The sequence below is a fragment of the Eumetopias jubatus genome, unplaced genomic scaffold, assembly GCF_037043125.1.
Source record: "Eumetopias jubatus isolate StellerSeaLion01/CBP00866 unplaced genomic scaffold, mEumJub1_p1.0 scaffold_8, whole genome shotgun sequence".
Taxonomy (NCBI): Eukaryota; Metazoa; Chordata; class Mammalia; order Carnivora; family Otariidae; genus Eumetopias; species Eumetopias jubatus.
The window spans coordinates 119,663,804-119,735,892 of NW_028274814.1; the positions used below are offsets into that span (position 1 = coordinate 119,663,804).

General features: G+C 37.9%; 1 protein-coding gene and 1 non-coding gene across 2 annotated transcripts; both read left to right on the forward strand.

The window, feature by feature from the left end:
• The first annotated feature begins 24,109 nt into the window (after positions 1-24,109).
• TRNAW-CCA (transfer RNA tryptophan (anticodon CCA)) lies at positions 24,110-24,181 on the forward strand. Its single transcript has one exon. It is a non-coding gene; the product is annotated as a tRNA-Trp (tRNA).
• Positions 24,182-32,043: 7,862 nt separating this feature from the next.
• Positions 32,044-47,283, forward strand: TMPO (thymopoietin). Its single transcript, XM_028121609.2, has 4 exons — positions 32,044-32,741; positions 39,901-40,027; positions 43,279-43,437; positions 44,544-47,283. Exons 1-4 carry the CDS (start codon positions 32,463-32,465, stop codon positions 46,058-46,060), a joined length of 2,082 nt encoding a protein of 693 aa, XP_027977410.2. The 5' UTR covers positions 32,044-32,462; the 3' UTR covers positions 46,061-47,283.
• The last annotated feature ends 24,806 nt before the right edge of the window (positions 47,284-72,089 follow it).

Consider the following 72,089-nt stretch of genomic DNA (forward strand, 5'->3'; position numbering starts at 1 on the left):
AGGAGCCTGGAAAATACAGTCCAGGCATGGGCCCAGAAAGAAGAGGAAATAATTCAGGCAGACATAGCAATCTCTTCCACAGTGCTTTTCCTGCATTATCTCATGTACTCTTTCCACAACTACTTTATTATCTCTATTTTACCAATTAGAAAATCAAGTCATAGAGAAAAGTGAACAACGAGCCTCAAACACTCAATACTCTGAAGCATTTTCTCCTGGCCAGACTTACCAGTCAGGCAGCCAATCAGAGCTGCAAGATCTGATTGCCAAAATAAATCCACCTACATCAGCAACTTGTTGCTAAAATCCTTGAAGATGGCATGAACTTCATTTAGGAAATGGTGGACAGTCCAAGAGTCACAATTACCAATCTCTTTTTTTCCTCTCTTTTCAGAGTTGAGCATTTGAACACAGTGATATACAAATGGCTGGTACAGAATTTTCTTCTTATGTAACAGTGGATGGGTGCTGTGTTTTGATGGTCTTGGTTTAGAGCCATATTCCTTATTCATTATGTTCAGGTCCCTTTCCTTTCAAACCTATTGATGAAAGATAAAGGATTCACCTAGCCAGCTGAAAGCTGACATCTAAGCCTTGTTCCATGCACTGCACTCCAATAGGCAGTTTTAAATTTTTTGAAATAATGCACTTGACTTATAACCTCTTTTAAGTTTTGGTAATGCTAAACCTAATGAAGGTCTTTACCTCCCTCTTAAAGTCTGACCATATGTTGACATCAGTTACATTATTCATAATTCCTCATCCAAGACTTCCCAGCAATAATCCAGTGTGAGAATAGGCCAGAATGACCTTACAGAGAAAAAAGAAAAAACGTTACATTGGTTTATTCAATTCTCATGATGAGACACTGGAGTTAGTGGGCATCTAGAGAAGTTGGAAGTTGTCTGCCAAAAGAAAATAATTTCCATTTTCCAAACTTGACCCAAGCCATGTGTACCCTTGTCTCTCAGAGTCATGTTTTATAACCTCTTTTATCAAAGCTAAAAAAAAATGGGGTTAAGGCTATCCCACTGCTCCAACGCAGTGGAAAGGAGACAGTCCTTGCCCTGCTGGAAAACAGAGGGGCTCTTTTGCAGTTAACAAAGGTACAGGGAATCTCAATGAAATTTCCCCTTAGGGCCTACAGTGTAAACACTGACACTAGACAACTGTCTCATTCAACTTTGTTTCCATAATGCTGCACACTTAAGAAGTGCATGAATATTGGGGCACCTGGGTGGCTCAGTTAAGCATCTGACTCTTGATTTCAGCTCGGGTCCTGATGTCAGGGTCATGGGATCAAGTTCCATGCCAGGCTCAGCACGGAGTCTGCTTGTCCCTCTCCCTCTGCTCCTCCCCTTGAGCTCTCTCCCTCTCTCTCAAATAAATAAATAAATAATAGAGGTGAATGAGTATTAAAAATATTTGAATTATTTAATGTTAGGCCATTTCATCTTATAAAATCAAAACTTTAGAACTCTGTAAAAATTCAGTAGACTTACTCAGAATACTATTCCTTTATTACTGAGACAATAAAAATTGGGTTGTGTTTTCACATTTTGAGGAATTTGGTATGAGAAAAATATTAACAAACTGCAAGGAAATTATTTTAATATAATTTCTTGCAAATGATTTTTATGAGAATAAAAATTTTTTCTACCCTCCTCATTATTGAAACTGAAAAAACAATCAATGAACATAAACCTTTGGAAATCAAAATGCTATTTAGGTTTTGTTTTGGCAGGCAGGTCTTAAGTTTCTGGAAAAAAATATACTGAATCAACAGGTCTAGTTAAGTAAAATACATCACCTGTTTTCCCCCTGTAAAAGTTTTCGCTCCTAGATGATTTCTATGGCTTAACTCCTAGTATTGTACTGGTTTCAGCAGTCTGGAAGCTTCCTCTGACTCTCCCTTTATTTAAGCTTTCCAAGTGTTATAACTTAGTTTAAAACACAAAATCAAAGCCACAAATACACACACACACACACACACACACACACACACACACACACACACACACACATTCTCCTTTCCAGAGCTCTCTTAATCATCTCATGTACTTTTCAAGGAGATTGGCAGCTCCCAGGGAATCTTCATCTTCTCTCTCTGTTTGGTTGCCCAGGAAGGCCGAGTACACCCTCATAGATGATGTTGGACGGGCATGTCAGCCTGGCAGCAAGAACATGCTCTGGCCCAACAACTGCCATGACCCTGCCAAGAAAAGCAGCACCCTCATCTCCCTCCCTCAGATACCCAGGCGGCCCGAGCCAGATTTCTAATCTGGACTAGGATCCAAACTTCCAGCCCAGGGGAAACCCAACTGCTCCAGGCCAGGCACCTAGGATTCTTCTGACCTGGAATGACTCAGGAGTTGGCAAGTTAAAATCCACCAACCTAAGCTAAGCTAAACCAGGGGCTGCCTCTGAATTAAACCAGCATTTACTCTTCCTCCAATGACTTAACCAGCCTCTGTTAAAAATTAATCAGAGACTCAAGTGGTTTATAATTCTACTCTTTTAAATACAATCCCTGCAGTGAAAGCATTCTGTATGGTGCTATAATGGAGGATACATACCATCACATTTATCCAAACATATAGAATGTAACCCTAATGCTACCAAGAGTGAACCCTAATGTAAACCATGGGCTTGGGATGATAATGATGTGTCCATGTAGGCTGAGCAGTTGTAACAGATGTACCACTCTGGTTCCGGATGTTGATAGTGGGGGAGATTGTGCATGTAAGAGAGGAGGGGGGACAGGGGAAGGCAAAGATTTATGTATTCTCTGTACTTTACACTCAATTTTGCTATGAACCCAAAACTGCTTTAAAAAATAAAGTCTACTAAAAAATAGTAATAGATAGGGATGCCTAGGTGGCTCAGTTAAGTCACTGCCTTTGGCTCAGGTCATGATCGATAGAGTCCTGCATCAGGCTCCTTGCTCAGTCAATGCTCCTGCTTCTCCCTCTACCTGTCACTCCCCCTGCTTGTGAGCACTCTCTCTCTCTGTCTAATAAATAAATGAATAAAATCTTAAAATAATAATAAATAAATAAACTCCCTAAATATCCCATTGGCAATATATACTTATATACTAATATTTAATTGAGTGCTATGGTATTACGGTAATTAAAATTATAACCTGGGATTACTTTTTTAAAGATTTATTTATTTTTTAGAGAGAGAGAGAGAGAGCACGGGGGGCGGGGGTGGGGGACAGAGGAAGAGGCAGAGAGAGAATCTCAAGCAGACCCCACTGAGCACAGAGCCTGGCAATGTGGGGTTTGATCCCACAACTCTGAGATCAGGACCTGAGCCAACACCAAGAGTCAGTTGCCTAACAAACTGAGTCACCCAGGTGCCCCTATTTGATATTTTTTAAAGCTTGATTTTCCACATGTGGATTACATGGATCAAAAAATTTAATCTTATGAATTATACTTTATAGTATAATTTAGAAACACAGATAAAAAGAAAAGATAAAAGAAAATGAGGGGGCACCTGGGTGGCTTGGTTGGTTAAGTGGCTGCCTTCAGCTCAGGTCTGGGATAGAGCCCCAAGTCGAGTCAGGCTCCCTGCTCAGCGGGAGGTCGGCTTCCCCCCCTCCCCCATCCCTCCTCCCTGCTTGTGTTCTCTCTCTCTCAAATAAATAAATAAAATCTTTTTAAAAAGAAAAATGAGAAAAAAAATGATTTTCTCACCATCCAGATGTACCTCATTTCCTTTCCTATATATATGTAACAGGATGATTTCTAAAATATTAATTTTTTTGCTTTGTTGCTCCCCACCCTCAGCTAGATGGGTGGGCACCCAATGCTTTAGACATTTTTAGCAAAGGTACTAAAGAGAACACACCATGTATATATTTTTTTCTTTTAATACCAAAAGCCATATTGCAGTGTAAAATAGAAACCACTGGGAAGAATATGCAAATAGTTGAAAACAGTTTTTACTGGCCCCTCCCCTACTCTACCATCCATTCCCTGACTAGTTAAGACCCTCTGAGCTGGAAAATGTGAGGAGAATCAAAAGAGGAAGCAAGGTCAAATGCAGAGTGTAGTGGGGGCATTGGGCCCTGCAACAGACTCTGCTAACTGTGACCCAGTATCCAACCTCCGCTTTCCTTCTTACTTATACAACCTCAGATTTGTTCAGATGCCATTTTCCCAGACTTCTTCTTACAGTAAAGTATGGCCATGTGACACAATACTAGACAATTACATGTGAGCAAAAGTCTGCGAAGGTTCTAGAAAATATTTTGCTTTCTTTATATAGAAACCATTTCTTCCTTCTTCCTTCCTTAAATGCAGAACTGATACCCAGTATGCAATAGCCAATTGGCTACCATGAGGCAGCAAGTTAACAGGCTAACATAGAATAGCAAACAAAAAGGTAAAAACCTTAGATCTATACTGTCCAATAGAGTAGCTGCTAGCTACATGAGGCTATTAAGCAACTGAAATGCAGCTATTTCAAATGAAGATGTGCCATAAGTATAAAATACACATCAAATTTTGAAGAATTAGGACCCCCCAAAATGTAAAATATCTCTGAAATAATTTATTTCTAATTGCATATTGAAAGGACATTATTGGGAATATATTGGGTTCTGTGATATATATTACTAAAATTAATTTTACCTATTTATTTTTTTAATATTGCTACTAGAAATGTTTAAATTACATATGTGATTCACATTATATTTCTACTGGACAGCGCTGCCCTAGAACATGAATGACATCATAGAGTCATTGTACCACTGAAGCTTATGAGAAAAAATAAATCCTTATTAAATTGCTGTTAATCAGATTATCAGTTTCTTGCAACCAAAAGCATTCCTGGCATATACAAGTGTCCTTGAAGTGGAGTTTCAGAATGGGTAGAAATTTAAGAACCACTTTAAACTTTGGGGAGCCAAGAATAGAGATCTGTAAGTCAAGTGTAAGCTGAGGAGGTATAGAGGCTCCTGACAGCCTCATGGAGCAGCAATCACAGAGCAGAAGAGAGACACATTTCCATATTAAAAGAGCCTAGTGACCCCTGGATCTCCATGGTTCCCAGATTGCCATGCAAGAGCATCCAAAGGCTTCCCAGAGTCCAGATGGTGCTCAGAAGTAAGCTGAGCAAGGAAAGGAACTGCCTGGACAATAAGATCATCCTTCAGCCCAGACAAGAAATCCCTGCAATGAAAGGTAGAACACAGACTTGCTGTACTTGGGGAGTGTTGAGGATGAGGCCCCATCTCCAAAGAGTGGAAACTAGTTGGAGCCAAGCAAGGGCCTTAAGACTGACAGGTGGATAGGGAGACATCTGATGCAGAATGTCGTGCACAAGATGAGAAAGCAGGCACCCCCTTTGCCCTGCTGCCAGAGTGGCGTTTACACAAGCTTCTGTTAAGTTCATTAAACAGGAGGCCACTAGACTGGTGTGGCTTTAAAGCCATAATGAGCCTACATAAGCAAACCAACATCTAAGCCTGAAAATGTCCCAAGTTTACAAAATCAAAATGCTAAGGACAAGCAAACACAAACAGCCATCTAGGCTTTAAGCTGTAGCCAATCAGATATCTTCCTTTCTTTGCTTCTGCGCCTTCTCTAGATGTCTTTCCCCTGATTTCTGTCCACAGAGTGCTCCTAGCCACTTCTGGTTTGGCACAGCCCCCCTGGAATCAATTTTTGCTCAAATAAACTCCTAAAATGTTTAATATGCCTCAGTTTATCTCTTAACACTCCCCAGGGCTTAGCATCAACTCCAGGGGAAAAGAAGCACAGAGAGGAAACAAGCCTATGTCAGGACTTTAAGACTGAATGACTAAGAAACCAGTGAAGCCAAGCGTGTTTATTGGAAGCAGCTAAGTACCATTTTCTAGATCAAAAGAATGTGCAGGGCATGGATTCTAGGGGTGGGAATTGGGAATTGTAGTCATAAATTGAGTTTTAGAATATAAGTAAGTCACATTTCTAGCACACCCAATTTTTTGTGACCTTGATATATCATACCCTCTACACACACACACACACACACACACACACACACACACACACACGTGCATGCAGGCACACATACATGTAGAGATGCAGCCTTGCATATTTTTTGTAAATGGAATCATACTGTACATGCTGTTCTATGATCTGCTTTTCTCAGTTGATAACATACCTGAAACAGCTTTCCATGAACCAAACTTTCAGTGCCAGGCTGAAATGGGTTCAATCCATGGCACCCTTCCAGGCTCCAGGAAACTGCATTTTCCAAAGAGTCTTCAACAACATATCCTATCCCACATGCTCTTCTGCAATGGGACCTGGCCCTCTGCCATCAGGAAGTGGAGACTAATCTGCACCCCCTGAAATCTGGGCTAGCCTTGGTGACTCACTTATACCAAAAGAATGTAGCAAAAGTGACCACTTTGTGACTTCTGCCACAAAGTCAGAAAAGGCCATGCAGCCTCCCCTGATACCCTTGCATTGTTGGCTGGCTGAATGCTCTCTTTTGGAACCGACTCGCCATGCTGTAACAAGCCCAAGCCCCAGGGAGAGGCCAAATGTAGGTGCTCCCAGTAACAGCCCCAGTCAAGCCCAGCCTTCAAGATGTCCCAGCTGCCCAGGCACCAGCCATGGAAGTAAAAAGTCTCCAGATGATTCCAGCCCCTCACATTCTAAATCTTCCTTTACTATTCCAGTCTTCCCCATCTGAGGCACCAGATATTGTGGAGAAGAGGCAAGCAATCTCCACAGCCCCTCATTGGATTCCCGACCCACAAAATCTGGAAGCATAATAAAATTGTTATTTTAAACCACTGAATTGTACGGTGGTTAGCTCTGCAGCGATTGAAAACCAGACCCCAAATCCAACAGTATCTAGGGTGCTATAGACAGAATGTATCCCAGCCAAAATTCATATATTAAATCTTATCCCCCGATGTAATGGTAGTAAGAGGCGGGACATTTTGGAGGGGATTAGGTCATGAGGGTAGTGCCCTTATGAAAGAGGTCCAAGAGCTCCCTTATCCCTTCCACCAGGGAGAAGACAACCATCAATGAACCAGTAACAAAGCTCCCACCAGACCTGAATCTGTCATAATCTTGATCTTAGACTTCCCAGTTTCCATGACTCTGGGAAATCGATTTCTATTGTTTATAAGCCCCCAGTCTATGGCATTCTGTTGTAGCAGCCTAGACAGACTAAGACACAGGGAAAACTAATGTTGCCAGCCTAAAAACTAACTAAAAAAGCAAATTCTCTATAAACATCTAATGCAGTACAATGAGAGCCAAGCCCTGATTTAAATTTATTTTGAATTCTCTCTGCCAACTTTCCCCTTTGTGGGGGAAGTGTGTGGCTTTCCATGTGTGGCTTCATCATGTGTGGCCAATGCATGTGTCAGATACTTTATAAAACACCAAACATACTAAACACTTCATAATTCACAAGAAGTCTGTAAGAAAAGTATTTTATCCTCATGCTATAGGTAATAAATCTGAGGCTCAAAACACTTAATCAGCTAATATATGGCAGAGTAGAGATTTGAATGCCAACCCTCAACTCCAAAACACCATGCTCTGCCCACTACATACAAGAGTTAACTGTGTAGCATTTGCAGGAAAGCTTATTTTACCATAATAAACCAACTCTTCACCATTCCCCTAAAAACAGAGGGAGGATTTCAGTGAAATATGGTCATGGAGAGGATCCCACAGCCTCATTCCTAGTTCTTTTTGTGTGATGGAATACTCTTGTCGTTGCAGCCACTAATCTTCTATTTCATGGGGATGTTTATATAATTATACAGTTTACATAATTAATATCTTTTTCTCAAGCAAAATCTTTATCAAACCAGTTTGTCAGCATATACACATATAAAAGACCCCCTCCACCAAGAAACTCCAAAAATAGCATTATTAACATGCTCTGAGTTGTTCTTTTTCTATTTTTTATTTTTATAAGGGTGTATGTTGACTTATTACTACTATTCTGTGATGTAATGGCGGACAAGTAAAGTGAGGAGAATATATGGGAATACAGGGAGTATGACAGAAGCATTTATAACTTATCAGGATATTGGTACTAACCCCTCCTGTTTTTTATTTTTTGGGTTTTTTACCCAGAAAAGGGGGATCTGAATTTAACACTAAAATAACTCCTGGAACATAAACCATCAAATGGTTTTTTTATGGTTCAATTTTATATCCTCAGCTTTGATTGTCCTTATATCAACTATAATACCAACAACATCAAGGATAATAATTTGAACTTATAATTACAGAGTGTTCACCAGGTTAAATGCTTTACACTTTACCATGTTTAATATTAATAGCACCTCTACCGTATCTTGACTCTTATTATCTGTAACTTACCGATAAGGAAACAGGCTTGAATGGCTGACTCAAAGTGAGTCAAGGGAAGCTGTGGAGCTGGTCTTGAACGAGGGCCCATGTGACTCCAAAATCCATGCTCTTAGCCCCTTTGATTCTCTTTCCATTTGGCATGTGCCCTCTTCACGGTGGCCCAGGATCTATTGTACGTTCTTCCTGTTTGGAGAATTTCTCACACGATGAGTCCCACTCTCAAAGACAGAAACCAGAGACTTGCTTTCTCAGCCTCTCTTGCAGCTGGGAAAGGCTCTACTAATCAGATGCATCCATATGGAAATTCAGCTTGCAGAACAAGAGGAGGCAAAAGGCAGCGTGCTGAGCAAAACAGGCAGCATACTTCTGGGAAAGGTGCAGGTGGAGCAGCCAACCTCTGGAGGCAGCAGGGACAGATGTTCCAGTGGAGCCTTCACCGTGGACAGCAGTCGAGAGCACTCGAACACGGCCTTTGGTGTAACCGCCATGTCATTTGTCTCTGGCTGTGAGGCCACCAAGCCTGACTCTGACCCTCTCAAAGTTTCTCTGAGCTGTCAGTCAGTCCTCAATAAATTCTGTTTCTGCTAAACTAGCTACTAAGCTCTGTTACATGGGACTAAGACCCCAATTGGCACAATCCCTTCAGAACTCAACCAATATTTCAAAAGGAGCCACATACACCTGTTTGTTTTGCTTTTCACAAGCTACACTCAGTTTTATTATTAATAATTTATTTTAAATGCACACAGCTTTTGGGGCACCTGGCTGGCCCAGTCAGTGGAGGATACAACTCTTGATCTTGGGGTTGTGAGTTTGAGCCCCATGTTGGGTGTGGAGCCTAGTTTAAAAAAATTAAAAATTAAACGCACACAACTTTTTCGAGGTGGATGAGTTCCCTAATAATTCATCAAAAGCGGTGGGACTAACTAACCTCCTCAGCTATGTAGAACAGACCACTGACTTTTTCACCAACAGAAAACCATTTCTTTCATAAGTGGAAATCCCAAAACACTTCAAGTATACTTCTTTCCCTTTGGAAGTATTTTCTTTCTTGGCTTTTTTGCAATTAATATTAATGTGATATACCTAGTCCTACCTATGAATTTGATCAAATTTGTATTCCACTGTCTTAACTTTATTCCTAAAGCCAAACTCTAAAACTTTTGCTCATTCTGTTCAGTTATTTCATTCTTATGAAATCTCATCCTTATCCTCCACCTCTGTTATACTCATGGATTGGGCACTGCACCTTAAATGACGTTGCATAACTGCAAATCATTCAAAACACTTTAAAAAAAAGATTTATTTACTTTAGAGAGAGAGAGAGAATGAGCAGGGGGAGGGGCAGAGGGAGAGGGAGAGAATCTCAAGCACACTCCCCACTGAGCGCGAAGCCTGACATGGAGCTCAGTCTCACAACCCCGAGATCATGACCTGAGCTGAAATCAAGAGTTGGACACCCAACTAACTGAGCAAGCCTGGTACCCTCAAAACACTTCTAATCTGATCTTGCCTACTGGTTTGTTGCCATCTAATCAACAGTCTTCAGGGTTCAGTAACATCATGGATACTGTACTGAAATCAGGTGTATTATAAATAACTGTGTTCACAGAAGGCTGAATGCTGAGACCCTCAGTTCTCTTTCCTTATTTGTCTCCCAAACATTGGCAACCAGATCTGAATCCTCCATGTAGATAACTGAAATACTCTCTGAGTAATCTAAACAGCTCAAGAGGAAAGAACTAAAGAGAGTTATGGGAATAGAGAATGGTCACTCAGGACACCTACACAGTAAGGTTCCCAAAGTGAACAAGATTTACCTGCACTCTGAAAAGTGCAAATTGCCTCTTGGGTGCTCACTCTTAATCAGGAGTGAGACAACCCAAGGTTTCCAATCATCTGAGAAAAACCCATAGCATATATAAATTATATATATGCTTATTTAGTATATATAAGCATATATAAACCCATAGCATATATAAGCATATACAGAAAAACCCTCTGACTGGGAGTCAGAGAGATGATTCTACCAGCCTGCAGAGAGAAAAAAGGGATCACATATAAAATATGAAGAATCAAAATTGCTTCAGATTTCCACACAGCAAAACAACTGTACAAGTCAGGGTTTATCAAAGAAAACAAAAGTTACTCTAAGTAGATAAAATACGAAGGGCTTTAGAAGAAGGAATAGAGGCTTATACAACTAAGGGTTGAGGGTATGAAGGTCAGGGAGAAGCCAGTCAAAGCAGGTGATTCACAGGACTTTACCTGCAAGCCTCTGAACATCTCAGCACTCTAAGGCAAGCCACTGCTGTTGGTCCCAGCTGCTGAGCAAAGATCTGAGGGCCACCTCTCAAAGCTGAGAGAGGTCCCTGCTGAGAGCCAGCAAGACAATAGGGACTTTCGTCCTAGAGGTGCAAGGAAATGAATTCTGCTAATAACCTGAAGTAGCATAGACACATAGCCTTCCCCAGTCAAGCCTCCAGATGAGACACAACCAATCGACACCCTGATTTCAGCCTTGAAATATCCTGGACAGAGGAGCCAGCTAAAATGTACCAGACTCCTAGCCTGTGGAAACTATGGCATAATAAGTGGGTGTTCTTTTAAGCCTCTACATCTATTTCTCGGCAACAAAAAACATACCCACCACTGCCTGCTGCCTGGGTGAGCTGAGGAACTTTACTTCACCCCATAGAAGGGGTCACCTTTGATTTCCTCTTGAGAACAGGGGAGAGGCCACAGAGAGCTAGAAAGCAACAGCTAGAGAGCTGCCCACCCCAACTATATTTCTGCAGATGGACATTACCTGATACAAACTACACCTCTACCAGGTGTCCCAACTGTGATACAGCCTGTGTTTCCCAGAACTCACTCTTGATCCTGATCCCTGACCTCCCAGAAGGACCTTGTGGATTCTCTGAAGAACACGGGGACTAAACGTGTCTCGGAGCTCTGTTCAGCCAGTCTTTTGAGAGGCTGTGGCTACAGTTATGCTTGCCACTCAGTTGTCAAGAACCTGAATGACGTATTTTTTTGTTCAAATATTTTTTAAATTCTAGTTCATTAACATAGAGTATAATATTGGTTTCAGGGGCAAACAATGTATTATCTAAGGATACATATAGGTGGTAAAAGCATAAAACAAAGCAAGGAATAATTACCAAAAAATCAGGATAGCGGTTACCTCTTGAGGAGGAGAGCAGAGAATATGATTAAAGTAGAGCACAGGAAGGAATTTCAGGTTACTGGCCATGTTTCACTTGTGAACCTAGGTAACAGGCACACGAGTGTCATTTTACCATTATTCTTTATATTCTACATATGTTTCATACAGTCTTCTGTGTGTATTACGCTCACATAAGTGCTTAGCAAAAGGTAGTGTTAATTGTAAAATGGAGAAGTGTAAGACATGAAACTAAAGATTAAATTTTCATCCTGAATCCTCTGCCCTTGAATTCCTTTCCTTAGAATTTAAGTAGAGTATTAAAAGTACTAGTCATAAGAAACGGGATCCCTGGGGACACCTGGCGGGCTCAGTCAGTAGAGCATGCGACTCTTGATCTCAGGGTTGGGAGTTCAAGCCCTACATTGGATGTAGAGATTAAAAAAAATAATAAAATCTTAAAAAAGAAAATGGAGCTCCTGAAAATCGGAAACCTTTTAGAGTTTCCATTAGTAGGAAAAAGGTGGGATCTTTGATAAACAATAACAGATTGAATTCATACCTCAAAAGTTATGTGGAAATAAATTCCAGATTGATCAAGATTTATATGTGAAAGATTGAAACCCTGAAAGTACAGGCATAAAATATGGAAGAATTATTTTATAATCTGGTAGTAGGGAAAGACTTTGTGAGCATAATACAAAACATAGAAGCTATAACAGGAAAGAAGCTAAATATAAACACATTTTTTAAATCCTGCTTAGAAAAAAACACCATAAACAAACTCAAAAGACATAAAAAACTAGGAACATCAATTTACATTCCTACAAATCAATAAGAAAAAGACCAATAGCTTAATTGAAAATGGGCAAAGGAAATGAACAAAAAGTTCCCAGAAATTTCAAACGGCTTTTAAACATATGAAAATATACTCAATCTTCTCCATAATAAGGGAAATGCAAATTAAAACTGCCAGACTGTCAGATTAAAATTTTGATAACACCATGTAGATGAAGGTTAGAAAAACAGATGCTCTCGCATATTGCTGGTGGGAGTATAAACTGGCTCAACCCCTGCGGAGAACAATTTGACAATATCTATCAAAATCCGAAATGCATATTTTGGCAGCCACCATTAGTTGCAGGCCCCAAAATCATTCGTCCATATTCCTTGCTAACAGAATCCAGTTGCTCAGGTGGCAATGTGCCAGGCTCCAAGTAATGAGTTTATTTATTGATTCATTCATATTTAAGCACTTTCTGTGTACTATGCACTGTTCTAGGCTCTGGGGATACAACAGTGAAGGAAGCAGACCAAAACCTACTCTTCATGATAATCCTGCACCAACTAATTGAGATTCCAGAGTAAAAAGCCAACTGTAGTATTTTGATGTATATTTCAAATAAGAGGTGACTATACAATTTTCATCCAAACTAAGACACTTTTGAGAGTGAATGGAGTGCTATTAATAAAATACACTGGGGCAACAAGTGCTAACTGCGATTCTTCCAGGCAAACTGGGAAACGTGGTCATCTCTAGTAATCCTGAAATAAAGGTGATACCACCACTGTCTCAGTTACTCTTCTAAACAATGCCCTTCCATTCTAACATGACTCCACCTGGAGTCCTCCAGTCCACTCTGGAAGAAATTAGGACCCAAAACTAGCTTTAGAGAAAGTACAAATGACAGATAAATATGAAAAGATACTCAACCTCTTTAATAATGAGGAAAAATGGAATTAAATCAACAGTAAGAAGCCTTGGAATGATTTCAAAAAGAGAAAGGATATGATCAGAATACTTTCAAAACATGTGCCTTTGATTTAAATGTTAATGCAATTATATAATTTTCTGGGCATATCTCCAGACATAAAAGTGATTAAAACATTATTGTTAAATTAAGGAAAAACAGTGTTATGCTAACAAATTTCAGTTCTTAAAAATAGCACAGAAGACTAGAATACTGAAAACTGATATTGTAATCACTACTCATTTCCTTTTGCCAGATAGTCACTTTCCCAATCTTGCGATCCAACAGTGGCTAAAGAAACAGGAAAACAATCTCCAGAGGGCTTCTGGGATGGTTTTCTTCCTGTTAAAAGGGACAAATTCAAAAGGAGCATTTGCTCAAACTGCCCCCAACCTCATGCTCCAACCTCAAAAGTGGCCATGACATCTGGAGCTGCAGCAGCTACCTTGTAACCATGAAGTGACAGTCATGAAAAGAAAAGTCAATTTGTGTAGGATTGCAGAGGAAAAAACATCTGAGGAAAAAGAAGAACCCAGAGATCTTGATGACCTTGGTGAGCTACTGAACCAATCTTTACATCACTTGGGATGGAAGAGAGACTTTCTTTTGTATACACTTTGGTACTTATTGAATTTCATATTTTGTGCATGAATCACCTATGAAAGATAGCAGTGTATGCCACCCCAAAATATGCCACTTTGGCATAAGAATTATTTTGGAAAAATAATTTGGAAAACAGCAGGTTTTCCTTCCTAAAAGCAGGAGATAAAACTCCCATGTGAAAGATATCCTTCTTACACCAAAAGGAAAGAAATATGCTTATCACCAGAGATGGGGTATCAAGGCTGAGAGAATTCTGTACAAACAGATCTTATCAAAATAACTCTTGTCTTCCTCTAGCCTCCCCATATATTTTGGTTCCTTACCCAAAATTGGCTCTCTTTCCTCAAACCGGTATATAAGCATTTAGGTTTTGCCACTTCTTTGAGCCTTCGTTTTCCTATGGGGAGGCCCCCACGCACATGTAAAAGCTGTATGTTTTTTTCCTGTTAATCTGTTTTATGTTAGTTTAATTTTCAGACTCACTGGAGATCCTTGAGAGAACAGAGGTAAAGTTTTGCCTTCCCATTCAAATAAAACTTAACGGGATCTTGTCAATTCATAATTATTTAACCAAAAATATTATTTGTCTACATTGGTTTGCTTTGTGAGGTTTTTGTTATTATTTTGTTTTTTCAGTGGAAATATAATTTTTAAAAACACAGTTTGATGAAAAATGCAGTAAGAATCAATTACAGCCAAAAAGGACTTTCAGGGGTGCCTGGTACACTCAGTCAGAAGAGCATGTGACTCTTGATCTGAGCATTGTGAGTTTGAGCCCCATATGGGGTGCAGAGATTACTTACCTACATACATACATACATAAACAAACTTAAGAAAAGGACTTTAGTATAGTGATAAATCTCTAAGTGGAAGAAATCATTATCAGGAGTCAAGCTAAAGTCTAAGTATCCAGACCTCTTTCACCTAATGTGTTGGCAATTACTCCAAAGTACTGACCTGCTATAATTATAAAACAAAATGCGCCTTTCTTAGGTTCAAAGGCCAGAAACCTATGCTGACTGCTTTCAGAATTGACTTATTAGATCTCTTTTAAATAGGCAGATGTTGATTTTAAGTGTTTTTTTTTTTAAACCAACAACCACACCTATAGTTTCAAAGACTAAACCTGCCAAGCATTTTGGCATGTGATTACTTCCTCTAAAATGCATCCTTCCTCTTAAAAGGCATCATCAGGTGGGGAGAGCGTCGTGTGAAAATGGCCGTGATCTTTGTGGGTTATGTCTAGTTATACCTCATTGGGACACCAGAGGGCGCGCGGAGGAGTGGCACTTGTTTTCTTTTAAACCCTGAATCGAAATCCTTGTCGAGAACAACAAAAGACTGGAAACGCAGGGGCCGGAAGACAAAGGGACAAGGAAAAAAAGGCTGCACACTCAGTTTTACTGACGTTGAAGTTTGCTTCCTCATCCCTTCACCTCCCTACCTTAAGGAAGTAAGACAATTTAAACTGCAAAATGAAATCTTCAACTAACAAGGAAAATCAGAGTAGAATAGTCACTACAGTTCTAGGGAAGACTACCACAGGTGTGAATTTAAGCAATTTGCTTTGCTTGGTATTAGTAACTTTTTTTAAAAAAAGTTACTGTTTTTCTGAGTTCAAGAATAATATATGCATATGGTAGAAAATTTGAGAAATGGAAAAAAGCAAGAAGAACAGGGATCATCGACATGTTCTCAGCCAGCTATAACTACTTCTAGTATTCTCACATATTTCTTTCCAGACTTCTTTCAATATTTATAAATGCAGGGGCGCCTGGCTGTCTCAGTCCACTGAGCAGGAGGCTCTTGATCTTGGGGTTGGGGCGGTGGGGGGGGGGTTGTTGTCATGAGTCTGAGCCCCACCTTGGGTGTAACGATTACTTAAATAAATAAACTTTAAAAAAAGATTTAAAAATATTTATAAATGCATAGAAAAATAGTACTCCTCATACTATTTTGTATTAGTTTTGTTCTCATTTACTGTATTATCAACTTCATTTTTATCAAATTCTGATAACCTTTCTAGTCACATGAGTCACTCACCAACAGAAGAAATTTCAAAAGTATTACAGGCAGCTTTTTTCCTAAGATGGCAACTTCAATACCTGAGTATTTAAAGCAGGAATTTTGCTGTTGCTTTGCATTTAGAAGAGGAAACAGGTAAAGACAAAGTAAAGAGGGGCACCTGGGTGGCTCAGTCGTTAAGCGTCTGCCTTCGGCTCAGGTCATAATCCCAGGTTCCTGGGTTCAAGCCCCACATCATAATCCCAGGTTCCTGGGTTCAAGCCCCACATCGGGCTCCCTGCTCAGCGGGAAACCTGCTTCTGCCTCTCCCACTCCCCCTGCTTGTGTTCCCTCTCTCACTGTGTCTCTCTCGAAGTAGACACTCTTTCATCCCACCCCCAAATAAGCAGAATGAATTTGTCCTTCGGGCTGCCTGAGAACTGATCCCAAAGGGCTAGGGGAGAGTGTGGGTCAACAGGACCCAGTAGTCCTCCCAATGGGGCCAATGCTTGCCCTAAGGCCAGACAGATCAATGAGCACAATTACTAATACCAGCAAGCCCGCAAGCAGGTGGTCTGCAAGGCAGGAAAAAGTCAGGAACAGGAAGGTCAATGACCTTGAGGCTTGTGGCCAACGCCAGCAGGTGCTTTCCTCAAAGGAAAAGAAGCTGAGACCAGCCCAGGAAAAGTTAGCCACAGGGAAGGTGGTGCCAAGATCTGATGCCCTGGATGCCCTGGATTCCCTCACATCACTGCAACAAATACAGGGAAAAGTGGTGACGTTCTCAGCCCTGAGAATTAGGGAAGTCACTGGAGCTCTCCGGGCCTCAGTTTCCTTACCTATAAATGAAAGGGTTGAAAAGATCTGTAAGGTTCCTGCTAGCTCCTCAAAGTCTGTGATTTTTAACTATCCCCAACTGTGCATTATAATGAACAGTGAAGACACTTCCTGCCTCCTGCAATCCTATCCCACCAGCAGCAGGCCCTCTACTTGGCGTTTCCGAAATCCCCACATACTCTTTCACCAGCTCTGAACCTTTGCATTAGTGCTTCCCTCTTCCAGAAGTGCTGGAAAATCTTTTCCCTTCTCTTTCAAACCTCATCTTCATCTTTTGAAGTGGTTTTCTTTGAAACCCTGCCCCTCCACCACCGGCAGACCCAGTCCTTCCTTTTCTATAATCCCATAGTTGTTTGCACTACTATGTGTAACTTTCTTTGTGACCTTAACCTTCTTGTGCCTCAGTTTCATCATCTGTAAAAGGGGAAGAATTACTGTACCAAATGTACAGGATTGTAACAAACATTAAATAGTGTTCTTATGTAAAACACTTAAAATAGCCTATTCACAGTAGGCTCTCAGTAAGCATGGACAATGCTGCCACCATAGCACTTAACAAACTATCAATAAGAGGGTCCGCCTCCCCTATGAAAACTGAGTTCTCCGAGGGCAGGAAAGGAATATTATTCATATCTTTGTCCCCGGTGTCTATCTCCACACCTGGCACAAAGAAAAGATCAACAAAGTTGGGTTTTTTGTTGTTTTACATTGTTTGTTGGGTTTTTTTAATGAGAAGGAACAGACTAATGTGTTGATTGCACTGGAGGGGAAAAGATGTTTGCCTCTCAGTTTTAACTCTGGATTATTTAGATAAATTAGACTGGGAAATGGTGAAGTATGAGCATCCTCAATAGAAACTTTTTTCCTTTAATAATCTAAACTTGTACCCAGCTAGATATGTCTTCCAGGCCCAAATCATAAACAGTCACCTTTGAATTTGAATTTGAATTTTAATGTTTATGGAGGGTTAGTTTCATATTTGCATAGGAAGTGTTACATTTTAATAAATGTAAGCCATGTTTCTGTGAATGAATGATTACAGAATCAAAAACTACCCAGGAGCAATTTAGACTCTTTTTTATTTATGGAGGAGGAGGAAGGGGAAAAGAGAATGTTGAGTAGTGAGCTGGCCCAAGCTCTTGTTTACACTGTTGTTCAAAGGCTAAGTTGAGGAAGTGAAAATAATAGAGAAAAAAGGGAAGAAACACAAGAAACCGGGTCATGTATGCTCTGATAAAATCAAAAATTCTTTACTCTTAATTATAGGAAACAAACTGAGGGTTGCTGGAGGGGAAGTGGACAGGGGAATGGGGTAACAGGGTGATGGGCATTAAGGAGGGCACGTGATGTGAAGAGCAGTGGGTGTTACATGCAAATGATGAATTATTGAAGTCTACATCTGAAACTAATGATGTACTATATGTCGGCTAATTGAATTTAAATTAAAAAGATAAGGATATACAAGTTAAAATTTTTTAAAAAATCTAAAATTCTTTAAGAGAGTGAAAAAAACAAGACACAGCTTGAGAGAAAATGTATCTCCCAAGATATATTATATATGTGTTGATATATCCCAAGATATATATCAGATTTCAAAAAACAAGTAATCAGAATATATTAAAAAAAACTTTCAAAATTCAAAAAGAAAACAACCCAATTGAAAAATAGGCAAAATATTAAGATGTTTAAATAAGCCCATGAAAATATGCTCAACATCATCATTAATCATTAGGGAAAGACATATTAACCACACAGAGATTCTACTACACACCTACTAGAATAGCTCAAACAAAAACTACTTACAATATCAACTGCTAGCAAAGATGTGGAACAACAAGAATGCCCATGTATTGTCAGTGGAAATGCAAAATATTCCAGTTAGTTTGGTAGTTTCGTATAAATGCAAACACACTCATCCCAAGACCCAGCTATCCCACTCCTAGATACCGACCCAAGAGAAATGAGGATACAAAAACCTGTGTACTGTTAAAAAATAAAATTCAACTGAGTAAATTTGAAGATTTACTTGACTTTATTCAATGATTCATAAATTGGGCAGCATCCTATCTACCAAGTAGAAAGGAGCTGCAAGGAACTGTACAGAATAGAATTTTATAGGCAGAAACAGGAAGGTTGCTAGCAAAAGAAAGGATTCTTTCAGGCAAATTCACCTTCCCCTTAAGGGGCAGAACAGGTAGTCTTATCATGCAGATTACCTCACAAGTGCTGATCAGGAAATTCCAGACCCATTCGTTTAAAATTTCACTCCTGGGAGAGGCTGAAACTACAAATAGGTAGTCTTGGTGGGGTGTAGCAAAAGTGACTCCACTTTGGTCTGTTGTTTCTTTTTAACAACACTAATGTTTATAATAGCTGTATTTATAATAGTCAAAAGCTGGAAACATCTCAAATGTCCATCAACTAGTGAGTGGATAAACATCCATACAATGGTACACTAATCAGCAATGGGAAAAAAAAATCTCACTGATAGAGGAAACAATGTGGATGACTCCGAAAAACATTGTGCTAACTGAAAGATGCCATATTCGAAAGACTACAAACTGTACCTTTCCATTAATATGACATTTTGGACATGGAAATCATATCAGTGGTGCCTGGGGCTGGGAGGAAGGGATTGAGTGACAAGGGGCTTAAGGGAAGTTTGTGATGGAAGTGATAGGAGTGATAGAAACGGTCTATAAGTTGATTGTGGTCAAAACTGATAGAACAGTACACCTAAGAAAGAATGAATTTTACTGGATATAAATTATACCTCAATAAACTCTAAAAATAGTAAATAAACACATTTATTTGATAAAGTGAATAAGAGGCCAAGAAAAGGTTAACACAGCTTGAGAGATCCTGCATCACCCACCCTACTGCCATGGGCCTGTCACCCTCATCTCTCCCACGGTCCTCTTTAGGATTTCTACCCACTTCTACCCTTTCAATCCCTCTACTCACCACACTTCCTCAGTTCCTATAACCTTTGCACATACAATTCTATCTACCAAGAAAGCGCTTCCTTCTGCATCTTCTTCTTAGTAACTGTCACAATTGTAATTTTACTTTTTTGTTGTTATTATTCTTTGATTAATGATATATGTCTCCTTCACTCAAATGAAAGTTCCTTGAGATCAGGATCTTTGTTCATCATGGCACTTGCAGCACCACACACAATGCTTGGCTTATACAATGAGTACTCAACCATGATGTTCAACTACCTATTCAATGTCTCAACCTTAACACATCCCAAACTGAAATGCTGATTATCCCTCCAAATACTGCTCCACATACGTTCCACCCTTCTAAGGACTGCCAACCACAGAGCATCTATGTGAATGGTGCCCTGCCTCCTTCCCAGTGTGCTCTTGCTGGGGGCCAAGGGCAGGCTGCCCCAAAATGGGCCACTTTGGCATTAATGTTATTTTGAGTTAAAAAGCAATCCAAACCCAGATGATTCAGAAAAAGCTCTTGAGCTAACCCACAACCACCTAAAATAATTGAGATATAAGTAACTACATTACAATATGAACTAAGTATGGTAGACAGGGAGGAATTTAGCAAGGCCTATTTGACTGAAGTCCTCTCTTCATCCCATTGTTTCTGAGTGGCCCAGCACACACTTGTTTACCAAGTATTTACTCTTTTTCATTCTTCAGAAAGAAAGCATTCCTTCCCTTTGAATACCAAGACCCCTACCCCCTTCTCCTTAGTTCCTAATGACATATATGCCTCATTTTGCCTGTCTTTGGAATTTCCATGTCTGTATGGATTCCCTGTATGTATGCTATTAAATTTTATTTTTTTCCTATTAATATGTCTGTCAATTTGTTGTTTTTTTTTTTTTTTAAGAAGGTCAGGGAGGAGCAGAGGGAGAGAGAGAATCTTAAGCAGGCTCCACACCCAGCACAGAGCCCAACATAGGGCTCGATCTCACAACCCTGAAATCTGTCTTGTGTCAATTTGATTCTTAGTCTAGCTAGAAGGGCCTTAAAGGGGACAGGAATTCTTGCTCCCTTCATGTCGACTGTCAATATCGATGGTGCCCTCTGAAGTTGTGCACTACTCTTCTCCACTTCAGTTGATAGCAATTCTATCCTTTCAGTTGCTCAAGCCAAAAAATTTGGAAGCATCTTTGATTCCTCTTTTACTCTTATACCTCACATTCATGGTGTCAGGGCGTTCTGTCAAGAAGGCTCTACATTCAAAATTTGTCAGCACCTCTCATGTTCTCCACAACTTCCAAGCTAATCTGAACCACCTCACCTCCTATGTGGGTTATTACAACAGATATCATTGGTCTCCCTGCTTCTGCTGTTGGCCCCCTACAGTCTATTCTCAACCCAGTAGCCAAAAACTCTAAACATAAATTAGATCAGGTCACTTCTCTGTTCAAAACCCTACAGCAGCTCATTTCCCCTCAGAATAAAAGTCAAAGTCTTTACAATAACCTCTAAGGCTCCACATCTTCTAGATACCTATATGACCACACCCCTTACTTCAAGTCTGTTCAAATGCTATCTTATTAAAATGAGGCTTATTTGACCATTGTATTTAATTTGCCACTCTCTAAACCCCCTTATAATGCTATTTTTTTCTATTTCCATTCTTGTCACCATCTAGCATTTTCATGTATTATATTCTTGTTTATTGTCTACCTTCCTTCTATTAGAATATAAGCTCCACAAAAACAAAATGTATCCATTAAAATCTCCCCATATGTCTAAAACAATGTCTGGCACATTGTAGGTTCAATAGTGAATGAATAACTACAGTGCCTAAGCAATTAGAGACTAGTAAATATTAATACAGGAACGAGTGTGACACATTATGTTGATACTAGTGATAAAGATTTTCTCTCCATAATGCGTGATTTGTGAATATACAAGTATGTGGAACTATACAGCAGGGTGAATTTTGTACAAGATTTGCAGTCAAGGCTTGGGTGATTCCTGGCCTCTCACGACTTCCTATCTGTGTGACTCTACAAGATTCTCTTTCTCCACCTGTAAAATAGGGATAAAACACCCATCCTATTGACCTCACAGGACTGTGGAGAAAATGAAATGAATGTGAATGGTTCTGCAAGCCGTAATAAGCTAGACAACCAATTATTTAGGTAGAGAAAGATTTGAAACTTTCAATAACATTGATTGTCATCATGCTATTCACCTCCAAAGAGAGTTCTGTGCCCTCTCTACCGCCAATCAGATTTTAACCTTTACTTTCACCCAGTGCTGACAGTGAGGAATCTCTGAGCTCCCTTACCCTGTTCAGGTTAATTAGCCTCTCTTCCTTTCCATTTTAGGAAAATGGGCAGCAGGTGCTGTTTCCTGCTCCATGATCTCTGCTGACTCAGGCTGCTTCTTCATTTCCCTAGGGAGGGAAAAAAAGTAAAAACACATGCATGAACACTGGAATAGCTTTACCACAGCTTAGGTGGAGATGATGATGTCTCTTCTGAAGGGACAAGGATTAAGCTTCGTCTAGCGGGAGTGGGGGAGGAGTGAAGACAGGCTGTTCAATTAATCTGGGTTCCCACTGCCCTGCAGTTTTGCCAACAGAGAGACCTGGGACAAATTCTTTCAATCTTACAAGGAAAAAAGAAATCATCATAGTTATCACAGTGCCCTTTGGAATTCATAAGAGTTACTAGAGAGAAGTAGAAGGAGGCCACAGGACATGGAGTTTGAAGCTTTTGGTGTATTTGAGAGTAAAAAAAATATGCCAAAACAGGCCTCAGAAATTGCCGTTTTTTAAAGTCTGCACTAAATAATCCCTTTCATCAGGTGGAAAACACCATGTAACCTATGATTCCCAAAAAAATGTGTTAATTTATTACACTACAAGGAATGGATTCCATAAACTCAGGTTCTACAATGAAAACTTTCAATCATGTCAGTTTGTGACTACGAATTTGCTTACATAGAGATAATGTCAAAAGTTTATATGGGACGTCCTCCTTGGAACAGGTTTGATCCTGTTTATGAAAAGGCTAAGGACGGTACAAATTATTCTATTAGCACACCTTCCTAACCCTATGTTTAATTAACAGCACATCCTTGTTTTGAATTTCTTAAATGTGTTATTTTGCCACTTACGTGTTTATCATTTTCAAGCAAACTGTAGACGCCTCAAGAAAGAGACCGAAATACAGAAGAAAAAAAATCAGCTAACAGAATTTCATTTGACCACAGCTGGTCCAAAGCGTGAGTCCCTTTGGGTCACAAAAGCTTACAAATTGTTTGAAGAGGCACTGTACTGTGGGACAACCCTGATTGCCCTGTACATCTGGCAACCATAGGATAGCCTTGAACTTCGACTTCAGAATGAAAATATAAATTTGTAAAGTTCTGCTTCAAGTCACATCCTCTTGGTCACTATCAAATTAAAAACCTCCCGCCAGAAACCTAAATCATCTGTAAAGCATAAAGCCCTCCAGAAAACAATTTTCATCAATTCATCACTACTCAAACTGGAAGCGCATTTTGTTTCACTTATTCTAAATAATTTACTCTTTCCACCAACCACGAGTCCAAGGCGCCCAGAGGGGAATAGCGAGAGGAGGAGCGGTCCAAATGTTCCTATTTTCACACTTGCCGGTGGTAAGCAGAAGGGAAACGAGCCTGGGGAGGGAATCTTTCTTACTTTTGAAGAGATATTTGGAGGAGATCTTGTTATGAGCTCCTCGTTAGTATAGTGGTTAGTATCCCCGCCTGTCACGCGGGAGACCGGGGTTCAATTCCCCGACGGGGAGAACAGTAACTTTTGTCAATCGAACTGCTTTTTCCCCTATAATTCAACTGCGTGATGCCAAACCTGCTGACAAATACAATATCTAGACATCTTTTGCGAGTGTGTCTTTTTTAAAACGAGTGACTTTTAAGCTTAATGCTCACCTTGAAATAAAAGCCTACCCTGGCAGTAAAAGCTTTTTATCGTTGGTGGAAGAGAAAGAGAACCACAGAGGCCTCCGTGTTAGCTACCAGGGGCTGGCTGGCACAAGTGTGCGCCTGCGCAGTGACGCCCGCCAAATTCCAACTTGAGGTCATGAACTGGGCGCGGAACCCGAAGGGGGGAGGGGAGAGAGAAGGCGGAGTTTCCGTCCCTTAAGGGGCGGGTAAGAACGGAAATTGCTTGCTGTAGAAGAGGAAGGAACAGTTTCCCTTGACCCTGGGGACCCGACTGAAAGGGAAACTCAGTTCTGCCGCCTCCACTGGTCCGGTCCCAAGTTAGGTGGAGGGTTAGCGATCAGGAAAATGTGGGCGCTAAAGTGATCAGTCTTTATCTAAAACGTGTACCGGGTGGAGGGGCAAGGAGAGAATTGGAAAAAAGATGTCGGAAGAAACGCCATGTTACTTGAGTCCTAAGAAACTGCGCGAACCACAGCCCAGCAGGACCTCGTGGCGCAACGGTAGCGCGTCTGACTCCAGATCAGAAGGCTGCGTGTTCGAATCACGTCGGGGTCATGGGCTTTTGTAGACTCTCTTTTTTTAAAACACTTTTCTAGAGATCTAGGAGTATTCCCGCCTTTTTTGAAAACGCCTTTTAGGATTAAATCTTCCTTCTTCAAATGTAATCCTAGTGAGCCTTAGTGTGCAAAAAGACAAGGCTGACTTTATATCGTAGTCTTAACGTTGATCGTTTTGTACTGTTTGGCTTTGTACAGTGAGTTTTCTGTCATTAAAGTAAAAAGTGCATATCACTAGTAAAGTGACTATTAACTACTGTACCCTAGTGGGCCTATCAGTCCAACTGTCCTTAACAAGAAATGTACAAGCTGTTTCCCCAGACCGTTTTGAAAGCAAGGACCACAGTAAAATTTCTAACTGAATGTTGTTGCAGTGTGCACGTCCTAGCCTGTGTGCCAATAAACGATCTTAGAACATGTGATTAGTATCCCACTCTTACAGTCTCTAAGGGTCACCCAAGTTTTCAAACAAACTAACTTACGACATATCCTTGTCTTTGCCAAATGTTTTATTAAAAAGGTGGGAAATTTGTTGAAAGAACATGTTAGAAGCCATTGGACCTAAGTGATATATCAATGCCCCCTTTATATTTTCATCAATTCATGTGAATGGGGACAAGTCAGATATTACTTTCAATTAATCTCTTTAATAGGGAGCAAAGCTTAGTCACCTTTTCGAGCTCCAGGACTCTTAGTACTGAATAGGGCCTGACAGGCATGTGTCAAACATTTGTTGTACAAAAAATGAATAGCAAGATGATGAGAAATATTTTTAGATCTTTATTGGCTATGTTCCATAAAAGTCCTTGAGTTTTTCTGCTGTTTTGAAAATATCAAGTACTAATTTCATATGATTTAACCTAATACAGGAGTATAGCTGGACATTATATTTTCACTTTGTGTAGTTTGTTCTTTCTCCTACTTGGGTGGATTGAGATTAGACCATCCATTTCAACAGATACGAACCACCAACTATGATGAGCCTAATACTGTGCTCAGCACTGAGGGGTACACTGAGTAAACAAATACCATAATATGTTGGGCTAAGTGCCATGAAAGTAACATGAACAGAGTGGTATGTAGATGCTAAAATAGGACATTAACTCTGCCTTGGGTAGCTCAGGAAGGCCTCATAAAGGAGAATCTTCAAAAATAAAAGTTTACTATGTTGCTTTAAGGCATTTATTTATCCAGTAGACATATATGAATGCCTTCCATGAGTCAAGCACTTTCACTTAATATTCCTGGGGTCTGATTTCTTCAATTATAAAAGTAGTGGTTTATATTCATTTGCTAGGGCTACCATAGCAAAAGATCACAGACTGGGAGGCTTAAGCAAGAAATTTAGTTCCGGAGCCTAGACGTTCAAGATCCAAGTGACAGCAGGGTTTGTTTCTTCTGAGACCTGTCCTTGGCTTATAGGTGGCCACCTTCTTACTGTATCCTCACATGGTCATTCCTCTGTATGTGCACATCTCTGCTGTTGTCCAAGTTTCCTTTTATAAGGAAACCAGTCAGTTTAGATTAAGGCCCACTCTAATGGCCTCATTTTAACTTAATTACCTCCTAAAAGTCCTTATCTCCAAATATAGTCACATTTTGAAGTACTGGGGGTTAGGGCTTCAACATATGAATTGTGAGGGGCCACAATTCCACCCATAACAAAAGTTAATGTCCCTTCTCCCCCGGCAACCTTTGCATGTATAGCATATCTCTGTAAAAATACTCACTTGATCTTAGCTTGGACCAAGCATGTTATCTCATTTGTACAAAATCATACTCTTGTGAGGCAGAGCAGGTAATGTTACCTTGTTAATCATTTTGTGATAGCAGCCCTAGCAAACTAATACAGCTTCTTTGGAGAACTGCTAGTTCTCCAGCATGGCTGGAGAGGAAATGAGAGAGAGAAAGCTATTGAGGTAAAACAGGAGTCAGATCAGTCAGGACCTCCTAATTTGAATTTTATTCTGAGGGCAAAGCAAAGCTATTATTCAAGACTATGACAAGGTCAGCTCTGGCTTTACAAAGAATGTAAAAAATAAATAAATAAAATGGCCTTGAGCTGTTGTTTCCAGACCAGTACCCTACGAACAAGTTAGAAATGCAAATATTCAGGTCCCACCCCATACCTACAGACTCAGAATTCTTTCTGGGGATGGGGCCTAACAGAGTTTTAACCAGGCCTTCCAAGTGATTCTGATGGCCAGCTAAAGTTTGAGAACGACTGGAGGTCCCACTTAACCTGACAGGATTGTTAAGAGAATCAAACAAGGCACAGCATAGGGAATATTGTCAATGATACTATAACAGCATTGTATGGTGACAGATGGTAGCTACACTTGTGGTGACATAGCATAACATATAAGAGAAGTTGAGTCACTATGTTGTACACCTGAAACTCATGTAATATTGTGTGTCAACTATACTCAAAAAAAATTTTTTTTAAAAAGAATCAAATGAGATATACATAAAAATGTTGTAAAGCAGTATATATATAGTATATATACATGTCATTATTTATACTGCTGCAGCTCTAAAACTGTTACTTCACAGGTTCCAGCTTCTTTCCAAGTTTGGACATCTGTACTTTCCTAGAATAGCCCATTTGCTGGCTTCCTATAACTTTGAAACAATTTGAAATCCAATACTTCATTTTAACTTTAACTTCTACAACAATTATGTAGGAATGATGTCAGGAAAGAGGCTCTGAAATATAGATCCATATTTGAATTCCCACCCAACAGATCTGTGATTTTGCTCTTTTCCTCTGAAAACTTTCCAGGCATTATTCTTCCAAGTGGATTTATCCACTACTATCGAATGCTCTGAGCATTTATTTCACCTGTTTAATAAACTAGGTTTCTCTTTTGAGATTATTTTTAATCAGTTACCTAAGACTGATGAGCTGATAAAATGGAGCCTTTGGAAATATAAAACTGAAAGACTGAATTCTGATAAGCCAAGTGATTTCCCAATTTTTCACACTAATTCCAAAAGAAAGGTAGTTATATTTATAAAAGCATGTGGTCATTGTAGAAATCTTGATAAATACAGAAAAAATAAGAAAATAAAAATTACTTGTTCCCCACCACCTAAACAAAATTACTACAAACATTTCTAGTCTTTTTTCTTTGTATATATTTTAAATAAACACATATCCATAAACACTGTTCTTTACAGAACTGAGATCTTACTCTAATATGGTTCTCTATTCTTTTCGACTTATTTTTACTTAATGCTTTATTGTGAAAATCCTTTCATATTCTTAAGAAAAATGTCAAGGACATGACTTTTATGACCACCATGTAGTATTTGGTCATCTGCTTTGTTTGATGTGACACCTTTAAATTCACAACCAAGCTCTATGCAAAACGGAATAAGGAAAAACAAGTCAGCTATATGTTAATAACATTAAAAACTTCAAAAAGGAAAATGAAGGCAGTTATCCAAGTGATATGGAAAAAAAAAGTTTCAGAACAGTTTTCTGACAAAGTCATTCCATTGATTTATTTTTTTAAGCTGTAGCTTCACATAGGAGTATCTTTTCACTGTTTCCCAAGGTCTGTGGTATCAATGCTGAAACATTTAAAAATTTTTTTAAACCTAAAACCTAAATAAATAAAACCTAATACCTGTTTCAACATAAAAGGTAATTTTTAAAATTTTTATTTGTATGAATATAACAAAATAAAATGCCAAGTCTTTTTTTTTCAATTAAGAAATTTCACAGGGCAGTAGAGCATGTAACACTTGATTTTAGGGTCATGAGTTCGAGCACTATGCTGGGCATGGAGCCTACTTAAAACTAAAAAAAAAAAGAAAAAAAGATTTAAGAAATTTCACAGATGATGACTCAAAAAATCCTTGAGCAGGAGAGAAGGATGAAATCCAGAGTACAAGGGGTAGAGTTCTTTCTGATAGGAGTGTTCTCTGTTTTCCATTGAAACAAAAAAGATGCAAGAGCAAATGAGCACAGAAATGACCTTCTTAAGTTGAGGCATTCCCTGCAGATGGTTTCCAGTTTCTCAAGTATGATGCAAGTTCACCAGCTGAAAATGGGGACAGGTAGGGGGGAAAGGATGTGAAAGATTTGAGTAGAGAAGCCAAGGTGTGAATGGTTAATCCAGTGAACGAATAGTTTTGCCAGCCAGTATGAAGTGCTCCCATGAGGTCTGAGGTCATGAATTAAAACCAGTCAGCCCTGTCATATGATTTTTCTATAGCAATCTTTGCTACTTGGATACCAGCAATGGAATGGAAAAGTTTGTTTCAGTAGGGTTCAGTCCAAACAAGACTAAGTTTCTACCTGGAGGTTCCTCCAAGTAAAAAAGATAGACACATTGGGGTAAGAGAATTGAAAATGTCTGCAAAAGAGCAATTACAAGGATTAATTGAGGAATCTAAGTTGGATGAGTTGGAAGTGTTTATGTCAGAATCATATTAATAGTTTTTTTAAGTGTTGGGCTTAATGGATTGGAGGTGTTAATAGTTCAGTGAGAGTATAATAAATGAGCTGAGGAAAAAGGCTAGTGATTGACAATTGGGACGCTTGAAATTGAGATTTAGAAGGCAAAACAGTTATTGATGACAAGGTTCAAAGTCTCACCACTTGGAGTGGATGGATGATATGGAATAAAGGAACAAGTTGTTGGAGATGAAGAGGTAAAAAATCTAAAAGGCCAAGTGCTGAGGGTGCCTGGCTGTCTCAGTTGGAAGAACATGTGACTTTTGATCTCAGGGTTCATGAGTTTGAGCCCCATGTTGGGTGTAGAGATTACTTAAATAAATAAACTTTATTTCTTTTTTAAGATTTTATTTATTTATTTGACAGAGAGAGACACAGCGAGAGAGGGAACACAAGCAGGGGGAGTGGGAGAGGGAGAAGCAGGCTTCCCGCTGAGCGGGGAGCCCCATGTGGGGCTGAATCCCAGGACCCTCAGATCATGACCTGAGGCAAAGGCAGAAGCTTAACAACTGAGCCACCCAGGCACCCCAAATAAATAAACTTTAAAAAAATAAAAATAAAATGCTGGTGTTGCATGGGCCATCTATAAGAATGTTAAATTCACACAAAATATAGACAGGAATGGTGGGGAAACCTAGAGCAAAGAAAAACAGCCTATAATATCTGAGGGAGAGTGGCCAGAAAGTTGATAAATGATAAAGATGATAAAGGGTGATTTAGCTAGATGATATGAACTTCAAATGTTTCTGAAGGAGGAAAGAGGAGAATAGTTTTGAAGTATTAATCAGGAACAAAGAAGCCACCCAAATTCTGTAGCCCAACCTCTAGAACTTAAGGTACACAGAGTATGAGGGTAAAAAATAACTCCTACTTAGGAGCTCTACAGCAGAGTTAAAAGCAAAAATTACCTTCATCACTAAAAATTAATAGTGCTGGGGATATAGCTGGATGCATCTAGGACAATTCCAAGTCTGAATTGGGTAAGTCATGACTTTATGGATGAGGTAGAAAGGCAATCTCACTGTCTGATAGCTTATGACATCAACCATGTCTCCTGAGAAATGTAGAATCTGCAAGTAACCTCCAGTTGATAGTGTCTAAGAAAAGGAGAGACAATTAATGAAAGGGAATGAAAATGTTTTTGCTCAAGGAATATTCACTTCAAGGATCTAGAATGCAGTTCTTTGTGAATTATATTATCTTTACTGTTGGCCTGTAGGGCATAGTACTTGTCTATTTATTTTAAAGATTTTATTTATTTATTTGAGAGAGGGAGAGTGGGGATGGGGAGAAGCAGACGGAGAGAGACAAGCAGACTCCATGCTGAGCTCAGAGTCCCACGTGGGGCTCAATCTCACGACCCTGAGACCATGACCTGAGCTGAAATCAGAAGTTGGACGCTTAACCAACCGAGCCACACAGGTGCCCCATACTGTCTATTTAAAACAACTTGCAAAAACAAGCAAATACCTTGCAAACTCAACAGGTGATTTTTTTTAGCGTGTGGTTAAAAAGTAGGATGAAGTACTGTCTTTAAAAATTAAACGGCCTGGAAAATGGAAAAATATCTGGTGCAAGGGCCCTTTCAAAAAAGTCATTGCACTATCCTTGGGTGATTCTGTGACTTCATCATTGTATTCTACTCACATCAAATTTAGGTAGAATATTATCCTCAGGTACCAGTGATGTCTCCTTCTTTAAGGATCCATTTCAGGGACCAGGCTGCTCAGGTAACCTCAGACCATAGGGCCGCTGTCAGAGCCCGGAGACCCTTCTATGTACCCAACCTGGTCAGATCATATATAGTCCTGGTAACTATGACCCCTTTCAGATACAGCATCAAAACCTACCTCTTAAAAACTGTTAGTACAGTCAGGCGGGAGCCAAATTCTTCAACTTGCTAATTCAAATAGAGTAGCATAGACCCATCAACTGTGGTCTTGCCAAGATTATGCAGACTGGGACTATCCCACATGTATTAATTACATTTGTGGTGCAAAATCATGGTCCTTTGCCTCTCAGCTCAGTTACCCCATGAAGATAAAAGCAATTGGCTATGCGCCCAGGGAAGCTGTGGGGAGAAAAATGAGGTAACTTTCACAAGGCATCCTAAAAATGTACAAAACAATTTGCTACTTAAAGTACAATTTTTAATTTGCACTACTAGCTTATTACTATTGCTTAAATATATGTAATACTGAGTTTTAGAAAATAATTTAAATATAAAATTGCCCCTAGAAAAAGAATCCATCATTAAATAGTGTCTCCTCAGTTTGAACAAAATAAAATGACTTAACTCATAGGGAACATTTTTAGTGAAGGCATTTTTAAAAAATTTCCTCAAACCTAAACAACCATGCAGAAATCAGATAAACATTTTTTAAAAAATTTAAGCAGCTTATAAAAGTTTGGAGGTCAGAATTTTGGGGAAATGATTAAAGTTCCCTAAATGCAAGGTCAGTTTCTTTTGTTTCTTGGAGGAAAGCATCTTGGAACATATATATATATATATTCGTTAAGAAACACAAATATTCGTCATCAGTGTTATTTGTTTTCAGGAAGACATTTTAATCTTATTACATTTCTGAGACTTTTTAATTTGGATCAGTAATATAGGTTTGATTAGGGTTCCCAGCCTGATTATAGGTCACCAGTCTATTCTATGATTGATATCTAGGTACGCACCATCTCAGTTACCTTAAGTTGCCCATTAAAGCATTCCTAAACGTTTTGCTCCATCCTGTTGTATAAACATTAGATGTGATTAAGTTATGGTAAGATACTTATGTAAGACTAACCCAGGGATGCTCTCAAAAATATGCAGTTGTGCCCCAATGTTCAAAATGAAATAATTCAGAAACGTCCCAACCTGTAGGGTAAGAAACGAATGGAATATCTGACGATACAATTTTGTCACAAATTCAGGGGCATTTTAAAGTGCCCAAGAGTCGAAGTCTGGCTTTTCCTGAATTTCAGGAACAAAAGAAGCGTTCGCAAGCAGAGAGGGATTTAACTGCTTGCTCTCCCCCTTTCCACCCCCCAGGTAAACCAAATCAAGGAAGATGAGCGCCGACAGGCACGCCTTGCTCCTCTTCTTTCCCTTCATGGGGAGCGTTTGGGGAAGGAAAGACTGTGGTCATTCTTCGGTAAATCAGTATCCTACGATTGAGAAAGGCCCAGCCCAGGGTCCTCGCAGCAGGCGTGAAATTCGACCCGTTCGAAGGCGATCGACCCCAGAGAGGAAAGCTTCTTCTCAAGCAGGGCGGGGGGGGGGGGAGGGGGGTTGGAAACCGCACACACAAGTAGTACGATTTGTCCCTTATCGGCGTCTTAGGGGAAGGGTGGAGAAAAGGGAAACAGAAACAAACCAGTCGCCCAGGATCCCGCCCGAGCGGCTTTTAAACTGCGTTTCTACAACCTCTCGCACGGTGCAGCGGCTAATGGAACCCGCGCGAGGGCTCCTACCAATCACTGCCCAGTTTCCTCCCACCGCGGACCAATGGCGGCGCGCGTTCTTGGGGCATGGGCGAAACAGGCTGCTCTCTCCTTGCTTGTGTAGTGTGTGGGTTGGGGTTGGTGGAGGCTCCTATCTTGCCCGCACTTGGTCCGCACTTGTGCTTGGGGGGCTTTTGTGTCCGGCTTTTGCTTTGCTTTGTGTGTGCGAGTTTTTGCTTTGCTCCGCGGCGCTCCTCCTGGGCGGGAGCCGTGAGGCTCGAAGGCGGCAGCGCGGTCCCCCCCCACCCCGGGCAAAGAGCGAGCGCGCCGGCGTGAGCTGCGGGTGTGAGGTCTGCGGGGAAGGGGATTCGCCGCGGAGATGCCGGAGTTCCTGGAAGACCCCTCGGTCCTGACGAAAGAGAAGTTGAAGAGTGAGTTGGTCGCCAACAATGTGACGCTCCCGATCGGGGAGCAGCGCAAAGACGTATACGTGCAGCTCTACCTGCAGCACCTCACGGCGCGCAACCGGCCGCCGCTCGCCGCCGGCGCCAACAGCAAGGGGCCCCCGGACTTCTCCAGCGACGAGGAGCGCGAGCCCACCCCGGTCCTCGGCTCCGGGGCCGCCGTCTCAGGCCGCAGCCGGGCCGCAGTCGGCAGGGTAAGGACGTCCGGCCGGGGCCACAAAGGCGGGCGGTTGGCGGTTGTCGCCCCTACCCCTCCCGCCCCGCGCGCGGTCGCAGCCCTCCCTCCTTGGCGCCCCCTCGGGCCTCCTCGGCGGCGGGGCTGTCCCCGCGCCGGACCGGGAGGCTGGCCTGTGGGTCTGCGGACGCAGGATTCTGCTCCTTCGCCGCGGGCTTGCAGGCTCTGGAGAGGGAGGCCGCTGGAGGGGAGAGTCGCGAAGTTGGGGCCGCAGACTAGCGGTTGTGTGTCTTGAAGGTGTGAAGTTGGCGTTTGCTGTTCTGTGGCTCGCGGATAGCTCGGTGTTCCTTGACCGTCGGGAGTGGGTATTTCGACGGGGACTTCCGTGCCCGATTCGAAAGCCTTTTGAGGAGGGTCAGCCTGAAACTGCAGTAGGTTACGTTCGAGCGTTTTCCCGCTTTATTAACTGAAATGACTAGTAATCGAGTCTCAGAGCGCTCCCTGGAGGGCAATTTGTGACATACTAATTTCTAACCAAAATTTGAAATAAAGAAATTCCCGCCTTTTTATGGTTTTGCATATGGAGGGCTTTTTGAACCGTTTGTTTTTCTTGTTTAAGTTTTCCAGCAACAAGCCATCTTTTGGCGGGGCAATGTTCTAATTTAAAGTGAGCCCTTAAAATAACATCTTTAAGCGGTTATCCTATACGCTGAAATAATTGGAAATTCTAGTTACAGAGGGTTTGGGTTTTGGGTGTTTTTTTCCCCCCTTTTTGGTAAATTTTGCGTAAGAAAAGGAGAGATTTCGGAACTCATTTCTTGACATTCTGACGTATCAATGATTGCAATTTGGAATATCTAATCCTAGTTAAATCTCAGATTGGTTCTACCAGATGCGTATTCTGTTTGAGAATAGTTTTTGTTCTGTGGGTTTTTATATGCTGTTTTGTTGGCGTGAACTGCCTACTTCTCAGATTTCAAATCATGACAGACTGTAGTTAAAACTAGTGATTGGATGTAATATACGTTGCTTTGTAAGACTTTGTGGAGTTTAGAGTTGTTGAGTTTTGGTAACTCAGAAGTACTGCGTCTTTCAAAGTTGTGTTGTTAGTTTTTAAAAAATCTATCTGTGTTTTTCTGGACTACCAGGTGGAAATGAAAGAAAGATGTAATAATGTAGATTTAACTGAAAATCTTAGCCTGAGCTTTAGAGAAATTCAAAATCTTAATGTCTTAAGTCCGCGCCTGGCAAATAGGAGTGTCAAATATTTGTGTTAAATACCACTGCACTTTATTGTTTCTGATGTCTTTGTGGATTTGAAGAAAGCCAATTTACTTCTCCATAATAAAGAGAAATTTAAGAGGTTTCTTAAAAAAGAGAAAGTAAAGCATATCCGTTATCTGCTTTTTCCCAACCCCTCTGGAAAAAATATTCAAACGATTTTAGTAAAGATTTTTGGTGGGAATGAAATCTTCTCCATTTAAATCAGCACACTTGAAAAAAGAGAGTCTTCTGTAGAAACCTATATTGTCTTCTGTGTAAATGTATTATTCTTGAGCCATGGAACTACTTGGTTGTGTTTATAATAGGATTGGTCATTCTTAACTTACTTTTATGATTCGTTTTCAACAGAAACCTCCACCTTGGTTTTGATGTTTTTCCTTCAGAAAATTTTTTTAAAAGAGTATGTCCCAACTAATATAACATTGTATGTTAACTATACTTCAATTTAAAAAAAAAGTATGTCACAATCTACTCTGTGTTCTTGGAGGTGTAAAAATTGAAGTTCAGTTATCCAACATTTTTGAATTTCTACCAACTGCTGGTAACTCCTGGAGATTGATTTCTGCAGACCCTGCCCACTACCATGATTATATAATTTGTTGGATTTTTTTTGTACGTTAATTGATCGTGTTTGTTACACATTTCATCTCAAATTTCCCATGTTAGTAAAGTTGATCAGCACCATGCAAATAAGTTCGGGTGAAAGGAATTAATATTTTAAGAGAATCTGCAATGTCCAGTGGCATGTTAAGCCCTTTATATCTCATTTAATATTTTAATCCATATTAAGAAAAACTATTTGATAGCCATAGATTCAAGTCTTACCTGCCTTGAATTTTTAAAACTCAAATGCCAGGCTCAATGGTGTCAACAATTTGAAAAAATTAATAGTGGCAGTTGGGCGGTAGCATCATTTTCTGTTTTAAAGCACGTTAAGTAAAAGTGACTTATAATTGAATTTAGGAATATGATAGACTTTGTCAGGCATAGGAAAAATAATCTTGAATTTACAGGAAAAGAGCCTTAGGGCATTTATAATAATCGATAAAATTATTCTCCATGGCACATTACTCTTATGTGTACAATATTTTATGTTGTGGCTATTGTTAGCACCATATGTAAAATAATGTCACATTTCTTAAAGAATATAATCTAGCAGAAAGTCAAATGATGTTTGAGAGTTGTAGATAAGGCAGATTTTTTTAAGTGGTACATTTTTAGCATTTTAAAACAAACATTACTGTGGATTGGCCAAGGACAGAACATATACCTTCTATTTAAACATGGGTTTATGAGGAGTATATTTAATTAAAGCAGAAACTTTCCATTTAGCCATGGCCACGGTCTCTTAGATTCATTTGGTATGATGTGACAAACGTATTTGCATGTTCAAAATTTGGTTTTGGTTTTCAGTTCTCTTGTTTCTAAGCTCTTATTTAATGCATCTTGATGACACCAGTGCTTTTGGTGTTGAAATTAACTAGATTGTTGACACAAAAATAAAGTCACAAAGTTGGCGATCAGCTTTACATCATTCCAAGGTACAAAGAGCAGGTATAGCTATTTGGAATCCAATGGAGCATAGCATTCTTGAATGGTCTCATCTAGTGGATCATGAATTTTTAACAGGAAATATATAAAGACATGGAACAGAACAGTAAAAAGTATGTTAGCGATGGTGAGTTAAATCATAAATTGACTGCCATACTCTACAGTAAGGTGTTAAGTGTAGAGACTTTTGAATCAGAGCATTCTACAGTAGAGATTAAAATTCCGAGTCTGCCGCTTATTCGGATGACTTTGAACAATAAACATTGTCTATCAGATGCCCAGTTTTCATCTGGAAAATAAGAATAATCTAGTAACTACTAGTAGCTACTTAATTGAGGATTATTAAAGGTTGCATTTGTTAAGGTGTCTAGTGCTCAGCAGTTGATACCTATTACAACATGGGATTTCTGAATTTTTTTGTGTTTATTTAGTTCCAGAGCAATACAATGTTACCATAATATTTTTTTCAGAATTGGATGAGGTAAGTTTTGAAAGTGATACAGGCATAAAGTCTGTTCAAATGTTACTGTATTGCTGGAGTTAGCTCTGCAACTTTGGTTTTCAGTTTCCTCTCCTAAAATGGGGTTGTTAGTATCTGTCTCATAGGATTTTTAGGATTCTGTTAATATATGTAGGAAGTTATCCAGAACACAACTTGATATATACTAAGTGCTCAGTAGAATCTATTCTATATTAATTATTGTTGTACTGCATTTTGCTACTAGTGGTGGAAATTTAAAAATAAGAGTAGCTGGGGGCGCTTGGCTGGCTCAGTCAGTAGAGCATGCAACTCAAATCTCAGGGTTGTGAGTTTAAGCCCTACGTTGGTCGTGGACCCTACTTAAAGTTTTAAGAAGTAGTAAATAATAGTAGCTCATAGGTGATATTATCAAAGAACTGTTGGATTTTAAAGTTGAAAAAGACACTAGAGATCATCTGGTAGTTGGGAAGAAACTGGAGAGCAAACAGTGCCTGGCACATAGTAGGTACCTGGTATTTTTTGACCAAATGAGACTAAGATCCTTTGATTTACTCAAAGGAATGAAACTCTGGATGCAGAAATCAGTGCAAGTAATGGTTCCTTTTTCCTGATTGAAACTGCTGGCTTGATAATTATTGGTAAGACACTACCTGTCTCCCAGTTTGTATTCCTATTAAATTTAATATTTCATAAAAATAGCATTAAATTTCTGGAATTTTTCTCCCTGCAAATTAAAGATAAAAATCAGGTAACTTGTTATGAATTTCTGCTCTTTTTTTTCATTTTTTCATTAAATTTTTTATTGTTATGTTAATCACCATACATTATATCACTAGCTTTTGATGTAGTGTTCCATGATTCATTATTTGCGTATAACACCCAGTGCTCCACGCAGAACGTGCCCTCTTTAATACCCATCACCAGGCTGACCCATCCCCCACGCCCCTCCCCTCTATAACCCTCAGTTTGTTATTCAGAGTCCATCGTCTCTCATGGTTCGTCTCCCCCTCCGATTTCCCCCCCCTTCATTCTTCCCCTCCTGCTATCTTCTTTTTTTTTTTCTTAACATATAGTGCATTATTTGTTTCAGAGGTACAGGTCTGTGATTCAACAGTCTTGCATAATTCACAGCACTCACCATAGCACATACCCTCCCCAGTGTCTATCACCCAGCCACCCCATCCCTCCCACCCCACCGCCACTCCAGCAACCCTCAGTTTGTTTCCTGAGATTAAGAATTCCTTATATCAGTGAGGTCATATGATACTTGTCTTTCTCTCATTGACTTATTTCACTGAGGATAACACCCTCCAGTTCCATCCACGTCAGTTGCAAATGGCAAGATCTCATTCCTTTTGATGGCTGAATTCCTGCTTTTTTTTGACTTAAGCTAGTTTATTGGCCTCTTAAGATTTCTTTGTACAGCTGTAATCTTGAGTTTTTTTTATAAGATTTTATTTATTTGACAGAGAGGGAACACAAGCAGGGGGAGTGGGAGAGAGAGAAGCAGGCTTCCCACTGAGCAGGGAGCCCGATGTGGGGCTCGATCCCAGGACCCTGGGATGGAGCCCGATGTGGGGCTGGATCCCAGGACCCTGGGATCATGACCTGAGCCGAAGGCAGACGCTTAACGACTGAGCCACCCAGGCACCCTCTTTCATTAAGTTTTAAGAAAATATAGGACTGTTGGGTTCCGCTTTGAGTTGATAAGCCTTTTTTTTTTTGATAAGCCTTTGTTATTTCTTTTTTTTTAAATATTATTTATTTATTTGAGAGAGAGAGAGCAGGGATGGGCAGAGGGAGAGCATCTGAAGCAGACAATCTGAGTGCGGAGCCGGGGATGGGCTCCATCCCACAACCCTTGAGATCAACCTGAGCCAAAATCAAGAGTCAGACAGATGCTTAACTCACTGAGCCACCCAGGCACCCCAAGCCTTTTGTTATTTCTTAATAAGAAATGGGTTTTTAAAAATTAATGACTTATTTCTTCCTCCCTAGATGGCACTTTCATTCACTCAACAAAACATCTGTCAGATACCTACTCTTGTGTCAGGCAGTCTTTTTTTTATTTTAGATGCTTGGGATACAATATGAATATGACAGTGCCTCTTCTTTCTGCTATCTTAAATGCTGCATCCAAAACACCTGAGATACACGTTAAAATACAGATTCTCAGGCCCAAGATTAGGACTCAGACTGGGGTAAGACATTTTAAAATAGGGGTTAACTTTTCCAAAAGTTTTGAAGTTCTGATAACCAGACTTAGGGACTATTGCTCAAGGAATTCACCATCTGGAGAAGAAAAAGTATGTTTACAAATAGGTGGAATGTGATGAGTGCCAAAGAAGGAGATTTCTTGAAAACCTCAGGCTGTTGTAAGAAACTAAAATTCTTGGATGTTTTCTTGATAATAAAATTTGAAAATTCTTAGGGTGGGAGGGATTATCTACCAGTAATCTGTACTTGACTGATTTTCTTTTATTTAAAGTATTTATGTTATTCAGGGGAGTTTTTCTTTCCAACCTTTTGGAAAATTCAAGTAAGTCATTAACACAGGATTTGGTCTATTTGATTAAAAAAGTTTCTTCTCTGAAGAATTCAAGGCTATGCTATATAGAACTCTTAGACCCTTGGTAACTATTTTGACATTAATGTGTAAGTTGCTTAAAGATTTGAGCCTGATCCTTTTTCAGTGCAATATATGTATTAAAGTCTTCTGAAAGTACCCTCACTAACTTCCATGGCCATTTTTTAGTTGTATTAAAGATTTCTCTTGAATTGATGTCATTGTTCTTATTAGCAGTTATCTTTAAAAAACAATTTCTCATAATCCTGCGTTATATAAAATATTTCAAATTTTTATTTGGCTAAAAAACAGAAATTCTAACACATGGCCAAATCATGTCTGATATTTCTTTTCCCCCCCTCAGAATCATTGAAAGTAAGCAGTCCATACAATTATGGTTTTCACCATTTTGCATAAAATATTTCTAGGATTCAGTATCGACTCGTTTGCCTTAAATAGCAGTTTGGGCCTACATTGACTTTGATATTTGTGCCCATTATTTAAACAGCCATTTTTTTGTTCAGTTCTCTGATGCTTTCTGGGGTTACTGAGGCATTTTGTAAGGCTATCTGCCACATCCCTAGAAGGTACCCATACTTCTGCTTTCTTCTCTTGCTTAGCCTTGGAAGTTATATAGTTTACATAGTTTTTCCAGTAAATACTGCCCATTGCTTAAGTTATTTTTTTAAAAATTCCTTTGAAATTTCTCTCAAAGCTTGTTCCACGTTCTTTAACCTTTCCTAAGAAAACGGCCACATAGGACTAAGTGTGGTGACAAAGCTGTGTCAAGAGGTGATAGCCATAAAGTTTGACTTCTTTCATGGGTCAAAAACTGGCCACTAAAGTCACTGTATTCATTTGGGCTTCTTAAATTCTGATGTGCTTGTTTAAGGAAATCATTTTTAAATATAACATATCTTTATGGTATAGTCTTAAACTTACATAGAATAATTTAAACTTTTAAGGATTTTTAAAAGAGGTCATTAGTAAATCGTATTTCTGAATGTCTGGGTGAAAATGTTTAATCCCACTCTGTTTACTCTTGAATTTTTTATGCCATCACCTCTTCTTTAGATAGGCTAGCCAAAACTGACCATTTTAATGGTAATACCTTTAAAATATGAGTTATTTGTTATAATACCTTCAAATAATGAGTTGCTTTTAATTTAATTAAATTGCTAAGGCCTAATAAAGCTATAAATCGACAGAGGGTGAGTTTACGTGTTTATTGTATACAGTCCTATATAGTAGGTCAACATTTTTTAACTGGAAATTATAACTGGATTTTGTTAACAGAAAGCCACAAAGAAAACTGATAAACCCAGACTAGAAGATAAAGATGATCTAGATGTAACAGAGCTCACTAATGAAGATCTTCTGGATCAGCTTGTGAAATACGGAGTGAATCCTGGTCCTATTGTGGGTAAGTTGGTAAAATTTCCTTTTCTGTGAGTGCCCCACATTGTTTTCTTGTCTAGCAGAGTTTGGGTTCTAAGGAACAGTGTATCATTAATTATTTATATGACCCGGACACAGTTTCCTTAACTATATATGAGGAAAATGAGAGAAATGAATTTAGATAATCTCCAAGATTATCTCTGTTGTTGAAATTGTTTCATATGGTGCTCATGTCACAACTACCTGGTGAGACATAGGGATCTTACATGATAATTGAGGAAAATCTGAGGTGATATAGTTGGCCAAATTCATCCAAGTCAGTAAATTGGTGACAGACTTACTAATATAACTCAAGTTAATCAGTTCATAGCATAGTACCCATTTTCAGTTATCATTAAAAGTACCGTTTTTAAAGTCTTGTTTTGATTGGAAATCAAGAATGATCCCTTAACAAACTAAAAGAAGAAAACTTGGTACTAAATACACTGGATTTCCATCATTTGGTTACTGTCGGTGATTTTTGCCTTAATTTTGGAGGGTCTTGACAGTAACCTCAAGATGAGAAACGTCTGTTTTGGTCTTCTAAGTTATGTAAAATTTTGAACACTGGACAAATCATAAGAGACTCAACCATAGGAAACAAACTGAGGGTTGCTGGAAGAGAGGGGGTGGGGGATGGAGTAACTGGGTGAGGGGCATTGAGGAGGGCACGTAATATAATGAGCACTGGGTGTTTTTACACAACTGATGAATCACTGTTAACTCTACCTCTGAAACTAATAATACACTATATGTTAATTGAATTTAAATAAAATAAAATTTTTAAAAATTTGAACACTGAAGATTTCAGATTTTTTTTTCCTATAGGTGAAGTTGTAAACAAAAATTTAGAATGTTGTCTTTCATTTTATTTAGCACACTACTTCCCAATAGCTGGTAATAAACCTATGAATATAATTACCAACACATTTTTTTTTTAATTTTTTATTGTTATGTTAATCACCATACATTAGATCATTAGTTTTTGATGTAGTGTTCCATGATTCATTGTTTGTGCATAACACCCAGTGCTCCACGCAGAATGTGCCCTCTTTAATACCCATCACCAGGCTAACCCATCCCCGCACCCCCCTCCCCCCTAGAACCCTCAGTTTGTTTTTCAGAGTCCATCGTCTCTCATGGTTCGTCTCCCCCTCCGACTTACTCCCCTTCATTCTTCCCCTCCTGCTATCTTCTTCTTTTTTTTCTTAACGTATAGTGCATTATTTGTTTCAGAAGTACAGATCTGTGATTCAACAGTCTTGCACAATTCACAGCGCTCACCATAGCACATACCCTCCCCAATGTCTATCACCCAGCCACCCCATCCCTCCCACCCCCCACCACTCCAGCAACCCTCAGTTTGTTTCCTGAGATTAAGAATTCCTCATATCAGTGAGGTTGTATGATACATGTCTTTCTCTGATTGACTTATTTCACTCAGCATAACACCCTCCAGTTCTATCCATGTCATTGCAAATGGCAAGATCTCATTCCTTTTGATGGCTGCATAATATTCCATTGTGTATATATACCACATCTTCTTTATCCATTCATCTGTTGGACATCTTGGCTCTTTCCACAGTTTGGCTATTGTGGACACCAACACACATTTGATACCCTTTCTAATTTTTCATTTAAAATTCCAAAAGGAAGATGCTGCAAAAATGTATATTATATATTAATATATATTAAGTTACATGTTGGCATACCAGCAGTTCATTTTTTCCCAGCTTTTTTGAGGTATAATTGACAAGTTACATATATTTAGTGTGTATGACTTGATGTTTTTGTATTATATATTGTGAATTGATCACTGTGATCAAGCCAATTAATGTATCCATCACCTCACAGTTTATTTTGTGTATGAATGTGTGATGAGAGAGCACTTAAGGTCTACTTTTGCAAATTTCAAGTATATTAACTATAGGCCATTATATATGTTAGATTTCCAGAACTTACTCATCTTGCAGAAATTTTGTACCCTTTGACCAACATCTTCCATTTCCCCCTCCCTAGCTGTTCATCTTACAACTACTTATATAACATTTTGAGATGTGTTGTTTCTAAAAAATGTATATTTATTATTTTATTCAGCTTATAGAAACCAGGGAGATATACAGCTAGTCTAAAATAAAAAATAAAAGCTATTTTTGGTGTTATTGTTTTTTTTAAGATTTTACTTATTTGTTTGACACAGAGAGAGAGACAGCAAGAGAAGGAACACAAGCAGGGGGAGTGAGAGAGGGAGAAGCAGGCCTCCCGCCAAGCAGGGAGCCCAATACGGGGCTCAGTCCCAGGACCCTGGGATCATGACCTGAGCCGAAGGCAGATGCCTAACCAACTGATCGACCCAGCCACCCTGAAAATAAAAGCTGTTTTTGGCTTTAAATTGTCATTCATGCTGAAATGTGTTAAAAATGTGTTTATAATCCATTTTACTTTGTTATCTAATTGGTATGTAATTTCTGCTTGTGGCACACATTTTCCATAAAAGGTCATTTTAATCACAAAGTAGTTTTATCTAAACGTGATTTAACACCTTAAATTTATACAGATTATTTTTTTAAGATTGTATTTATTTGAGAGAGAGAGCACGAGCAGGTAGTACAGGGAGAGGGAGAAGCAGGCTCTCCACTGAGCAGGGAGCCTGATGTGGGGCTCAATCCCAGGCCCCCAGGATCATGACCCAAGCCAGAGGCAGACACCCAACCCACTGAGCTACCCAGGTGCCCCCAAAATTTATACAGTGTTATATGAAAATCAACTAAAAAAATGATTTGTATGACTTTTCCCATACCTGAGTGGCTCTTTTTAGGCATATTAAACTCTGAGAGTTGTGAGGTTTTAATCATAGTATTCAGAGGAATATAGTCTGTTTATAAAAATGACTTTTTCTACAAGGGAAATACTATTACATAGTACTGGGAAAAAATACAGTCCAAGACTTTTCAGTCAAAAATACTTGGTCATACATGGCTCTTTAGTAGCTGATCTGTAGTAAAATTTATATCAATCTACTATGTATGCCAGGTTACTAAAAGAAACGTTGTTATAATCATGTATTTAAATCTCAGAAAAACAACTGTTTTAGAAAAGAATCTTTTATATAGTTTTTAAAGCACTTAAATGTAGAAGAGGAAAGAGTGAATGTAACATTTCAATGTTGCTGAAGACAATGATCAGGATCTTAAATAAGACAATACAAATGCTAAAGCAAGTTCTGCCTTAATACAGGAACAACCAGGAAGCTGTATGAGAAAAAACTGTTGAAACTGAGGGAACAGGGAGCAGAGTCAAGATCATCTACTCCCCTGCCAACAATTTCTTCATCAGCAGAAAATACAAGACAGAATGGAAGTAATGACTCTGACAGATACAGTGACAACGAGGAAGGTAAAATTTTAAATGATGTTAGTCAAATATATGTAATTTTTTTCAGACTCATAAGATACAGTAACCATGAAGAAGATAAAATTTTAAATATTACCAAGTTATATGTAATTTTTGTTCATATCATCAGTAATCCTCCAAGTAATTTGATTTAAATACCTTTTGTTGAGAATTCTAAGAAACAGAAATATACAAATGTCTGATTTTTTTTTTTTTTGGTCACCTAAAATTGCCAGGTACCTTTATCTTTTTTGCTTCAAATTTCATTTTTCTTAAAGAATAAAATATTAAAAATAAACATGAAGTTTCCCCACTTACCCTTTCCAAGTATTATTAACACAGAAGCAACCACCATCATTAATTTGGTGCTAATCTTTCCAATCCATTTTTAAATACATTTTTTGTGTGTGTGTGGGCTTGAATTCATGACCCTGAGATCAACACCTGAGCTGAGATCAAGAGTCGGACAAACTGACTGAGCCACCCAGGCGCCTCAAATACTTTTTCATATGCATCTAAAACATAACATTATTTTGAACTTTAAAAAAACTATATAAATATCATGCCAAATCTTATCACTTGCTTTTCTTTATTCTGTTATCCTTTTGAGACCTTATCCTACTGATAGATTACATGTGTCCAGTTTATTATAATTAATATATAGTAGTAGTATTTATAATATGGCATATATTCTCTGTTTTCTATTTCTATTTAAATTTATAGTTTTGGTAGGTGATGTGATTTCAAGGCAGCTATGAAGCAAATATTTTGACATTTTTAGTAGACTATTTTAAGAAAATTTGACCATAATATTTAAGTATTTTTTGAAACTAGTACGTGAATTTAATGACCTTTCTGTAATAAGAACAACTTGATATTTATAAAGTTTTAATGCATATGACTTGTCAGTTTCATGATTATTTAATTTGACCCAAATTGCTTATATCTTCATAAGCACTGCCTGCCAGGGCACAGTGTGTCGAATTGGTTGTTCAGAATATGAAATATAGTCTTTTCCTTCAACAGCACTATGTTAGCAAGGAGGCAAAGAATAAAATCAACTTAAACACAAGTAATGCTTAAACTTCCTGCCTCTTTTGCCTCTACAGGAAAGAAGAAAGAACACAAGAAAGTGAAGTCCACTAGGGATTTTGTTCCTTTTTCTGAACTTCCAACTACTCCCTCTGGTGGATTTTTTCAGGGTGTTTCTTTTCCTGAAATCTCCACCCGTCCTCCTTTGGGCAGGACTGAACTACAGGCAGCTAAGAAAGTTCATACTTCTAAGGGAGACCCACCTAGGGAACCTCTTATTGCCACAACCTTGCCTGGCAGGGAACAGTTGCAGAAGTTAGCCTCTGGAGGGAATTTGTTTACTTCCTCCAAGTCTAGCCATGATAGATGTGTAGAGAAAAGTTCTTCGGCATCTTCTCAGCATGAACTCGCTGCCATGTTGGTCTCTGCTGCAGCTTCTCCTTCACTGATTAAAGAAACCACCACTACTTGCTATAAAGATACAGTAGAAAATATTTATCGTGGAGAGAAAAGTGGAATTCAACCATTGTGTACTGAGAGGTCCCGTGTTTCAGATCAGTCAGTTCTCTCCAGTGAAAGGAAAGCACTAGAAGAGTCTGAGAGATCACAAGTAATTTCTCCACCACTTGCTCAGGCAATCAGAGATTATGTCAATTCTTTGTTGGTCCAGGGTGGGGTAGGTAGTTTGCCTGGGACTTCAAACTCTACACCCCCACTGGATATAGAAAACAGATGGAAGAGAATTGATCGATCTGATTATCAAGACACTGAATCCCTGTCTCCTCCACGAAAATTCCCTAGGCCCAGTGAAAAGACAGTAGAGGAAAAGGATTCAGGTTCCTTTGTGACATTTCAAAATACACCTGGATCTGAACTGATGTCATCTTTTGCCAAAACTGTTGTCTCTCACTCACTCACTACCTTAGGCATAGAAATGTCTAACCCATCACAACATGAGAGAATAGATGCCCCAGAACTATCTTTTCCCTTCCATGAATCTATTTTAAAGGTAATTGAAGAGGAGTGGCAGCAAATTGACAGGCAACTGCCTTCGTTGGCATGCAAGTATCCAATTTCCTCCAGAGAGGCAACACAGATGTTATCAGTTCCGAAAGTAGATGATGAAATACTGGAGTTTATTTCTGAAGCCACTCCACCAGTAGGTATTCAGGCAGCTTCCACGGAGTCCTGTGATAAACAGTTAGACTTAGTACTTTGTAGAACATACGAAGCTGCAGCATCAGCATTGCAGATTGCAACTCATACTGCCTTTGTAGTCAGGGCTCTGCAGGCAGACATTAGTCAGGCTGCACAAATTCTTAGCTCAGATCCTAGTCATATGCACCAGGCACTTGGGATTCTGAGCAAAACATATGATGCAGCCTCATTTCTTTGTGAAGCTGCATTTGATGAAGTAAAGATGGCTGCCCATAGCATGGGATCTTCCACTTTAGGTCGCCGCTATCTCTGGCTAAAGGACTGTAAAATTAATCCAGCTTCAAAGAATAAGCTGGTGGTTGCGCCCTTTAAAGGTGGAACATTATTTGGAGGAGAAGTACACAAAGTAACTAAAAAGCGTGGAAATAAACGCTAATAACGTTAAGAATAAAGATACCTATTTGATCTTTGATACGGGGAACTTAGCAGCTTCCCTAAGAACTTCAAGTGCTTTTATGCCAAAATTTTCTTTGAAAATCTTTTTTTTAGTCTCCAGGTTGGGCTATTTTCAAAGTCAAGCTTCTACCCATCAAATTACAATATAAAAGTATTTGCTTACATAGAACTACCTTTTTTTATTTTTTCAGTTGCACAGATAGAAAAAGCCTGATACAAACAATTTAAAGATTTGTAGGTCACATTTTTGCCCCATACAGTTCATTCTCTCCTATTAAGATTTTACAATTCTCCAAAACTAAGAAAATGCTAATAACTAGAATGTAAGTGGAGTCTTCACTGATTTAAGTTTTACTAAATATCTTTTCACTTTCTGGAATTTGTCTACTTTTTTTTTCTTTTATTCTTTTGTTTGTTTTTTATTTCTGTATTCCTTCATAATCTAGATCAATGAAATTCAAAGTGCCAGTCTACAGACAGTTATTGATCCACAGATAAGTATGCACCAGAATTTGGATCTAGAGACACTTTTTAGATCAATGACAGTGTTTATTTTTGTGGCAAAATTTTATTGATAAAACAATGTGCCAGTTTACATTCTGGTACAAGTGTCTCATTTCTTCAAGGACTGGTAGCAACAGTTCCTGGACCACACCTTACAAAATACTTCTCTAAACCATATAATTCTGGAATAGCGCATTCTCATCACTGTAGTTTGTCAGATGAACTAGACACTGGAAAAGTGGGGCTTTTTTTTTTTTTTTTAATACTTTCAAGTTATGTTGTGGTTCATGGATGATTAGGTTTAACCTAAATTCTAAAAAGCAAATTTATTAGGTTTTTAAAAATTCATAAGAAATCATATTATATTCTTTTGTATAAAGCAGTATATTCTGTGTTTTCATTTCTATGATTGTAAGATGAGTCTAACTGTAGAGGCATTTAATAATCAAGTTTCTTTGTATTTTTATGGAAAATAGTAGTATTAAGTATCAGCAAAATACAGTCCCTTTGGTCCTCCTGGCCATTATCATATTCTTAGTATACATGTCCATCTTTGCAGGTTCCTGGGAGTAATTTTATTTGTTATTTGTCTTCTGGAATGTACATGTATACATGTACCTACTAAGTGCTATGTGACTTTTTTTTAAATGTATTACTGTAGAATGCTTCTGCAAATTCAATAAAGTTGTAATTTGAACAGTTTTGTGTGGTCTCCAGAAACCTGTTGTATGTGTGTTTTTTTCTTGGAGTTGCAACAAGTTAGGTATTTGTGCATGAACATTCCTTTTCTGTTTCTTCAGTGAAACTTGCTTGAGATTCCAATGGTATAGTTGAAAATACTCTTTATCGTTGTGTGGTTTTTCTTCTATTAAAGACCAGGTTTTTAGCTGTTCGAATTTAAATTTGAGAGGAATTAATCTATAACCAGATACTTTAATCAATTTCTGCTCAATTACTACTGGGTTCTTTACTTTGTGATTTCTCATTCTTAGATTTTGTGTTAATAAAACATAAGGTTTATAATGCGAAGGGTTGTCCCTTAATATATAAATATATCAATATCCATCCATTAATAGACATTTGGGGAGGTGGGGGTGGGGTTGATGCCTTAATCCTAAGTAAAATTGAACTATTTGAACTAACATGGTAAAAATCACTGTTTGGGGGAAAATTGCAAGTAGACTCAGGACTGACTAGTACTAGACTAGATAGTTAGCAAAACCTAACTGTCCTGACTACTTTTTAGCACCAGTGCATCAAGTTCATGAAAAACTAAGCTTTTTAAGAATTGACTCCATTTCTATCTCTGGTAGGAAAGTAATCTAACTTAAATTTTTGGTAATAAACAAGTTTTAGTAGTCACAACAGACACTAATTTTGCTATCCTATGATTAATGGCCGCAAAAATGTGGGAGTTAACTAAAACTTTAAACAAGTCTTTGAAAATCTAGCTCTTCAGGGGCACCTGCCTGGCTCAGTTGGTAGAGCATGTGATTCTTGGGGTCATGAGTTCAAGCCCCATGTTGGATGTAGAGATTAAAAACTAGCTCTTCAAATGGTGATAAAAATCAAGGCTAGGAGAGTGGAATATTGAAGACTATAAAGAGATATATTTGAGTTGTTTGGCATCATGGTGATATGCTAATTAATATATATGCACTAGCTTCTCTTTAAAGAAATGTTATTTTTATTATGGAGAGGAGGAACTTGAGAAATGACCTGTGAGTGTTATTTTCTGTAAACAGGATTCTTCCTCACCTCCTCAGTTATACCCAGGTTTTTTTTATAATCACATTAAAACAGAATTGAGGACTTTTAAATTGTACTAAAGTAGTAACATTACTGCACTTACTTGTTATTAGAGGCTTGATACCATACAGGTGTTTTCAGTCTTAAAATGCCTTATAGCTTTCTTTCTTCCATATTTCAAATTTTAATGACTAACCTTTGTTGATATAGTAGTAATGCACTGTATGGACAAAAGAATATTAACAACTATGTGTTTCAATATCCTTTCCCCACATTCAAGTAGTTTTTTGTGAAAAGCCTCCACGGGCAGTTTGAATTCACTTTATGTTTTAGGTAGTTCCAGAAAAAGGAAAGAATAAATAGGAAGAAGCAGTGATCAGACAAAGGAGTTGGAGAGATAAAAATGGAATAAAATGAGAATGGGAAAGTAAAGTTTTTAAAGACAGAAATTGCAGTTGAACAGTCATGGTCTGTTGAGGTAATAACCAATAGGCAAACTTGTTTTACATAAGAATGTGCCTAAAACCAAGGTTCCAGAGTAATGTTAGGATGACATTATAGTTTATTATGTATTTCAGAGAGTAATGTTTCTCCGATGTTATTTCCAGACTCTAAAATAGAGCTCAAGCTTGAGAAGAGAGAACCACTAAAGGGCAGAGCAAAGACTCCAGTAACACTCAAGCAAAGAAGAGTTGAACACAATCAGGTATCTTTAGTTTTATGATCACTGTGTTCAGGTATAAGTAATCTGACAACACTAATTTGCTTGTGTCCTAGCCTTTGGTTAAATTCCAGTGTACTCAATGAAGTGTTCATTCCACTGTTCATTAAATGGCATTAGAAATCTAAACTTCATGTTTTTTGTCAGTAGTATAGCCTGTGCTTATGCAAAAGCAAGTGTTTAATGAATGTCTCATTTGTGTTTGATTCTGTGCAGAGCATGGTTCAGTCAGTCATACTGCCTTTTAAGGGAAATATTTTTAAAGATGGAAATAAATGCCTACCTAAGCATAATTTTTTTTAAAGGACGGGAAGGATTTTATACTTATTAACTTTGTCTAGATTTCTAACTTTGCTTTTACTTTTGCTTGTCTTCTGTGACTTTTCCCTCAACTCCGAAGCTAGTCTGTTCCTAAGACCGCACTTCACTTATCTGAGGTGAAAATTTTATCTTTTTCATTGTAGGTGAGGCAGTATACAATTTTTCAAAAGGAAAATGTAGGAAACTAAGGGAGAACTAATAAGCACAGGTATAAATGAACTAATTTACAGAGAACAAATTATTGACTAATCTAGCATTGATTTGGCTGACCTTTACAAGATAGTTATCCCTGGAGTCGTTTTCCTTACCCTTATTTTGTCTAGCTGGAAAGATTTGTCTAGTTGGTTATTTATCTTTTCCATCTTCTCTTTGTCATTTTAAAGTCACACATCCTCAGAGAAGTTCTTGATTTCTTAAGCCATGTCTGTCTTGGTTTGATGTACTTGATAAGTTGAATTTCAGAATTACTTGTTAGAAATGAACTTGGTGATTATGGAGAATGTATAGAGCACTCAGTGAAAGATTTTGTTTAATATAGAACCAAATACTGGAATAAAGATATTATTGCCCTTTTATCTCGTATTACTAGGGAAGAGCTACAGGGTCATGCTGAAGAATAAGGAAATAATAGAGCAAGAGAAACTAGGAAAATCTGGTGAAAGACAATGAAATAGACAAGTATAGAGAATTTTAGTCTACAGTATGAAGGCAGGATGGTATAGTGCCATCAGGAATGCTGGACTGGTCAGATGATGGGTTAAAAGCCGGGATGAAGGATGGTATTAAAGATGGTTTAATTGAGTTGGGGAATCCAAACTGAGGGACAGGGTAAATAGTAGATTTAGGAGATGACAATGGCTTATACAAAATTTAAAACATCAAGAAAATGGGAGGGAAGAGTTTAATGACCCTTTAGTCACAGAGCCTCACAAGTTTTAAACATTTTACTAGTTTTGTTTCATCTTCACCTGTACCCTCCAGCTTTTTAAATTCCTTTTGGTTTTGTTATTTTGCTTTTTGCTGGAATATTTTAAAGCGAATCTCTGACATCATTTCACACATTAAAGTGTCAGTATTTCAGTATATATCTCTAAAAGATAGGAGCTATTTCATATATACATACATAATAACAGTGCTACTATCACACCTAATAAAATTAATAATTCTTTCATGTCTAATCTGTTTAAATTTCTCCAGTTTCAGAAATACCTCTTTTATGATTAAATTACTCAAATCAGGATCCAAGCAAGCTACACATACCATTTGGTATTTTGTTTTGTTTTGTTTTTATCTCATAAGCCTATAACTATCTCCACTGTAAGTTTCCCCTCCATTAATTTGGTGAAGAAACCAAGTCAGTTCTCTCCAGAATTTCCCAAACTCTGGATTTGGCAGATTGCTTCTACAAGTGTCATTTAATCTCTTATTATGTAACTCTGTACTTTCTGTAGACTGGAGTTAGACCTGTAGTAGAACTGGGTAGTAGACCTTTCTGTGATGATGGAAATGTTTTTTATACCTTCTGTCCATTGTGGTAGCCATTAGCCACATGTGGCTATTGAATACTTGGAATGTGGTTTGTGTGGTAGAGAAACTAAAATTTTAATGTTAAATTTAAATAGCCACATGTGGCTAACAGTTACCATATTGAACAGCATAGATTTAGAGGATTGGTTAGATTCAGGTTCAGTTTCTTTGACACGAATACTTCATAAATGGTGTTCTGGTTTTCATATTGCATCATTTCAGGAGGCAAATGATGCTAATTCCACATCACCCTTTTCATTTAATGGTTACAACTGCCATTTATGATTATTGCCTAGATCCACTATTTTGTTTGAGGTTGTAAGGTAGTGATTTTTCTCATTCTCTTAAGTAACTTTTCCCTCATGATCTGCATAGTTATCTTCAAATAAAATTCACACAGGAGAGCCAGCATAATTTGCCAACTTTCAAATTAAAGCCTAGTCATTTTGAAAGGTGATCAATAAAATTTTTTTTAACTAGTAATGGTTTTTACACATTTCATTTATGATCAGTTACACTCATCATTCTTTTTCCATGTTCAAATCGTGCCATCTTTAGCCGTTGGGTTCCTGTGTCATTCTGTGTCAGTTCCTGTGTCGTTTTATTGACCCTGTTTGTCTTTGATAGTTTCTTGTTTTCTGCCACAGTAAGATGTCCCAGGCTCGTGTATATTGCCTGCCTTTTACCAAATCAGCCATTTTTCCAAAGAACCCTAATCCTTTCCATTGAAAATATTTGGGGTGCTAGATTGTTTATTTCTACTGGGTTGCCATTGCTTCTAGGCTTTTTACTAGGTAGAGCTAGGAGTACTTATTTTTTAGAAAGAGAAAATAAATCATGAGTTCATCAAAATTATGAATGCAAGCTATCTAACTTCTGGGTGTTCTCCCTATATCTCTTATGCTGAGTATCTTGGTTCTTAAAATGTGATTTATGTAGTTATCACTATATAGATGTTTCTAAATACAGTATTCCTGATCATAATGCTGCTAAATGGCAGTTTTGGGGTTTTTTGCAGTTTTTCTTGTCTTTTGAGCATAAAATCAAAATACTGTGCATAAAATTACTTGAATGAATTTTTTTTCTTTCCTATTTTTTAATTATTGAGAATATATAGTTTTCTTTAAGCAAAATAAGATGGAATCTGAAATCTGGCTTTTATCTTTGTTCCTTCCATTTATAGGTAACTGTTTCTATTAAGTTTGGGTTAATATTTTCTTTTTGAAAACAATAAGTAAATACATAGATTTATACACTTATTTTTACTTCCCTCCTTACATAAAAGGCAGTAAACTTGCACATTTCTACCTTTCTGGTAATCTAAACACGGAGGTCACTCCAAATCAGAACACAGTCTAGCCATCTTCCTCATTGCTCTGTACCACTGCATGTCATTGCATTTTATGGATGTACTGTATTTTATTCAGCCACTTTCCTTTGGTGGATATTTGGATTATTTTCAGTTATACTGTTTAGGTAATGCAAAGATGAACTGATGAACAGCCTTTTACATGTATCATTTCATATTTTAGCCGATTTATCTTGGGGAAATCTAGAATTGAAATTACTGGGTAATTTTGCTAGATGTTATCAAATCCCCTGCATAAGAGCTGAAGCATTTTGCATTCCCACCAGCAATGTATGAGAGTACCTTTCTCTAATGGAGGGATGGGACACTGTTTTGAAAAAGTTAATATGAGTTAACCAGATTACTAAATTGGTAGTTCTTCAGAGTAAAGTGGCTTTTAATTATACTATTTCTTTTTATAACTTAGATTTATGTAAACTTTGTTTAGAGCTTGTATTTTTACTGAGAGATCTATAGCCTCCTTTAATAGCCCAGCTCCTGCAATCTCTTGTGCCTCAACTGCCTGCTGTCTTTTTTGCCTGATAGCTTATTGAAAGGCAACGTGAGAGGGTTTCTGTTTCTTTCTCCTGTTGGCTTCCTGATAAATTAAGAGGAGCTGCTGCAGAACATCTTGTTGAAAGTAGATGACACTGCAATTAGTATTTGGACAAAGAGTATATAGCAATCACATTAACTACTAATTTTACATAGCCGTGAATTTCTTTTCAGTCATTAATTTTCACTTGTTTATAGTGGACTCTGGTAGAAAAACTTCAGAATATCTTTTCTGGTGTGTGAAGAGTTGTCAATTTTCTGTGAAGGTGATGAATTCTGAATTAGATAATAATAGTGAAAGAACTAATAAAACTAGTTGACAGCCCTCAACCAAAGAATTTAATAAACCTGGACAAAAGGAAGTATAAATGATTTATAGTGAAAAGTTTCTTTCCCGCCCCTTCCCAGCTGTTCTCACAGGCAACCAATGTGTTTCTTGTGTTTCCTTCTGTAGAAAAAAATAAAAGAATCTTTAAATGGAACTTGACCTTAATGTCAACGATGACTAATAGAAATGTAAACGTTATTTTTTTTTATTAACTATAATAGTTTCAGTAGATGTTGGTAAAATTTTTGATGAAGAGATTATTTCAGTTCAAAATATAACATGGAAAATCCTGGAATTTGGTAGATAAGGAAGAGCGATATTTCCCCTCACCCCCACCTTCATGGACAAAGATAAAATATCTGGTCTTTATATTTTATCAGTTTTATTAGCCCTTTCAAGAAATATAGGGGTGCCTGGGTGGCTCAGCTGGTTAAGCATCTGCCTTCAGCTCTGGTCATGATCCCAGGGTCCTGGGATCAAGCCCCTTATTGGGCTCCCTTCTTAGTGGGGAGCCTGCTTCCCCCTCCCTCTCCCTCTGCCACTCCCCCTACTTGTGCTCTGTCTCTTGCTGTCGTTCTCTCAAATAAATAAAATCTTAAAAAAAAAAAAAGATGTAGTGTTTTAGGGTCACCTGGGTGGCTCAGTTGGTTGGGCGTCTGTCTTCAGCTCAGGTCATGATACCAGGGTCTTCCTCAGCGGGGAGTCTGCATCTACCTCTCCCTCTGCCCCTCCCCCCACTTGTGCATGCACGCTTGTGCACTCAAATAAAATCTTCTAAAAAAAAGAAATGAAGTTTTTAATTCTTTGAAGAGTTTTAAAATACTTAGTATATGCTGATTATACCAAATAGACTGTCAAACCAGAATATTTTTAAAATACTGCTTCTAATTAATTTTACTGGCACTGAGCAACAATTGACTATGAAAGAGGAAGCAGAATTGAAAGTAATTATAAGAAAATACTTGACTTTGAGATGCATCACAGTTCAGTTACAATATCTTAAAGCATGTGTTCTCAACGCTGGCTGCACATCAGAATCCCCTCAGGAGTTGTAAAAATTAACTATGCCCAAGGCCCTTCTAGAAGAGATTCTGACTTAATTGGACCAAGGTAGGCTTGGGGGCATTTGATACGTCTCAGAAGCACCCCAGTTGATATTGTGCTGCCAGGATTGAGAACCTCAGGTTAAAACTATTGTTCCTTTCTATTCAAACAATCAGGAATTTAACTATTAATGAGCATTTATCATATTTGTATGTAACTTAACAGATTTGACTGACATTAAATTTGCATTCAGCAAATATTTCCTAATTGATAGCAGGAAAAGGAACCCAGAGTTTCCATTTGCAAGTTAAAGAGAAACTCTTATAATGTTAATCCCAAATATAGATAGATGCGAAATTAGCTATGAGAATATGTTTGTACCTTGTGGGATTCTGGAGTAATGTTTCCAGTGAAATAAGCATTCTTATTGGATAAGCACTCTTGTCCCAGGATAAGAGTAAAATACATCTGTCTTTAAAATTAATAGGCACTCACTTGAATACAAAAGCATCAGTTATTTAGATAAATTATTAGCTTGAAAGCAGAAGTGACAGTATAAGCACACTCTAGTATAATACTAATCACTGGTGGATGTTCTCTGGTTAATTTATCTGGTAATAGCTTCAGAGTTGAATAACTTGCTTCTTGGAATGCAGAATCTCAGGCCCTACCCAAGAGCTGCTGAATCATAATCTGCACTTTAACAAAAGCTCCAGGTGATTGATATGCATATTGTAGTTTGAGAAGTACAAGTCTAGTGGTTTTCAAACTATTATGTAAGGACTACTGAATTATTTTTGAAATGAAAAATTGGTTGCCTTTTCAGGGAGATAGGAATCTGGAACATACCAGTGACCCATCACTATTGGTATCTTTCTTTAGTGAGGAGTGGGTAAGCATCGGGTTTGGCATTGACGTTATAGGCTTGCCAGTTTGTGAAAGAGGTGACCACCAGGTTTTTGTTGCTCAATGTTAATATCTGTTTCTAAGAAAAAGTTTGACACCTGGGAACTTTTAAGTTCAGATAGCTGTGTGTAGATTATAATTTAAACTGAACCTATTTACATAATCCTAACTACTTGAAAAAGATAACATTTAATTTGTGCTAACAATTACAAAATTTTATTTTGTTTTTAAAGGAAACTGCCTTGTTATAATAAATGACTTTTTTATAAGTCATGATCAGCCTGCTTTTTGTTTAGAAAGCCAAAGAGATGCAGTTGTGATACGAGAGCCAAATAGCAAACAGCAAGTCACAGAAGGAGCTGGTGATAAATTACGTGCTTTTTTCTTCTTGCTTTTATTACAATTTGTGAGCTCCTGTGTATTCTACTATAGTTTAAGCGTTTTCCAATGCCTGCATATTGGTTCAGTCAATACATTTAGAGATACTTTGAGGGCATGGCATTGTTTGCAAATGCTGGCATTTGGAGATTTTTCATGACTTCTCAGTGTGCTAGCTAATGGCCATCATTAAGGTGTTTGATGTTAGAATATGACTTTTTTAATGTGTCGATGCTTGAATAGAGCTATTCTCAAGCTGGAATAACTGAGACTGAATGGACAAGTGGATCTTCAAAAGGCGGACCTCTGCAGGCATTAACTAGGGAATCCACAAGAGGGTCAAGAAGAACTCCAAGGAAAAGGGTGATGCAAGGCTTATTGCTTAGAATTGGGTTTTCAGATTGGTAGGGTTTTAGTGATTATTTTATATTTATTGTTTTTGTTTTGTTTTCAAACTAACAGGTGGAAACTTCAGAACATTTTCGTATAGATGGTGCAATAATTTCAGAGAGTACTCCCATAGCTGAAACTATAATGGCTTCAAGCAACGAAACCTTAGTAAATATGTTTCATAAACTATACAAGTGGTATTCTTTGTAAATTACCCTTTAATTAGAATTGGGGAGGTGGTAAATTTTGGCAAATCTCAAACTTGTGTTTTAAACAATTATATTTTAAACTCATTTCCCCATATAATCCTGAATTTTAGAATTTTTCAGTATAGCCAAGTTTTATATTTATATATATATATATATATATATATATAAATTTGTACAAGAATCCTACCTCTAAGTATTATAAGGAAACTTTTTTGCTAAAATATTTAGAGTGCTAAGGCTTCACGTGAGAAGCACTGAATATGTTCCTTGCTAGGTTCTTTTGCCTAAATTTTTATTAAGGGAAGTTTTCAAATATTACAGAAATAGAGTATCTTTTTTTCTTTTTACATGTCTTTGCTATGTTTGGATAATTCTGAGTCTGAATAATTTGAATCTTGGCAGGTTGTCAATAGGGTGACTGGAAATTTCAAGCATGCAGCTCCTATTCTGCCAATCACTGAATTCTCAGACATACCCAGAAGAACACCAAAGAAACCATTGACAAGAGCTGAAGTAAATGCATAAAATTTAGATCGATGCTATCATTGATCTTTTAAAGAGGAAATTTTTTATATTTGTTTTTTGCAGTGGGAGGGAGCAGAACTTTCTTAACTGGGTGGGGTGTGTGTGTGTGTGTGTGTGTGTGTGTGTGTGTATCATTTTAAAGACATGCTTTTATTAGTGACAATCAAAAGTAATATAGTATGATATGCTAATACTATCTGCTTGCTACTGTGTGCCTCTTAAGTTCCACTTTTCAAGGGAGTATTCATTTGTGTGCTGCTTCTAATATGTTCTCTTACTGATGTGGGTTGAAAGTGTTATTGGGCTGTTGGGAAGTCTTTCACCGAAAGGTCAAATAATGGGACTTTAATGGGACTTTGTATGATGCTTGAATTGATTAACTCCTGTATAATTAAGCTTTAAAGTACTAACTGCATGATACATTTAATGAATTTTCACCAAAGGTGGTTTTGATCTGGGCATAACAATAAACAGCAAAACAATCAGGTTGTTTAAAAAATCATTTTATGGTTTTTTTAAGTTAGGAAGATTGAATTGACTCTCTGTAGTTAAAAGATACACTAAAATTTGTTAAAGATCCATGTAAATTTGATATCTTCCACATTTCATAATTTATTTTATCACAAAATTCTCAACAGAAGAAACAGTGTACTCTTAATATTAATGAAAAGCATGGGAAAATCCAGTGGGGGAACTTAATGCTGCCATATTAGCTGTGCGGAATTTTAGTTTTGTGGGGTTTTTTTTTTTAACTTGCTTGAATGTGTGGCAATCCCCCATTACCACATTAACATATCTCCATATTGAAGAAATTTGAAGAGAGTTTTGGAAGTATATGGATACTTAGGTAATGAATTCAGGAAGGTCAGTGGTAAAAGCTGGGGCAGATTTGAATGCATTCTGTTCTCTGAAAGCTTTTTTTAAAAAAAATAAAAATAAAACAAATTATGTTTTAATTACACATTTATACTAAATGTTAATTTGTGGTTGTTTGTTTCTTATTAGGTGGGAGAAAAAACAGAGGAAAGAAGAATAGAAAGGGATATTCTTAAGGAAATGTTTCCCTTTGAAGCATCTACACCAACAGGAATTAGGTATTCAGATACATTAAAACAAGAATTAGTGTATTCTACTAGTGTGTTTTTATTTATTTACTTATTCCCACTTTTATTAAGGTGTAATTGACACATAAAAATTGTATATATTTAGGATGTACAACATGATTATTTAATATGCATATATAGGCATTTTAACTTAATTCTTCACACAGTTTATTGTACCTGTGTTCTCAGAATTAAACTGTTCTTTTGAGAGCAGTTTTAATTCTTCTAAGTCACTAGTTCATATTCTTAAAAGTTGAGTCAGATTCAATATGATAAGCTGAAGTATTATAATTTGCTTACCATCTAATTCTTCTCTCTAAACAAAAACATAGTAAGAAGGAAATACTTGTTTTCCCTGAAGGTTTCCCTTTTCTAATCAAAAGGACTGTTTAGATAAGAGCTGAATTGTTTCCTGACTGAAAGAATCACAACCAAACTACCTTATTTTTTTCCTCTTATCTCCTAAATATACGGGCCCTGAAAAGAAGACAAGTTTAGTGAATATTTATCAGTGTTCTGAATATTATTTTCTAATAGAATGAGCATCCAACATTTTAAATGAAAAATGTATAGAGATTTTAAATAGGCTATTTACATGTGACAATTTTCTGTTATCTCAAGGAGTGTGTTTGAAATTAAGAGTGGTAATGACATTTTATATTCTATATATCGAAATCATGACTTTTATCTAAATTTATTTTTTTCTTCCTGTTTTCACTCCCAACAGTGCTAGTTGCCGCAGACCAATCAAAGGGGCTGCAGGCCGGCCATTAGAACTCAGTGATTTCAGGATGGAGGAATCTTTTTCATCTAAATACATTCCTAAGTATGTTCCCTTGGCAGATGTCAAGTCAGAAAAGACAAAAAAGGGACGCTCTATTCCCACGTGGATAAAAATTTTGCTGTTTGTTGTTGTGGCCATTTTTTTGTTTTTGGTCTATCAAGCTATGGAAACCAACCAAGGAAATCCATTCACTCAATTTTTTTCTAATGACTCTGAAAAATCCATCTGAATGATATCTCTTTTGGCACACTCAATTTGGTCTCCTATTTTTTCTAATAACTGTATAAACATTTGTGTACACTTGACTTGAGAACTAAAAATAATGTGATTTCACCTCAATAAATGTAATATTCCATTGAAAAGCAAACAGGATATATAAATGGACTTCATTTAAATGTTTTGGACTTTGGACTAGTAGGAGATCACTTCGTGCCATATGAATAATCTTTTTTAGCTCTGGAACTTTTTTGTAGGCTTTATTTTTTTAATGTGGACATCTTATTTCACTTTTGAGAAAAATGTATATTGTTTTTGTGTATTTGGGAAACAAGAAGGGCAAAACATGGTAGTATAATGTGAAGCTACACATTAAATACTTTGAATTCTTACAGAAAAGATTTTAAGAATTATTCTCTGCTGTATAAAAACTTATAGAGATATGTGAAACATGAAATTTGGTAAGAAAAAGGGTAACTTGAGTTGTACTTTTTGTAACTGCCACAGGTTTGATGTGTTTATGGAGGAACATACAGCAATAATCTCTTCTGTAACTTTTATTAATAGTAATATTATTGTAGTCCTATTGTACTCACTTTTTAAAAGATTTCCAGTATCATGAATGTCCTACTTCAGTAAGACCCATTTAAATGCTGTTGATATTTTAGCAGGGATCCTTAGTGCAGCATATACATGTTTTAGAGAATTGTTAGCTGGCTGTACATGTTTTTAGAAACTGTTTAGCTAGCTATAAGGCTGTAATTGGAAACTTGTACTTTTTATTTACAGCAAAACACTTATTCTGTCAATCCAATTTGCTACCAAAATATTTTTTAGATAAATAAGTGTGTGTCTGTTTAGAAGTTAGAAACTTTAACCACTGGTCTGAGGTTCCATTTGGATTCATTTTTGCATTGTCTTCTGTTACCAAAAACAAAATTTGCCAGGTTTTTTTTGCCCTACATTTTCCAACAGAATTTGATTAAAAGTACAAAAAGTGTTTACTTTAAAACTACATAGTAAACTTTTCTTAGATACAAAGTAGTTAATACATAAATTTATAAACTCTGAATATGGAGTGGGCATTATGATTTTTGTATACTCTTGAAATGGTTAACTTATCTTTGTGGTTGATTTATCTTATTTTTTAGCTAAAACTTACCTCATGTATAACTTGGTTAAGTAAAGTAGTAGGTAATTGAAGTTTTGTAGAATCAAGTAAAACAAATTTAAACTTATTCATTTGAATTTCAACTTTACAGTCCATTGACCATAAAGCACACTAAAAATATAAGTTATTTTAAATACCATCTGAAATAAAAAGATACTTTTTAAAAAGCAAAAAGCTTAATATGTATATTTAGACCAGCACACAATTTTGATTTCATTAGCTGTATTCTGATGTTTAGCTTTGAAATATTTTGTAGACATTTTTCACTTACTTTGCAATTGATCAGAAACTTTTGTAGGTCTGGTCCCATGGGGGAGTGGGAAACTTACTCCTAGATCAGAAATGCTTGCCTCTCTGAGTAAAAGTGTTTCTTTGAGATGAGCCACAGAGGGGGCACGTTTTACTCTTTTCTGCAGTACAGTAATAGCAGTCTACTTTTTCCTTGTTTCTAAACTTTGCTTCCTATATAGTTTTCCGTCTTTTCTTTTAGATTAGAAATTGTGAGAAGCTGCATTTAATGTTTAAAAATATGGGAAAATAAATTGAACTTATATGTATGTAAGATCAATTTTTCTAATAGAAAGGTATGGTCCAAGATAGTAAAAGAAGGACCAGGTAAAACATGTAGTCTTTTTTTTTTTTCTTTTAATGTGTACTTGGTCTTTTGTCTGTGTCTGTTTTATTCCACTAGAATAAATGTGTCCTTGATGTAAATGCAAAGCATTTCTTCCTGATTAAATTGTAGATGTAGACTTTACAATATAATTCAATAATAAAAATGTAATTAACCTCTAGTTTTGTCATTGTAATAAATGCTTTTCAGATAGCACAAACTATAAGATACCTGATAACGTTCCTTAGGTGATTTTTATGGATAGATGAGTTTTAATTCTCATTTCAGTCTACTCTTTTATGTTTTGCTTCTAATCATTTCATGATTAGCTCCTTATTTGTTCATGGATAAGCAGTGTATGGCCATTATACTCACAATCTTAGAGGGAAGCTTTCAAAGGCACCTCTCCCACTCTACAATACAGTAATATAGTACAATATACTTTTTTCAGGCTCCCTTTCCTTTTTTTCTCCCATTTGTACTTAGTATTTATCTCTGACACTCATTGTTAATTAGTCTTGCTTTGAGATTAAGCAAAGATGTTGCCAAGGTATATTATCGTGGAGCTGTGTTCATAAGATGAAAGTGCTTTTCTCTCCATCATTCATGTGTTCCCCACAGGTGAGTTTATTTAAATTAGTGATTCTTAAAGTAATATATATCCTATAATTAATTAGAAAGCACGTAGCACCAAAGACTTAACCATGCTTATTGCACGCTTCCCATGTGCTAGATACTGCTTTATACCCTTGACATGTATTGACTTACTTAATCCTTGTGATAATCCTATGAAGTAGGTATTTTCTTTTTTCTTTTTTTTCTTTTTTTTTAAAGATTTTATTTATTTATTTGAGAGAGAGAGAATGAGAGATAGAGAGCACGAGAGGGAAGAGGGTCAGAGGGAGAAGCAGACTCCCTGCTGAGCAGGGAGCCCGATGTGGGACTCGATCCCGGGACTCCAGGATCATGACCTGAGCCAAAGGCAGTCGCTTAACCAACTGAGCCACCCAGGCGCCCTGAAGTAGGTATTTTCTTACTGTCTCATTACAAATGAGGAAATTAATGCTCAGAGGGGTTAAGAAACTTGTTCCCACAGCTGGGAAATGATGGGTCTGGTTACATATGTATGATATGGCTGAAGGGACATGAAAGACCAACATCCCACAAATACACTCTGTACCCATTTTCTTGTTCAGCCTTGCTTCTTCCACAGTATTGGTTCCTCTAATTCCAAATTTCATTAGGGGTTCTTTAAGATCCATTTCTAGTTTTAATCTTTCTCTGTAGCCATTTAAGTTCCTTATTTTTAATAAATTTGACAATACATTGTATAAATTTAATGTGTACATGTTACTTTGATACATTTATTTATTGTGATGTGATTGCTGTTGCAGCGATTTATCACATTATATAATTATGGTGTAATATTGTTTATACTAAAGACCATTCTTCATAAATAATGGGATCTCTGTTCAAAGTCCAAATTTTGCTGGAAGTTATTTTTAGTTTGGCATCATAATCATAGTACATTAAAATACATTGATCAGTATCACCCTATCCTATCATGAATTATATACCAGCTTTAAATGCATAAATACTATCACTTTTTCTCCTTAAATTTATTTTTTTTAAACAAAAGTTTTTTTTTTAAGATTTATTTGTCAGAGAGAGCGCAGAACCAGGGGGAGCAGGAGAGGGAGAAGCAGGCTCCCTGCTGTGCAAGGAGCTCGATGCAGGACTCGATCCCAGGATCCTGGGATCATGACCTGAGCTGAAGGCAGATACTTAACCGACTGAGCCACCCAGGCGTCCCCGTCCTTAAATTTAAAATGATAATTTCAGGGGTGCCTTGCTGGTTCACTCAGTGGAACATGTGACTCTTGATATTGGGGCTGTGAATTAGATCCCCACATTGGGTGTAGAGATTACTATAAATAAGTAAACCTTAAAAAAATAAACAGATTTCAAAATAACTTGTGATTATATTAATTTCCTTAAATATGTTATTTTCTGATTTATATCTTGTGCACTCTATTTTTTCCTTTTTTTTTTTTTAAAGATTTATTTATCTTGAGAGAGTGAGAATGAAAGAGAGAGAGCACATGAGAGGGGGGAGGGCCAGAGGGAGAAGCAGGTTCCCCGCCGAGCAGGGAGCCTGATGCAGGACTCGACCCCGGGACTCCAGGATTATGACCTGAGCCAAAGGCAGTCGCTTAACCAACTGAGCCACCCAGGCGCCCTATTTTTTCCTCTTTAAGTTTCATTTTTTTTTTTAAATTCCAATACAGTTAATGTGCAGTGTTACATTAGTTTCAGGTGTACAATATAGTGATTCAACAATTCTATACATTACTCAGTGTTCATTAAGATAAGTGTAGTGTAAGTCCCTTTCATCTGTTTCACCCATCTCCCACCCACCTCCCCTCTGGGAACCATCTGTTCTCCATAGTTAAGAGTCTATTTTTTGGTTTGTCTTTTTCTTTGTTCACTTTTTTTTTCTTAAATTCCACATATAAATGAAATCATATGGTGTTTGTCTTTTTTTTTTTTTTATAGGCTCCACACCTAGCATGGAGCCCTATGTGGGTCTCAAATTCACAACCGTGAGATCCAGACCTGAGTGGACATCAAGAGTCAGACATCTAGCCAGCTGAGCCACCCAGGCACCCACATGTAGTATTTGTCTTTGATTGGCTTTTTTTTTTTTTTTGAGATTTTTATTTATTCATTTGACACAGAGAGAGCACAAGTAGACAGAGGAGTGGGAGAAGCAGGCTTCCTGCGGAGCAGAGAGCCCAATGCGGGGCTCCATCCCAGGACCCTGGGATCAGTACCCAAGCCATAGGCAGATGCTTAACTGACTGAGCCACTCGGGTGCCCCACTGACTGACTTATTTCACTTAGCGTTATACTCTCTAGATCCATCCATATTGTTGCAAATGGCAAGATTCATTCTTTCCTATAACTAATATTCCATTGTGTATATGTATATACCACATCTTTTATCCATTCATCTATCGACAGACACTTGGATTGTTTCCATAATTTGACTGTTGGAAGGAATGCTTCAATAAACACGGATGCATATATCCTTTCAAATTAGTGTTTTCATATCTTTGGGTAAATACCCAGTAGTGGAATTACTGGATCATAGTGTAGTTCTATTTTTAATTTTTGGAGGAATTTCCATACTGTTCTCCACAGTGCCTATACCAGTTGCGTTCCAACCAACAGTGCATGAGCGTTCTTTTTTCTCCAAATCCTTGGCAATATTTCTTGAGTTTTTTATTTTAGCCATTCTGGCAGGTGTGAGGTGTTACCTCATTGTGGTTTTGATTTGCATTTCCCTGATGATGAGTGATGTTGAGCATCTTCATGCATCTGTTGGCTATCTGTAGGTCTCCTGTGGAGAGATGTCTGTTCATGTCTTCTGCCTATTTTTATTTTCTATTCATTTATTTTTGGTGTATAGTTGGCATAAGTTCTTTATATATTTTGGATACTAACCCTTTATTGGATATGTCATTTGCAAATATCTTCTCCCATTCAGTAGGTTGTCTTTTGTTGATTGTTTCCTTTGCTATGCAGAAGCTTTTTTTTTTTAATGTACTCCCAATAGTTTATTTTTGTTTTTGTTTCCCCTGCCTCAGGAGATACTCTAGAAAAAATTGTTGCTATGGCTAATGTCAGAGAAATTACTGCCTGTGCTCTCTTCTAGGATTTTTATGGTTTCAGGTCTCACATTTAGGTCCTTAATCCATTTTGAGTTTATTTTGTGTACAGTGTAAGAAGGTGTTCCACTTTTATTCTTTTCTGTGTTACTGTCCAGTTTTCCCAGCACCATTTGTTGAAGAGACTGTCTTTTTCCCATTGCATATTCTTACCTTTTTTGTTGAGGATTTTCTGTTCTTAATCTGTTTTCCATCTTCATACTGTTTTTTGAAATACATTGTCTTTTTTTTTTTTTTAAGCTTTTATTTATTTGACAGGGAACACAAGCAGGAGGAGTGGGAGAGGGAGAAGCAGGCTTCCCGCTGAGCAGGGAGCCGGATGAGGGGCTCGATCCCAGGACCCTGGGATCATGACCAGAGCCGAAGGCAGACACTTAACGACTGAGCCAGACGGGTGCCCCGAAATACATTGTCTAATTTCCCTTTTCAGTAATAGAGTCTCAACAGGAAGAGGCTGTGTGGTCAGGCTGTCACCTTGAATTAGCAGTCACTGACTGCTTCTCAGAATTCATATAGCATCCTCCCACCAAAGATTTGGGAAGGAAGTAGAGGAGACCTCGAGACTTGAGTGCAGGGTGACTCCAACAGATTGATTCCACTGTGTTCTGATAGAGAATCATTAGTTTAGCTGACATTTGATGGCATTTATGCTATATTCACAGGGTATTGAAATTGATGGCTTGTAAAATTTTACCACCCACTTAAACAAATATTTGTTTGATGCATCTGTGCCGGGTATCATTTTTGGCAGTGTAGGATACAGTTTTAAAAATATCTTTGAACTTGTCTTGGTCATTCTTACGAGAAGTAATTAAAAAAAAATTTTTTTAATTGTTCCATTAACTAATAGCAATATAGGTTTTTCAGCAGTTTAAATATTGTTGCCAATTTTCTTTACCTTATTGAGACAAGTTAATAACGTTTAACTCTTGTAAGTCAAAAAACCAAAAATTGGTCAGATCTTGTTGGGAATAAATTATGAAAATACAATTCTAATCAAACAGTAATATCCTAGACCACTGTGGACTTTATAAGTTGAGAATTTAACACATTGATCTCATGATAGTGCATAATTTGAAATTGTGAGGCAGTGTAAAGTATACCTGTTTTATTTGTCCTAGTAACAGAAATTACAGTTTATCACAGCTATGGTTTAATTAGAAGAAATAAGTTATCTGTTAGTATGTCTAAAAGCTTTTAGACGATACTGCAGCTCTGGCTGACAGTTTAACTACAGTCACAAGACCTTGAATCACAACCACACACACAGCCAAGTCACTCCCTGATTTTTGACCCATAGAAATGACAATAATTGAGTTGCTAAGTTTTGATTACAAACTAAGCACTGCCAAGTTAGAAAAAAAAAAATAGTGCCAGAGAAAGAAGATCTCTATATAGGAAAAAATTAACCCTTAACTCCTAGTATGCACAAAATTAATTTGAGGTGGATCATTGACCTAAATGTGAAAGCTAAATCAAGCTTCTAGAAGAAAATAGAAATTTTTTTTTTAAGATTTTATTAATTTGAGAGAGAGCATAAGCAGGATGGGCAGAAGGAGAGGGACAAGCAGACTTCCCACTGAGCAAGGAGGGCGCTTGATGTGGGGCTTGACCGCAGGACTCAGACCGTGACCTGAGCTGAAGGCAGACACTTAACCAACTAAGCCACCCAGGCGCCCCTGGGTGTAGAGATTACTTTGAAAAAAATAGCCATTTATTATTTCACAGTTTCCATGAGTTAGTAGTCTGGGTACACTTGAGTTCTCTGCGTAAGGTCTCAGAACACCAAACCCAAAGATGCAGTAGGAGAGGCTCTGGAGAAGAATCCACATCCAAGTGCCTTCAAGACTGTGGCAGAATTCAATTTCTTATGCTTTACACCTGGCCCGTCTCTATCTTCAAGCCAGCAAAGGTTGATGAGTCCTCACATTTTGACTCTCTGCCTTGTTCTGCTGCTTTTAAGGGCTCATGCGATGATAGGCCCATTTGGATAATTCAGGATAATCTCCCTATTTTAATAATTCAAAGTCCCTTTGTCATATAATGTAAGATAAGCACAAATCAACACCAGGAAGGGGAAGGTGTTTGTAGTCAAAATTTGCCTACCACATGTTCAACTGGAACTGGAACATTAATCAAAATTGACCATATGTTGGGCCATAAAGCAAGACCTCCAAATATTTTTTTTTAAGATTATTTATTTGAGACAGCATGAGGAGTGGAGAGGGGCAGAGGGAGAGGGAGAAGTGGGCTCCCCACTGAGCAAGGAGCCCGATGTGCGTGATCCCAGGACCCTGAGATCGTGACCTGAGCTGAAGGCAGACGCTTAACCATCTGAGCCACCCAGGCGCCCCGAAACCTCCAAATATTAAAAGACAAATATTTTACAGCATATTCTCTGACTACAGTGCATTTGAGCTAGAAATCAATAAAGAACAGTATTAAGAAAACCTGTTATTGGGAATTAAACACCACATTTAAATAACTCATGAATCAAAGGATACAATAGAAATTAGAAAATATTTTGACCTGAATGATACTAAAGATACAACTATGAAAATTGGTGAGGTATAGGGCGCCTGGGTGGCTCAGTTGGTTAAGCGACTGCCTTTGGCTCAGGTCATGATCCTGGAGTCCCGGGATCGAGTCCCACATCCGGCTTCCTGCTCAGCGGGGAGTCTGCTTCTCCCTCTGACCCTCCTCCCTTGTGCTTTCTCTCTCTCTCAAATAAATAAATAAAATCTTTAAAAAAAAAAAGAAAATTGGTGAGGTATAATCCATGATTAGAGCAAACATCATACCCTGGTAAAATTTTAAAAGCTTTCCATTTAAAATCAAGAGTAAGACTGGGGCGCCTGGGTAGCTCAGTCATTAAGCGTCTGCCTTTGGCTCAGGTCACGATCCCAGGGTTCTGGGATCAAGCCCCACATCGGGCTCCCTGCTCAGCAGGAAGCCTGCTTCTCCCTCTCCCACTCCCCCTGCTTGTGTTCCCTCTCTTGCTGTGTCTCTCTGTTAAATAAATAAAATCTTTAAAAAAATTAAATGTCCACCAAAAAAAAAGACAGTGTCCACCATCAGCATTTTTACTCAACATTGTACTGGAGTTCTTAACAAGAAGACAATAAATAAAAAGGAAAAGCTTTCGGAAAGGAATAAATAAAATCATTATTCACAAATGACATGATTGTACATGCAGAAAAACCAAAAGAACCTACAGATAAAGAATTAGAATTAATAGGTGTATTTATTTAGCAAGGCCTCCGAATATAGGGTTATTGTATTGAGATCAGTTGTGTTGCTGTATATCAACAATAAAAAAATAGAAAATGAAATTTTGAAAAAAATGCCACTTATAATACAAAAAGCATCAAACACATGGAAGTAAATCTAACAATGTGAAAGACCTTTCACTGGAAACTACTAATTTTAAGAGAAATTAAAGGAAATCCAAGTAAATAGCATGTTAATTAACATAAAGATGTTAATTGTCCCCCAACAAACAGATTGAGTATAATCCCAATCAAAATCCCAGCAGATTTTTTATTCAAAAATTAACACAAAATTTTGATTTAGCTGACTCTAATATTTAGATGGCAATGCAAAGAGTTAAAAATAGCTATGGCAATTTTAAAGAAGAACAAAGCTAAACAGTAATACTGCTAAATAACATGACCTATTATAAAGCTGTGGAAATTTATTTTTTTTTAGAGATTTTATTTATTTATTTGACAGAGACAGAGACAGCGAGAGAGGGAACACAAGCAGGGGCAGTGGGGGGGGGGAGAGCAGGCCTCCCGCCGAGCAGGGAGCCCGATGCGGGGCTCGATCCCAGGACCCTGGGATCATGACCTGAGCCAAAGGCAGCTGCTTAACGACTGAGCCACCCAGGCGCCCTAAAGCTGTGGAAATTTAGACACTGGTTTTGTTCCAACAATGGACAAATAAGCCAATGGAACAGCACAGAGAGTTCACAGACAGGTTGAATAGAGTCACCTGATAGATGACAAAGACTATTTTGCTGTGTAGTGCAGAAAGGATGGTCTTAGTATGGCTCAATAGAATATCATATAAAAAAACATTAAACTTAATCCCTGCTTCACAATCATATAAAAATTCCAGATGGATTATCCTTAAAATTGGAAAGATAAAGCAATAAAGATTTTTTTAATATAGGAAATAAAATACAGGAAAATTATATCTTTATGAACTCTTGAGTAGGTAAAGCTTTCTTTTTTTTTAAAATATTTTATTTATTTATTTGAGAGAGAGAATGAGAGAGAGCACGTGAGAGGAGGGAGGGTCAGAGGGAGAAGCAGACTCCCCGCTGAGCGGGAAGCCCGACGTGGGACTCGATCCCGGGACTCCAGGATCATGACCTGAGCCGAAGGCAGTCGCTTAACCAACTGAGCCACCCAGGCGCCCAGGTAAAGCTTTCTTAAATAAGACACAAAAAGCACCAACCATAAACTAATTGATAAATTGAACTCTAGTAAAATTAAAAACTTGTTCACCAAAAGACATCATTTAAAGAGAGTGCAAAGGCAAGTCAAAAAGTGTGAGAAGATATTTATATGTGTGTCTGACAAAGGGCTCATATTTGGAATATGTGAAGAATTTCTAAAAATCTATATTAAAAAAAAAAAGCAACCGGGGCACATGGGTGACTCAGTGAATTAAGCGGCTGACTCATGATTTCGGCTCAGGTCATGATCTCAGGGTCATGAGAGTGAGCCCCTGTCGGACTCCGTGCTGGGCATGGAGCCTGCTTAAGATTCTCTCTCTCTCTCTCTCTCTCTCTCTCTCTCAAAAACAAAAAAAATGAAAGCAACCAGTAGAAAAACGGGCAAAAGACAGGCATTTCACAAAGCAGTATGCCCAAATTTCCTATATATATGTGGACTTTATGCATAAACAAAAAGACAGTTTTGACTACATTAAAATCAAGACCTTCATTTCATCAAAAGACCTCATAAAAAGAGAAAACACAGAACATGAGAGAAAATATTTACAACATATGTGTGTGTCAAAAGACAACCCAGAACATAAAGATTCCTACAAATAAATGAAGACAATCTTTTGCTAAAAATGAGCTAAAGTCTTTAACAGGGAGTGCACACATCATGAATAAACATAAAAAGGTGTTTGGCATCATTGGTAAGTAATTAGGCTCATGTAAAGCAAAACCACATATATTACACATTCACCAACCTGCCAAAAATTAGTGTTACATCAAAAAAGCATGTGGAGTATAATGGGGGTATCCATGAGCTACTGGTGAGACTGTAAATTGCTACAACTTTGAAAAACAAGCTGACATATATGTTGAATATAAGTGTACCCTAAGAATGAGCAGTACTACTCAAATATATACCCTGGATAAACTCTTACACTTGAGCATCAAGATGCATGTGAGGGTGCCTGGCTGGCTCAGTGAGTAGAGCATGCAACTGTTGATCTCAGGGTTGTGAGTTCGAGCCCCACGGTAGGCATAGAGATTACTTAAAAAAAGATGCATATAAAGAAGGTTTACTTACAGTACTGGTAATAATTAGTAAAAGTAATACCAAAAGAAACTTAATAAGCTGTCCTTCAGTAGTAAAACGGATAAATTGTGGTATATTTATACAATGGAATATTACAATGTGTGAACTACAGCTAGACAGCATGAAAGAATTTCATGATGTTGAGCAAAAAATGCAGGTTAAAATAATACATAATATAATACTAATTAAAGTTCCAAAACAGGTAAAATTACATTAAGGATGTATACTTAAGTATTAAAACAAAAGGAGAGGAAAATAATTTTCAGCAAAGGCTGAATACGGGTAACTTGTGGAAGGAGGGGATTGTGATCCAGAAAGAACACAGGTGTAGGGAAGTAAGTGGAGGGTAGTGTTGTATTTCTTGACCAGGGTGGTGGTTTTATGGTCATAAAATTGTATATTTATTGTATGTACCTTCTTTATGATATGGCTCTATTCTTTTAAGTCCAAAAAGTTTCCAAAGTCGGCTAAAAAGTGGTAGAGATCATAAATGTGAGAAAGTGATTTTAGGAATTATACATATTATATACTTTGTTTTTCAAAAGTCAGAACCTGAATGGCCAATAAAATCTTGAACAAAGTTGGAGGTCTCACACTTTCTGGTTTCAAAATGTATTACAACACTATAATAATTAAAGCACTGTGGTCCTCACAAGACAGCCATATGGACCAATGGAATAGGAGAGGTCCCAGAAATGAATCCCCACACATGGTTAAATGATCATCAACAAGGTTGCCAAGACCCCTCAGTGGTGAAAATCTCTTCAATAGAGTTTGGAAAACTGGATATCCATATGCATAAGAATGAAGTTGGACCCTTCCCTTACACTATATATGAAAATTAACTCAAAGACTTAAGTATTTAAGATTTAAAACTAAAAATCCTAGGGACGCCTGGGTGGCTCAGATGGTTAAGCGTCTGCCTTCGGCTCAGGTCATGATCCCGGGGTCCTGGGATCGAGCCCCATGTCCGGCTCCTGGCTCAGCAGGGAGCCTGCTTTTCCCTCTCCCTCTGCCTCTCCCCCTGCTCATGCTTCTCTCTCTCTATCTCTGTGTGTCAAACAAATAAATAAAATCTTTAAAAAAAAAAAACTAAACTAAAAATCCTATAAAAGAACATAAGAGTAAGCCTTCATGACATTGGATTTGGCAATGATTTCTTGGAAATGACACCAAAACCATAGGCAACAAAGGCAAAAATATGCAAATGGGACTAAACCAAACCTTAAAATGTCCACGCATCAAAAGATACAATCAACAGAGTAAAAATGCAACCTAGAGAATGGGAGAAAATACTTGCAAATCATACATCTAATAAGTTGGTATCCAAAATATATATTTTTAAAACTCCTACGACTCGACAGCAACAAAAAAACCCCAAGTAGCCCAATTAAAAAATGAGCAGGGGTCCCTGGGTGGCTCAGCTGGTTAAGCGCCTGCCTTCGTCTCGGGATCCAGGGTCCTGGGATCCAGCCCCGCAGCTTCTTCCATCTCCCTCTGCCCTGGCTCCCCTTGCTTGTGCTCTCTCTCTCAAAGAAATAAATTTTTTTTAAAAATGAGCAAAGGGCTTGAATAGATATTTCTCCAAAGAAGATATACAAATGGCCAGGAAGCATATGAAAAGATGCTCAATATCACTACTCATTACAGAATGCAAATCTAATGAGATAATAGCTCATACACATCAGAATGACCACTATCAAAAAAAAACAAAACACTATGCAAAACAAGGGTTGGGCAGATGTGGAGAAAAAGGAACCCTCATGCACTGTTGGTGGGAATGCAAACTGGTACAGCCACTGTGGAAGACAGTATGGAGGTTCCTCAAAATTTTAAAATAGAATTACCGTATGATCCCATATGACACTACTGGGTATTTACCTAAAGAATACAAAACCACTAATTTGAAAGGATACATGCACTCCTATGTTTAGAGCAGCATTATTTACAATAGCCAAGATATGGAAGCAGCCCAAGTGTCCATTGATTAATGCATGGATAAAGAAGATGTGGTGTATATACATAATGGAATATTATTCAGCCGTAAAAAAGACTGAAATCTTGCCATTTGCAACAACATGGATGGATCTAGGGAGTATAATGCTAAGTGAAATAATCAGTCAGAGAAAGACAAACATGATTTCACTCATGTGGAATTTAAGTAAACGGGAAAAAGACAAACCAAGAAACAGACTCTTAACTATAGAGAACAAACTGATGGTTACAGGAGGGGAGGTGGGAACAGGGATGGGATTAAAGAGTACACTTACGATGAACACTGAGTAATGTGTAGAACTGTTGAATCACTAGATCGTACACCTGAAACTAATATAACACTGTATG

Bases quoted from the DNA above. Each gene is read 5' to 3' on its own strand.
- TMPO (XM_028121609.2), top strand. From the start codon at position 32,463: ATGCCGGAGTTCCTGGAAGACCCCTCGGTCCTGACGAAAGAGAAGTTG. The intron at 40,028-43,278 runs GTAAGTTGGTAA...GCCTTAATACAG, and splicing joins GAATCCTGGTCCTATTGTGG to GAACAACCAGGAAGCTGTAT. The intron at 43,438-44,543 runs GTAAAATTTTAA...TTGCCTCTACAG, and splicing joins ATACAGTGACAACGAGGAAG to GAAAGAAGAAAGAACACAAG.